This window comes from Gossypium hirsutum, chromosome D12 (assembly GCF_007990345.1).
Source record: "Gossypium hirsutum isolate 1008001.06 chromosome D12, Gossypium_hirsutum_v2.1, whole genome shotgun sequence".
Taxonomy (NCBI): domain Eukaryota; kingdom Viridiplantae; phylum Streptophyta; class Magnoliopsida; order Malvales; family Malvaceae; genus Gossypium; species Gossypium hirsutum.
The window spans coordinates 12,749,758-12,821,846 of NC_053448.1; the positions used below are offsets into that span (position 1 = coordinate 12,749,758).

Consider the following 72,089-nt stretch of genomic DNA (forward strand, 5'->3'; position numbering starts at 1 on the left):
AGAACTAAATTAACTATAATTACGACAAAGGCAAGCGCACCTATCGAACAATAGTATAGCTATGGTGAGTAGGGAATATCATATTCATAAGGACTAAAAGTACTAGTAATTATCGTTTTTCTATTATTATGCAGATAAATTGGGATGATTGTTTTTAATTTAAAATTACTAAACTAATTAAACTAAGAATGCAATAGAGAATGAAATAGGAAAATAATCGAAGACAACGAATGAGATACACAATACCCAAGTAAGAATCCACTTAGACTTCACCTATTATCATGAATCTGAATTAAACGATTTATTCACTTGTTACTTGATCTGTAGAAATCCCTAAATGATGTTAATATCTATTTTGAGAATAAGAACAACTGACTTTAGGTTGATTAATTGAAATCTCTTTCAAATTAAAACCCCTATCATCGCATTAACTCGATCTATGGATTCCCCTATTAGATTTGAATCTAATTTGGTAGATTTATGTCGTCTTATTTTTAGGATTGCATACAACTCCACTCAATTATGTTAGATCTACTCATAAACAGGGCCTTTTGCTCTACTGAATCAAGCACAATAAACATGAATTAATATCTTAGAAATATATAAACAAGAAATAGGCATATATAATTGAGAACAAGAATCAAGTATTTATTGTCTAAAACATAAATTAAATAATAGGATTCATCATAGGTTTCATCTCCCCTAGGTATCTAGGGGATTAGATCATAATCCCGAATGAAAACATCTCAAAGTCAGAAAAACCACACGACAAAGAAATTCAATAAAACTTTGAAAGAAGTTAAAAGGATATCTTCAATCTGAACGAGATCCGCTTCTGAGTTGACTCCGATGGTGTTCTTCGAGCCTTTTCTTTTATCTTCTCTGATGGCCCCCTTAGATTTTCATCTAATTGGTATTTATAGACTTTAGAATGCTCAGAAAGCCAAAAAATTGGGTTTTTCTGCATATTTGGGAAGCAGGGTGAGATATCGACATGGGTTGGCACATGGGCATTGGCCAACCTGTACGGAAATGCCCAGGCCATGTGGATCATGAAAAGAGATCTCTTTGTCCGATTTTGGCTTGGTTTTTGCTCCTTTTGCTCCCAAATGCTTTATTAAGTATAGAAACATGAATTTAAAAAATTAGGAGCATCAAATTCCCTAATTTTTATAATTAATCATCCAAAAAAAAATTAAGAATGGGATTAAAATATGTTACCTCTATAGTTTATCACTTTCACTGCATGACTATAGATGTCTGACCATACGTATTAACGGTTAAGTATATACATCACGGTGGAGTTTGTAAAAATTAAGCGAAATAGGAAAGATTATTGTGATATGAGAACTATAGATCAGCCTAAAAATGCAAAACGAAAGAAAAATTCAAAAAGAAAAAGTAATACAGGTAGAAAATTTTCTTGAAATATAAAAAGCATTCTTGAGTGAGATGAGCTAAAAAAAGTGGCTGTAACACCTCAAACCCGGCCTAGGAGTTATGGTCGAATCTGGCGGTGTCACATTGAGGTGTTTAGCGTAAAACTTGTTGTCGTTGAAATCCTTAAAATCAATTAATCATTTTGTTATTAAACAGTGATTCCAAAACGGGTTGTTCATTTCCAAGCGTGCATCATTAAAAGCTAATCACTTTTAAAGCATTATAAATTTTCCAAAATCTCATTTATTGCGGAAGTTATTTTTTTTAGGAAATGTTACAAAAACGTGGTGTCTTTGAAAACAGTTACTTTTTGAAAGCTCGTCTTTTTCTACAACCAGCAGCTTATATCAAACTAAATAAATAAAAACCCCAATTTAAAGTTTATAACTTTAAAGAGGCCCTTTTTACACACAAATACCCAAATCAAGTTACTTATAAATCAAAAGCTAAAAATGAAAGTTGATGCAGTTGTGTGGCCATCATCGAGTTCCTCGCAGCTCTAACCCGCCTACAACTGGGGATTACCTGTACAGTTAAACAGGGGGTGAGTTTACAAAAACCCAGTGTGTAATCCCCTAACAAGCAAACAGTCAAATAAATAGTAGATAAATGTAGTTTGTGCCTGAGCCCGTTATAGTAACAGTCCAGTTCGGTATGGGCCTAAGCCCTTTTCCGTAACAGTAAACGATTGGGCTTGAGCCTATCACAAAGCCAGTAATCAGTACGGCCTTTGCCCAATTTCAGTAATAGTATCGGTGAAGCCTTGGCCCATAATAGTAACAAATATCAGTCATGTAATGAATAGTATGTAATATCATTAATCGATGCAGTAATAGTACAAAATCATTAATCAGTGCAAATATGCAGTTAGAAATCCTACCCAATCCAGCCTCTACACACCACTCCGTCTCGACAAACACACCATGTGGGGATAAAATCGACCCACCTAGCCAGACACACCAAGATTAGCACCGATTGCAGCACTAAATAGTATTACAGCAAAACTGCCAGTAAAATAAACGACATATAGCCATCAGTAAGTCAACTGTCGTCTTGGGCGACCCATGCAACCTTATCTGTATGGTACACTTCCTCCAAATATAACAAACCATCCCCATGCAATATATCGTTATATAAGATCATACGTGTGTGCAAAATGTCATGTTCAATCATAGTCATACATATCATAGAGCAAATCAGTCGTACATAACATAAAGCCATAACAGTCATTTCATTTCCTAGGGGTATAACATTCATTTTACCCAATATGGGTATTTCGGTCATTTTACCTTATGGGAGAATTTCGGTCATTCTACCCTATGGAGGTATTTTGGTCATTTTACCTTATAGGGGTATTTTGGTCATTTTACCCTATGGGGCATTTTGGTCATTTTACCCTATGGGGGTATTTTGATCATTTTACCATATGGGAGTATTTTGGTCATTTTACCTATTTTAGGGTCTCGATGTAGATATCGACCTCTCGAAAGGTCCACAGTCGCCTCGTGCGACTCAAGTAACCTAAATGGTCAAAATAGTGTAAATTGGCACAAGACCTATTACTCGGCCCAAGTGGGCTCACATGCTCGTGCAGCCCGTTTAGCCCAGATTTTGCCACGACTATGAGATCTACATAGCCCAGTCCAATATTTGCCACAAATTGCGAATTTCAATCGTGTAGGGCCCACGAGCCCATTGAGCCCACATGGCCCATTTCGACCCATCGTGGCCCATGACGGCCTAAGCTCATGAAAATGCTTATGGAAGCCTATACAGTGTACCCATGGTTCGTGGGTTTGGCTTACCACACGAGCGATCGCACGCTCGTGTGGTCTCAAACGTCGTATTTTTTACTTTTCGGCTTTTGTCGTTCTACAGTTACAGTAGGGTGTTTACACATCTGATTGTGAAAATGCACCAAGATCCACGTGCACCAAAACCTTCATTCATAGAAAGGTTTGCATTAGTCATTGAACAATAGGGTTAATCTTTCCCCCTTTTTACACCCTTAACCAAAACTAAAATTAACACTTGCCTCGATTGTCAAATGTGGCTTAGCCCACTTATACCACTGACAAAGGTTAACTACAATTTCTTTGATGGATATCTGCATTACAACGGATTCATTAAACAGGATTGTATACTCATGTGGTTTAAAACCACACATGATATCTTACGGATCCACAAAAAGAACTCGGCCTACACTTTAGAATGCTAGACCACATACTTAACTTTGATCGAGTGATGGGAGAAAAGTTTCGACAACTTTAATATTACTTGATACTCCTTTGCTCCTCAAGGAATTCGAACCATCAGAGAATAGTTGTCAAGCCAAAAAAAATTGAAGAGATGAAAAGGGAGAGAAGGGCAATATTCGACAAACAGTCGATTAAAAGGGGTAGAGGAAGAAGAGCAATTCGGACGAAAGATGCACACGAAACTACTTCAACACTATTCGGTCTAGGTTTGGACAAGTAGAGGAGAGAAAAGAAGCAACAAAGAGAAGAGAATTCGGTAGAGGAGGGAACCAAAAAGCTATTTAGGAAAAACAAAAAAAAAGAATAAAAGAAAAGAGCAGCAAAAAAAAACAAGAGAGGTACACGAAATCTTAGAAAAAATTTGGCACCAAAAGCAGAAAGAGGGAAAACATTTACACAAACCGAAATGAAAAGTATTCCAAAATGAGCAGTACACCCCTCTAGCCGAATTTCCTGAGTATCAAAGTCCACTTTCAGCACACATTTGCTCAACTCTCACTTCCCTCGATTTTCTCCTAATATCTCTCCCCTTATCCCTCCTTGAATTACTCCACCGATTTCTCCTCAACTCCCCCAACAACCCTATTCAAATTCTATTCAAACTCCCCTTAGCTGTGTTTCAGTCCAACTACACTACCTACATAGCTCAAGCAGCAAAATAAATACTCTATTGCACAACCCAGGACTTGAACCTCATACCTCAGTTACACAACACGCCACCTTGGCACTAGACCACAAGCTCTTTTTGTGTCATAAAACAAACACTATTATTTATAAAGCCTATATGGTGTCCAAATTCATTTAAGAGCAAAACTAAAAATTCTGCAAAAGCCAAGACTTGAACCCAAGCTTCTCAAACACTCCCAAACACACCCAAATCAATTAACCACTGAAGTAGACAAGTATTTGTGTCACTTCTTTGCACAACTAAATATTTATGTGCAGTCTCCTAACTGTTCCCTTGTTCAAAACCTATTTCTTCTAGGCCCAAAATTCAGTGTGTTACAGTGGCAGTCACAAAAGAAAGAAAAACTCATTAATTAGTGCACATAAATTCGTAGGTTGGCCTTAGATACTATGTCCTACTATGACTTCCTATATATATACGGAGAGAGAATGAAGGTGAGAGAAGGATAAATAAGGTGGTGAACAGGTAAGGATCACTCTAAGGGGAAGAATATGGACTAATACGATGTGCCAAACTATTTTCGTGTTTTAACCCTTTTGATGAATACTATATTTGAATTCCATACCTGTCCTAAGCTTTAGGACGTTACAAGTCAAAAAATCCTAATTCCTTTCTACACTGATATCTTTCTCTCTTAAGTTGTTTTTGTAATTTTAAATCTTGACAAATATTTAATCCTTCTTTTTCGGTGAAACTAATTAGTTCACCATATGTAAGCTTTTCATATGGAATAATACATTTGTAATTTTCTCTTATTTGATTCCTAACCTTTTCTCCTAATAAAGTGGGAAGTCTTGCTAGAAATTTTTCTTTCCAAAATGGCTGTTGGTTATCAGATCTTTGCATAACTCTAGTTATAAAGATATCTTTATACCATTTAAAATCGGTTAATTTTTTGCATTTTAAATTTGATAATAATTCTGAATTTCTATCTTTAAGATGAGAAGGATCTCCAATAAAGTGTTTAGAGATTGAGAAAATTAAAGTTGCTACTGCATCTTGGATTTCTCTTCCTTGTTCGTCTAAAATAATTCTATCTTGGTCATCTTTTTTATTGTTTTTACAATTTCTTCCTGTTGGGTTTTAGTGAGTGCATGATCCCACCATCCTTTTAATTGACCAGTAAATCCAGCAACTAAAAGATTAGCTATAGCATGATCACTAATTAATCCATTTTGATTTTGGATTTTATAAACATTTGAAACCAATTTCAATTTTTTTGTAATAAACTAAGAATATTGTATTTAGACATTCCATCTATATTCCATTCATAGATTGTATTAGCATTGTATTTATTTTGGAAAACAGGTTTTTCTTCTATGTTAAGATCAGGTGCAGTGATTTTTGGATAATATAATCTTTTTGGTTCTTTCCAAGCCATCTTGTTAATTTGTTGTTCATCTAACTGATCCGAGTCAGATTTGGAAGATTGATGTAATGTATTTACTGAATATTGGGTTTGTATTGGGTATCAAGGGCAATTAATTCAGACTTGTAGCTTTCCAAAGCATTAAGTCTATTTTGTATTTCTATTAGGAATTCATTTTGGGATTTTTGGAAAGTTTTTGGAATCTCATAAGGTGTGAATATTGGTTCGTTGGAACTTTTTTCGATTATCTCTTTTACTAGGTCTTTCCTGATTGGTTGACTCTCTACCAGATTCTCAATTTGATAAATTATGTTTTGATTTCATAAATTATGTTATTTGAATGAGTAATTAGGTTCAAGTGGTAAATCCTTAAAGTCAAGTGGTTTTTGAAAAGGAGGTATCGGGACCTCGTTTCCATAAACCGAGCAAATAAAATATTTACGGAGTGTTATTAGGGTCATATTAAATTTTGGTTAGGATGTTTTATTATTTGACTAGTTAATTAAAGAAAAAGGACTAAATTTTGTTATTATTAGGGTCATATTGAATTTTATGGACTAAATGGTTTAATTATTATAAGAGGATGGGTTTATAAGGAAAATAAGTCATTTTTATGTGCATGGTCGATTATACGTTTCATTATATTACTAAAATATGTGTTTAAATAATAAAACTAAATGAATAAGTATATTAAAATAATAAACTATAAGAAATTGTGTCCATCTTTTCTTCTTCCATTCTTGTTATCACTGAACCACCATGAGAGGACTTTGGAAGCTTCGTCCTTGGTTCTTCCTTTGCATGTAAGCCATTTTTTCACTTGTTTCTCATAATCTTTATGTTTTTTAGATTGTTGTAACTAGGTCCAGCTAACCCATATCTCCATTTTCTAAACTATATAAGATTTTAAAACTTGCCATTGATGAATACTAGATGTTGTGATAGAAATTGTTAGATTTTGAAGCTATGAAATGCATAGGGGCTATTTCATTAAGTAAATTTTATAATTTTGTAATTAGGGACTAAGTTGTTAAAATGGTGGAATTGTATGCAATTCTTGTGAAATTTTGATAAAAGTAGGTTGAGCAGGGACTAAATAAAAATCAGTTAGCAGGGGTTTTCTTTAATTGTGTTTAAATTACAAGTTCCGGGAATAGGGACTAAATTGTAAAAAGGGTAAAATGTTAGGGGAAATTTTTTAAATTTTATGGAAAGGTTAAATTGTGTAAATTTAATTATTTTAAATGCTATAACAAGATTAATTGAATAAAAATATTTATCTAGATCAAGAAACAACTCAAACAGGCATAAATCGCAGAAAAGTCTAAGTAGCGGAATAGTGGTCGATACGAGTGAGGAGTCATTTACAAGTTCAGGTATGTTTGTAATATATGTAATATGTACTTTAAAATCCTTACAAATTGAGTTGTTCAAATAATTGTAGTGGTTTTTATTTTGAATGTTGACTGATGAAAAATTAATAATGAGATTGAAATGAATTGTAGATAGCGATTCATGCTTTGTGCCTAGCAATCTTAATGTTGGTGTGTTGATTCAAGCTTTGTGCCTAGCAGGCTTAGTGCCGGTGTATTGATTTAGGCTTTGTGCCTAGCAGGCTTAGTGCCAGTGTATTGATTCATGCTTTGTGCCTAGCAGGCTTTGTAACACCTTATACTCGGCCTAGTCGCTGAGCCCGAATACTAGGATGCTACACCACTGTCTCGCATCATGTTCATCTCAAATCGTCACGTTATTACACATGCATCATTTTTTTTATTTCACACAATATTCACATGAATTGTAAGTCATACGTCTACTTTTTATCGATAAAATATGTCAAGCATTCATTAAATAAACATAAAATAGGTACTAAACTTGCGTTAGGACCACCTAGCAAAATTTTCCAAAACTGTTACGTAGGTATCGATACTAAAAAGGTGGTATCAATAATTCTCTCAAGTGGTATCAGTACTGCTTGGAAAATCGATACCAAACTAGCTTACTAATTCTCCTATTAAAAACCTAACAATCAAAAAATATCGATACTACAGCACAAGTATCGATAATTTCACCACGAGTATCAATACTAGTGATAAAGTATCGATACCAACTAGCAAGACTGACTTCCTTCACTTTGAAAATTTCAGAGGTATTGTCTTTAAAACTCGAATATCGATACCTCTGCTGCAGACCTTAAAAACACAGTATATATCATCATATAAATTATACCAGAATAGTTCTAAATGTCATGCATCAATTACCTCATAAAATAAACACAAAAATGTCCCAAATAGGAGACCCAAACATCATATTTTAAGTCCACAAATCATCAAGCTTAATAGGCATGCAATCAACTAAAGATCATAGCAAAAAGACATAAAATTTACCACATTGCCTTTCATTCCCAAACATAAAATTTACCACATTGCCTTTCATTCCCAAAAATAAAAATAAGCAAATAACCCCTACTAATAGCAACTAAAAGTTTGGCTTGGATCACCCCTCGAGACCACAGCGCTCACACCGGCACTATTTATCTGCAATGGTTAAAAAGGAGTGGGTAAGCTTAACAAGCTCAGTGAATGCTTAGAACAAACACTACGCAAACAAGTCATTATGCATCAACAAAGTAGACGTGCGACATAATCATAACATTTTCTACTCCTATGTCATGTTTTAGACATTTAATCATCTTTCATGAATATTTACACATTAATCACGTGAATATTTAAGCATATAGTACAGCAAATATTCATCACAATTAGTCACTTTCAGTCACGTATTATGATAGTTTGGCTCTTGAAGATATGAAACATAACGTGGACTCTATCACGACACATCGGATACACGGATCTCTAACACACCAAAATGACTCAAAGGGTTGTACATGTCCCGTAAGTGAAGCATATAGCTAACACTCTCCAACACACCAAACACACATATCCCGTTGAATGAAGCTTAGCTCACATTCTCTTATCTCTCCAAAAACTTTCCTTGGGCCTCAATGCCCTATATATCACAACACAAAGGTGAGTACTCACAATCCTATGGTTTGCTAACTATATCTAACGATCTCATAATATCATAAGGACAAATTATCCATACTATTATCACATATTTACTTACTGATTTTTCACACATATTCATTGCATATTCACATTAGTAGCACAATATAATCACTGTCACATGGCATGAATAACACACCCTCATATTCACTTGCACACCAATCATCATAAACTTATAGCATATGTCATAGCATCTCAATATGTTCACAATTTCACAAGCATAAATATATCACATTTTATCATAGGTCTGATAACACTTACTCTTGAAATTTAGAGTAGCGGTTTAGGCTACTTCGAAATTCCCAATTACGCAATGAATCATCTATGAGCAGCTATTCTAAAACACTCATCAAAAATATACTTTCGTCGAAAAATCAAAAGCTTAGACAAGATTTTCTTTGCCTTTGTCTCTACTTGTTGAAGTTCCTATTGAACCTAACACTTCAACAAGACAAACCACACAAACACACAATCAATAATCACAAATCAACTCACCTTAAACAATAAAAAATAATAGCCTAAGCCGTTCACTATTAACTGAAACCTTCGACATAGAAAACTTTAAATTCAAATATCTCAGCATACACTTAATTTTTTCACATGAAACGAATTTCGTTCATCATCATATTTATCTATGACTAATTCCCAACCTTTAAACTACACTAAACTGGACGTTTTAAGGTATTGACATTTTTCGACAAGTTTTAGCCACTATGACAAAAATTCATTAAAACTCAATAAATTCTTATCTAAATTTCAAAGTAACTTTAGAAACATTTTAATCATGTTAAAATAAGTTCAAAAACACTTTGAAACCACATTTTAATCCACAATCTCGAAATTCATCATTAACAACCAACTTTTTGGCTTTTATTGTTTTAATGGCTAATAATTTAGTTTAAGAGACTAGATAACATTTAAAACTAATGGGAAGATGAATCGTTACCTTAGTTGACAAAAATTCAAGCATTTGATCGAAAGCCCAAAAATCCCAAAAAGTTTAACAATGGAGAAATTTATGGTGTTTTGAGTGTTCTTCTTGAAGATTTATGGAGGTTTTATACTTTTGGAATGATGGAAATCAAAAGGAATAAAGTTTAACAATAAAATTGAAGGGGAAAATTTTAGGAAGAACTTGGGACAGCAAACACAAAACAAAAAAGGAGCGTTTTACGTGAAATAGTTATAGTTGGGGGAAGTATTAGGGTGATTTTTAAAATTCTGGTTAACTTGCTTTATAAAAACTCAAAGTTTTAACGCTTTCACAAATTAGTCCTATTTTTAAAAATAAAGATATTTAAAATTCATTTTTAGAAAATTAATTATAAATTAATTTAATTTTCTAAAACCCATATTAAAACACATGATTGATCTACCATGTCGCAAAATTTCGAACACTCTAAGGCTAAAATTCCTAAAATACCCTTAAAACTTCTAAGCCCAATTTTGAGGGGTTACAAGCTTCATGCCGGTGTATCATATCAGGCCTTGGGCCTAGCAGGCTTTGTGCCAGTGTATTGTATCAAGTAACTTGTACTGAAAATATTATTACAAGTATCCGATGTTATTCTATTAAGTTCAATGGGTAGTTAAGGTTCAAATGGAAAAGTACATATATGTATTAAACTATGGTATTAAATACATGATATGGGAATTTGGATATGCATAATTTAAAGAAGATGAAGTTACATGGTATACGTACAAATGTTAGTTGATGAAATTGAGATATTGATGTTTTTTTTTACTACGCCCTATTTGTTCTTATAAGTACATTATTTCATAAACTAACCTAGTGAACTTTTGTACATAGGAAAGGATGCTTGGCCTATAAGAAAATGAAATTTATCTTTGATTGTTTAACTTAATGTACACGGTAAGTTTAAGTTCCTAATACGAGCTTACTAGGTACTAGTTTCTTACGGATGTGTTTTCTCTGTTTTCTAGATCATTGGAAAGCTCGATCAGTTGGAGTCTTGTCAGAGCACCATCACACTATCCATTCATCATAATGGTAGTTTTGATTATTTTGGCTAATGGTAAAAAATTGCATGTATTAGGAGTTGAGTTTGTGTTATTTACCAATGCGATGTGGTTTAAGTTTATCTGCCCATATGCCTTAATGTTGGTTTACAAATGTATATATGTAAGTGTGAATTATGATCACTTGTGTATGCCTTGTGATTTAGATGACCATTGATTCACTAATGTGATATATGTTTTTTGGCATGTAATAGAGTTTTTAAGTGTTGTCATGGTGATTGGTTTATTTTGAAGTGGTGCCAAGTTCACTTATGTTTATGCCTTTTGATCAAGGCTTGTAAATGATGTGTACTTATATAAGATGATAGTAAATATTGCATGCCCTCAAGTAAGTAGAAATAACTTGGTTGTTAGATATGTTTGTGATATAGTCATTCGGTGTGTATAAGGTATGCTAAGTGATAGAAACTTTATTGTTGAATAGGTCCAAGGTTGATTGTGATTGTGGTACCCATTGTAGGTACATTAGTTAGAACTTATAGGACAATTGATTTGGTATATTTTGAGTATGCGTGGACTATGTTTTGGTCATATGAATGCTCGTGGAAATGGCATATGTTAGTGTGTAAGAATAGGGCTTGTACTGGCTTGTTTTGGGGCAATTTGTGCTACACACGGCTTGGATCACAAGTTGTCAACTGCTGTGTGCCACACCCAGCCACTCCACACAGCCGTGTGTAATAAATTTTAGGTGCAGGTTTCACACAGCCTAGCACACGGCCCATAACACAGTTGTGTAACACAAGTCAATAAGTTACATGGTTTAACACATGAGTTGGGACACGATCATGTGCCCCATAGTTCAAATACCCACATGGCCTGGGCTATGTCACACGACTTGGAAACGCAGTCGTGTGATCCCTATTTTACAATTTTTCATGTTTTCCTGAAACTTCTAATTTGTCTCATTTTGGTCCCTAATTAATTTCAAACTTTTTTAGGGCCACGTTAGTCCGATTTAAGACCCGTAAAAGTATTTATGTCATAGTTAAATAATGTTATCAATGTAAATTGCATGTTGATCTCTATTTTGATGTTAAAGGTTCTGTATTGTACGGTAATGCTCCGTAACCCTAACCCAGTGACTGAGACAGGTTAAAGTTGTTACAAGAACTCAGAAAAGGCCAAGGGTGGAGGGTAGTGACCTCTTATAATTCACTAAGCGCAAGCTTAAGAGAGTGTCTGCTCCTTTAAGAGCCATAACTCCTCCTACTCCTGTCCTACCTCCTCTTCATGTTCCGCCAATAGAGTCTGCCAACTCTGTAGACTCTCTAATCCACATCTTGGATCCACTTGTAGCTGTATTCAGGCCAGAGACAGCACGCCAAGGTTACCCAAAGGCTCCTCTTGGTGTCTTACACATTAACACTTCGTCTAGAAAAGCGGGTAAAATATTCCCATGGCGGGATCTCATAAGGTTAGGGCAATATCCTTTCTCTCTTGGAGCCACCTAGCAACAACAGAATAACAACTTGCCTCAGCAGGTGAATGAGGCTTTCCTCTCTTCTCTTTTTTCAAATCTTCATCTTCCCCCACTCTCGGTGCTAGTAGGGTCTTGTCAAGTTTTAGTGATTGAATACGGGCTTATAAGCTAGGCCCTTAAGAAGGCTTGTAATCAAAATAGCATCAAACTGGCGGGCTTGGAAGAAACTGTTTATTTTGGTAAACAGCCCATATCTAAACTACGCTAGAGTCAAGAGGAAGCTATCTGCCAGACCAAAGAGCTTGACTACTCTGTCTCCTCTTTGAAGGCCAAATATAAAAATTTAAAAATCAAGGCCAAACAGATGGAGAGAGAAGTTAATCGACTAAGGGCAACGAAATCCTCTTGGAAGGAGAAATTCAAATCTCAAAACCAACGACATTTATCATAGTTGGGGCATCTATGTTAGAGTATGCCCAAAGATCAATCATGAGATGGTTGTAATAACATACTTGATTTATCATATTTATTAATATAAGGCGCTACCATTATTATTTCAGTTTCTTTTCTGTGTGTATAAATAAACTATTTTATAATAATGTCCTAAGAATAATGTGATTATTCTTAAAAGATCCTTAGTCAAGTATTATTGGATAGGACAACGATAATGCATTAAGACTAACATGTAGTTGATTGATGATAAAGAGTTTTCATTGATATGGAATGTTAGAATCGATACATGAATATGTGTGTTAGAGAACTACATATTGGACTGACCCATTATGAGTATGTTTGTTGGATTATTATGTAGTTGTCACGACATTACTCGTAGTGATTAATATGTATATGATCCTCAGACTTGAGATCATCATTATCCCAACATCGTGAGTAGTACATTTTGATACAGTCAAACATACACCGTAACTGGTTGTTCTATAAAGGCTGATGTTGGATATACCACAATCAATGTAGAGGGATATGGTTGGTCGATATAGAATAAGTCCCTCCTACATAATGGGAGTAATATCTTAGGCCACTTGATTAAGTGAGACTAGAAATGCATGGCCATGCTCAAATAAGTTGATATGAGATGTCATACTTATTTGTATATCGTAGTCTACTTAAGATATCAAGGAACATGGAATGGACTATACAAGTGTGACTATTCCATGACTTGTGTCCAATCTAGAGATAAAGGACTTAAGGATTATTGCATAAAAGGTTAATCATAAAAGGTTATGTCGAATCATGATCTCTAGTGACTTAGGTACCAATGATGCATTGCTAGATGCCACTCATTGTTTGTAACATTGGAATAGTTCTAGTATTACTGCTAACATTACAAGAACCTACAGGGTCACACCCTATAGTTGAAATGAACGGAATAAACCATAGTTGGTATTGTTTTTGGGTGTCGCTTGAATTAAATTAATTATAGAATTAATTTAATTCGGTAATCAAATTTCCAACACATTATGTACAAGGTTGTTGTACGCATAATGAGGACATGAATTTGGTTAGCATATGAATTAAAATAAATATATGGTTTATCGAAATTATATTATAATTAATGTAATTATAATTTTTAGTTTAAAATATTATTATATTTATTTAATTCCTAAAAACCCTAAAAATTAAAAAGATATATAAGAATCCCGTTTTTATTTATTTAAGGGTCTAGCAGCCGTCAAAGAAAAACCACTTTTGAAAACTATTTTGGGATTTCTTCCGTTCGTAGTCAACTGGGTGGATTACGTAAAGGTCAGAATCTCGATAGATTATGGCTTGGTTCGAATTTAGATCAGACATTTATCATAATCATGTACATGCAAATACTACTCTAGGCAGATTCTTATATTGGCTCTAGCGGCTGACTGAATTCCAATCACACTGTATCTTTAAGTCGATCCCAACAATGAACTTATTTTGATGAATACAATGTTTTAGATCATCCAATAAAATCACATATGGCTTCGATACAAAATGTGAGAACTTTCAGGTTTGGAAGGCATTTACACCACTTAAATTACGGATATGCCAAGTTCTTTGTCCTGGCGAGTTACTATGGCAGGTTCATCCGTCAGATATACTGCCGAGAACTCTTTCAAAAAATGCCAAAAAGGCATACCTAAAACTTGCCACAAAAGTGAACTAACATCTCGCACTTAAGCATTACAGAATTCACCATATAGACTTTCCAGATAATTCACCATAAGGGCACACCAGATAACTTCGCCACATAGGCTTTTCCTAATAATTTACTGTAAGGGATTTACAAATAAGTTGACACAAAGTCCTTACAGAAAACTCACCACAAAGGATAGGTTTGGTTTGCCACCCAGGCACCACATAAAACTTGTCGCACCCCAAAAGTAGCGGATTTGAAAAAGGTTACCTATTTTGGCACACTTTGGTAGTTAGTCTGTCAAGTTATAGCTTCGAGCGAACTAATGTTTGGCACATATATTATTCATCCATAGAAGTATCTAAGGATTTATTCTCGTAATATTCTTCAATTAAAGAAAGAGTACAACAAACAAAGAGTACACCTCAAAATATTGGTTGAACATGACACGCCTACTAAGTAAATGTTAAAGTTGTAAGGGGATAAAGTGTTTTTAAGGCCACGCCATATACGAGTTATTGCCATAGGTATGGTACGCCAAGTTTACTTGAAAGATATGCAAGATGGGTTCTGTAAAGTGATTGGTTGAAAGTCAACTGAATGGCTTGATTGGTATAATAACATTGGCATCGGATTTTCTCTTATATTTTCTTCGATTTTTGTAGGACATTAAAGAGACAAATTTTGCATGCATTTGATACTTGTCAAGATCCACTATAAGGTATTGATTGTATATATATGGTAGGAAGGGGAACGTTTAGGGGGTTTTCTTCCTTCCATTCTATGTTTTAGCTTTCTTAACATTAAATATCCACTTCTTTCTCATTAAACTAGAAGCTAAGGTTTCTAGAGTAATCAGTGAATGTTTCAACCTCTTGTTGTTACTGCTGGTTCGTGAAGGCGTTTGGGTTTGGAACTTTAAGCTGCAGTAAAGGTGAGTTTCTGGTGAGTCTTTATCTTGACACATAAGTAGTTATTTATAATGAAAAATCATATGTAGATGTTGCCACAGATAACTGGTGAAAGTATGTATGTGTGAAGCATCGTAAAAAGCTTTGCATGTTATAAATGAGTTGTATAAGTTGTTGCATGAATGAGATGATGTATGATATATATAAGCATGTAAAAGCAGGTATGGAAGAGTATGAATTAGTCAAGTGAATGAATGAATCTGGTTTGTGTAATTGATGTTAAGTGAGTAAATCATTCATCTGTGATGCCCCTGGTAGGGTAGGTACATTGCTAACAGGACAGGCAAATCATGTCGACAACAAGTATACTCATGGTGTAGCCTTCGGTGAAATGTAAACTGAATTGGTAGAACACGACATAAGGATGTGTAAATACATGTGGCCGAGACCCATGGCATAGTACGACAATGAAAATATTCATGGTGTTGCCTTCGATGAGATGTAAATCAGACTAGCAGATCACGACATGAAGATATGTATAAGACCATAAGAGGAAACCCATGGCACCTTCTGAGAAAGTCCACCAGAACAGTAAAAACGTAACTCTTTATGATGCATGAGTGGAGTGATCTGCTAAGCCTTAGTGGTGTATTACGTATTGCCTTTATGGCGAATGTTGTAACGTCTATGTGGCATATTTGGTGATGCCTACGTGGCAAAATCTGGTAAACCGCCTTTGTGGTAGGATCTGGGTAAATTCTGAGATTTCTTTGATAACTAGCTTTATGATAAAGATTTGATAAGTCTGAAGATAACTTAGCTTGTTTAGTCTTGTGATGAAATTAAATGTACTTTAAGGGGGATTCTTGAAAGAAAGTATGCATTTGTATTTCTAATGAGGGAAACTACCATAGTAGTATGTCAATACAAAAATTGGCGTATTCGTAGTTATGAAAGGTTCAAGCGTTCGTTGGACCTGGGTTTGTCTACACTATTTAAGGAAGTAATCTAAGTTATCTAGTAAACGTCATGTTTGAATGGTTTTCATGTCTCGTATAGAGACCATCTAGAATCTAAGTCGTTTGTCAAGTTGGGTGTTCTCGTGTTACGTAACTTAGTCATCTAGAATTCCTCTAGATGATCTGAAACGTTTCATTATCAGTATAAGTTATAATTTGGGGTTGTTTCAAGATATGATTTGACTAGTGATGTGATAGTTACCAAAATCAGTATAAGAATCTGCCAAAGATAAGATCAACATGGAGTTCATTTTAAAGATTAGTTTGTTTAGCTATCCGCCAAGAATTATATATGTAAGAACACCATCCAGAATGATTTGTGAGTACACCCTCCTGAGTGAAGTATTCAACATTTGTTTGTGTAAGAAATCGTCAAAAGTAAGTTCTATATGGATATCTTTCTAAAAGGTGCCTTTATCTATCTAAGAGGGAAATGAGATCTGTATTGACTGGTGAAATCTGAAATCAGCCAAAGAGTGATTTGTGAGTAAATTGGTCAAGTATGTAATTTGACGTGTATATATATGTGCCCGATATTTGGAAAGTACCCACAAAAGAAAGAGATGAAATCCAGAATCTTCAATATGAGGAAATCAGCTAAAAATGTTTCAAGGTAAATTAGGTTAAAACTCGCTAAGTTTGCTTGAACTTACAAAGTGTTGGTTTATGTCTCAAGTTCTGCTATAAGAGTAAGTACGCCAGGAGGGACCTAGCTAAGAGTGCGCCAGGGTTACAGCAAGTTGGGATATTATGCATAATGAGGACATATTAAGAGTATGGCGCATAATACATTGCATTATAAGAGTTTGTTTTAATAAAGTTTTATGTTGTAACATTTTGCGTTGTTCAAATATTTAATGTAATTATTAATTATCCTATTTTATGTTAAATAATAGTACAAAAGAAATAAGAAGTATGCTTTAAAATAGATTATGCCAGATGTATAAATTTCTATTAAGTGCCTTTTCATTGTAACATCCGATATTTGGATCCTGAGATTCGGGTCGAGTAGAGGGTGTTACAAAACTATCATGTTTGGAGATATGGATTTCCCTAAACTCAGTGTCGTCTGTGGTTTACCCATCATTGCCCTAGGACACGCAGAAATCCTAGTAGATAAATACGGCTCATCCGCCATTTGCAGAATGTGTCATGGCCATGGTCTTCCCACATATTTTTCATACTAACCTTTTCTCGTGTTTACTGTCCCAGCAGACCTCATGTTTACAGTCCTGACGAACTACAGTCTCACCATATTGGCTTTCGTGTTTATTATCCCGACGGACATCACCAAAGCTCCACAGCAGGGTCCATTATCACATCACATATTTTCCCGACACTCTGCTCGAACCCCCTTATCACCAACCATAATTTTTCATGCATCACTTAAATAACAACATAGACACATTTACATATATTTCACTTATACCCTTAACGGAATCATACTTCCCATACATGTTTACCAAACATCGTTATTTTTATGTAGCACATCGTACACTTCAGTACATAAATACAAGTGCTTCACAGAGAAAACACACACCCATACATACATACAACAACTCTTCAAGAATATATGTGCATCCATATAAACATCAACCGTAAAAGGAATCATCATAAAACTTTGTGCAGAAGTTAAGTCTAAAGACTCACCAGACACTTACCTTTACCTCAATATAGAGTTTCTATTTTGATTATCCTTCCCAATCCATCAGCAGCAACTGCTTACAAGATCAGGGAATTTCCATTAGAATCCACATTTACAGATAGTTTACTAATGTTTCAACTACATGCGACCCTCATACACGGTCTTTCGCTTACACCCTACTGTTCTTACACCTTTAACTTCCTTACTCATCAATAATCGTAACATACAAGGCTATAAAACTTAATAGAAGGTTAAATCATCTACTGATTAAACAAGGTATTAGCTCTATCTTAACAAAAAAGAAGAGAATGTTTAAGTTAAAAAGAACTTGAATGTTGAGCAGAAAGAAAAACCATCTGAAATGTTCCTTTTCCTTCACTTTATATACTCTCGGTCCCTCTGATTTCCCTACCAAATCTAGGGGTAGGTAAAAGAAAATCCAATGAAGATTTACGCTACTATTTAACCAGTCATGGGGAGGATCAAATCAATCCAATTGACTCTCAACTAATCCTGTTACAAGAACCAACTTGAATAGTGTTCATGTAAATCGAGCATACTATACCTTGGTGGTAACTCGCGTATGGTGTGGTCTTAAAGACAATTAAGTCTCCCAAAGCTTTCACATACACTTGGTAGGCTCTTCCTACTCAGTTAAAACTCTGGGGCATGCTCTTCCTTAGTCATACTCTTTCTTGGGTGTATTATTTCTTCATTTGAAGACGCCCTGTAATTAAATCCTTAGATACCACCAATGGGCGAATAATTTAATGTTAGAATACACCAATACTCTATCTCGCCATCAAGTCAACAGGGTCGCAAATTATACTACCATAGTGCGCCAAAACAGTTTACATACATACATTACTCACCATTTTAGATTCGCCGCTTTTAAGGCATGACAAATTTTTACCTCACTGTAATCTTCTTTATTTTAACTGCTAGATTCAAAATATTCATACACACATACTAGGCTTCGATTGTAAGGAATAACTTAGAATTCTATAACACTCTAAACTCGGTCTAAACGTTATGACCGAATCTGGCGATGTCACATTGTAACACCCCTTACCCATATTCGACGCCGGAATAGGGTACGAGGCATTACTAGAAGACATCATTTGCATACGTATTAAACCGAGTTACAAAATTTCCTCCGAATTAAAACTTTTAAATTTTTAACATGCTTTTATAATTCTTTGCAACATATCCTCAAAATATTAAATTCATAACAAATAGGGCCTACGAGACCCTATATTTACTCATGTAATTCAAAGCTTCATTTCCATTTCATTCAATTCACAATTTCTCATGTTCACAATTCAAATCAATTCCTCAATCCAATATATATATTTCAATCATCTAAGAATATAATTCAAGTTACACGAACTTACCAGGCTAAATTGCAGAAATACCAAAATTTAGGGACATTTTGGTAATTTTATATTTTCTTCGAATTTCCACCCAATCTTGATATAAATTAATATTTCATTCAATTTATTAATTTAAATAATAAAATAATTCATTTCATGCAATTTGGTCATTTTTTTACATTTTTACAAAATTACCCTTAAAATTTTACTTTTATTCAATTTAGTCCCTGAACCTAAAACAGGTAAATTAGCTATTTTAAAATAAAATCATATTAGCTGAATATTCACATATATTTTTCCTCCTCCTCCAATCCATTCCACATCCTTGATATATACACAATACCACTATTAACTTGTTTACTCATAACAAGTTGTTCACTTCAGTCATAGTCACTAAATTAATTATATCTTAAGCTACAGAACTCCGAATTGAGATACGAAAATTTTATCTGAAACTAGACCCACATATATTATTACCATAAAATTTTCAGATTTTTTTGTTTATCCAATAAGTATAGTTTATTCTTTAAAGTTTCCCCTGTTTCACTGTTTAACAATTTCGACCCCTCTTCACTAAAAATTAATTATCTCTTTGTACAGAATTCGGATGATGTTCTCATTTTTTTCTATTGAAAATAGACTCATTAATAATTTTAAACATATAAATTATAACCAATAATTATTTTTTTACAATTTTTAATGACTTTTCCAAGTCAGAACAGGGAAACCCAAATTCATTCTAACATTGTCTCACAAAATTTATTATATCTCATTATTTACAATTTCATTGCTTACACCGTTTATTCTATGAGAAACTAGACTCAATAATATTTATTTACATATTTTATTCATACTCTAATTATATTTCCACAATTTATGGTGATTTTCCAAAGTTAACCTACTGTTGCTGTCCAAAACTATTTTAGTGCAAAATCTTGATTACTAGGTGTATAACTCCCTTATTCCCTTTCTCTATAATATTTCCCATCACTTTCACTTATTTCTCTTCACTAATATATCAAGAACATAATACCTTATATAATAAAACTCTACTATAACATTATTTTCATGCTTTTTCAATAATATCAAACTTAAAAATATATTGAAATCTTGATGTTCTTACCTTGTGCTATTGATTTCAATCTTTAACTTGATTTTATCTCTCCTCCAGCTTCTATTTCTTGAATCTAACTTGATATTCTAGCTCCCCATTGTCTCCTTGTCATTCTTCTCTCTTGGAAGCTATGGGAATTCTTTTGATTTCTAGGTGAAAATGGTAAATTTTTGGTGGAAGGACCAAATTGTAAAGAAAGCAAAACTTTCTTTCTTCTCCTCTCTTCTCACGTTAGTTGCATGGAAATATGGTGGAATGGATGATTCTTCATCTTCCTTTTCTTATATATACTAAATAAAATACTAATAAAATAATAAAATATTATTTAAAAATCAAATTAAAATATTAATAAACTAATATTTATTTATTTATTTAATATAAAATATCTCCAACATCATCATTATCTTCTAGATTTCTCTCTCTTCTAATTGACCATTTTTCCCTTTATAATCTTTAAAAAATCCATCCTTGAGTCATCACTTAATTTGATAAAATTGTGATTTAGTCCCTCAAAATTCTTCACCTTTTCAATTTGGTCCTAATTCATCCATTTTTCTTAGTTTCTAGATTATTCCACCCTTAAAATATTTACACTATTGGTCCTTCAACTTTTTCGTATTTACACTTTAATCTCTCAAATTTTGAGTATTTACTCTTGGGCAACAAAATTTTTCTCACTTTTGCGATTTAATCCTTTCTTGAATTAATATGTCATAATATAATTTCCAATGTTGCCATAACTTAAAATTTCCCTTTTTGTCACTCTATTTCTTTATTTTACTATCAAGGATACCTACTTTCTTACTATAGTAATTTTCGGGGTATTACAAATTCATAGATTGTTTTAACAAGATTTTGATCTGAGACACTGAGGAATTTTTTTAGAACATGCAAAATCAATAGGTTTAAATTTTGAGTTGGTTAGATTTTTGTTTTTATTTCCTTTGTCTTTTTCTAGGAACTAGCAAAAACTTAAGTTTTAGGGCGAGATAACTCTCATATTTAGAGTTATGTTAGTATAGTTTTTATAACATCTTTCGCATTTAGGTTAGTTTTATTACATTTTATTGTTTTTTCATCTTAATTATATTTTATTTGATCTTTATCATTTTTAGAGTTAGTTCAGATTTACTTTTTATTTTCCTCTCTACAGTGTAGGTTTCGAATGAATGATGGAAGGCTTGGAGTATAAAGTAAAAAGTAGTAAAGATAAGTATTCCACTCCACTGGATTTTAGTGTGGTGGAGCACAATCTTCAATTCAAAATTTCCAAACAACAAGCAATCTGCTCCATCGTAATTCTGCGTCCAGTGGAGTGGAACGATTAAAACCTTAAAAATAAAGGGTGACGATTTAAGAGGAAAATGGGGGAAAGGTTAAAGAATCATCTTGGAGGCTAAGGAACAATTCTCTCACACTAAGGAAAACTTCAAGCTTACAAAGACGAGAAGAAAATGAGATCCAAAGTGCTCGACATTAGTTTGTTAATTATTTTTCTCTCTAGATTATTTCTTTTTACTTTTTCTCAATGAAAGTTTGTTTTGAATTTCCTCTTGTGATGTTTTCTCAAATCAACATGAACTAAACTCTCTTTTCTTGGAATGATGATGGATCTTATTTTTAGTTAATTTATTTATTTAGTGCCATGTGTATTTAATCTGCTTGTTTGGGCACCAAGTTGTATTAATCTGATAATCTTGATTTTTCTTGGAAAAGAAAATCAAGATTTAGATCTCGACTGAATAGATTGGGATTAAATTTAGTAGCGTCGACGAACAATTTAATTTGCGGCTAGAATAGGAATATACCTGATACCTTAAGCAACCCAATAGGTTTGATCGTAGTGACTTCGCCCAACTTGCTTAGCATAGAAATATAGGTAGTGGGAAAGGGGGATTAACTTAGCTAGATACTAGAAGGGTCTACTTAATGTCATTGAATCCCGGGTTAGTAATTACATAGGTTGAACAATTGAATGAGAGATAATTGATTAATTGGAATAGATGAAGTTAGAGTTCCAAGATCTTAAAAATTGATTGAGAAACTTAGTATTTTTCATTATTTTAGTTTAACAGAATTTTCATAATTTTCTTATTTTAATTTTCGTAGTAATTAAAATTGATTTTCTTGATCCAGATTAGATAAAATTGAGTAGTTTGTACTTAGTAATTTGGAATTTGGTCCTCCTGGGAACAATATATTCTTATCACTTTATTACTTGATTCGACATGTGCACTTGCGCAACGAATTTTCACTTGATTCGACACACATATTTCTCTTCACTACTTTTTTACTCTATACTCCAAGTCTTTCGTTCTTAATTCGAAACCTACAATGTGAAAGAAAAATAGCAAGTAAACCTAAACAAACTCTAAAATTAACAAAAATCAAGTAAAACATAAATAATCTGAAAAATTATAAAATGCAGTAAAAACTAATCTAAATACTAAAACACTATAAAAACTAAACTAACATAACTCTAAATATTAGAGTTATTACACATGTTATAGGCTCACTCCCATACATCTATAATAACACTCTTCACAACTAAGCCTTCTTATAGAAAGCTTAATGTAAGCACATAAAACACATTGATTTGCAATGAATTGAAATTGTCCTCGGTCAGCTCGATTGTTTGTTACTTGAAAAATAAAGTTAAGAGTAGGGGCTAGTTGAAAAAGATCAAATCTGATCTCCATGACATTACCACATATAAGTTATCATTATAGCTTGGATAATATTGGAGATGGATATAGGGAATATCTCATTATAAAATCACATCGAAATTTGTCTACCAAAGCAAAACTTGTTGCATTATTATTTGCAACCGAGTTTGCATAAAAAATTAGTATTTTTTCTGATTGAATTATCTCCTTAATAAACTATTTTATTACCTTAGACTATGACCGACTTTAATTTGACCTACTTTTCATGGGTAAATAGCATAAAATATTGAGACAGAGAAAGAAATCAAAACTGAGCTTAATCTATTAATTTGGATAATCACTTTTGAAATATTAAAATAATCAAAATTGAGATTAATTTAATGGTAACATAATATCAAAGCAATTTCTTTCTGCTAATCAAAATTTATCAAAACATACTTTGTAATTAATGAAAAAAAAGGGATAATAATAAATTTAGTTTTTTATTTTTGTATTTTTGTATATTTGATTTTTTTTTCTTTTTAATTATATTTGGTTATTAATCTTTCAAGACAGTCCATGTGTACTTCATACTAACATAATACAATTTGTCTTATATATTATGTCAATAAATAATTTAAAATTATAAAATTATTTAAAAAATATTTCATAAAATTTTAAAAATATATAATGAAATACAGATTCATATTTAAAAATTTAATATTTTAATCAATATTTTTATTAAAAGATAATTCAACTCTTTTTTTGATATATGATGATTAAATACAATTCTTTTTAAAATGTTGAATCCAAATTTAATTAAAAAATATGTATAAATTAACAAAAATATATTAAAAGAATTACCTATCAACTTCACCACTAAACATTCATTATCTTTTAGCAGTAACGATTATGTTGTAGGATAATTGAATCTGAATTTTTTATGGAATGAAGACTTGAATCCAAATATTTTTTTTTTATCTAAAAGAGGTCCTATGTCAATTATTTAATTTTACATTATGATCACTTTTTTTTTCTTTTAAAATTTGCTTTTTTTCCTCTCTCCTCCCCCTCTCTCTCTCTCTCTCTCTCTCTCTCTCTTAGGTGAGGCTAAGGCTATTATTACATGTTTTCTTGAGAAAGAGATGCCAGTTTTCCTCAGCCTCATTTTTCTTTTTCCTCTCATTTCCTTATAACTTTCCCTTTTTATTACTTTTTTCTTGTCTATATATTTCGTCTCCTCTTTTCAACCAGGAAGAGAGTTTTTTTTCTTTAGAAAAAAAAAGAAAGAAAAGAAAAGAAAACTCACTACTGCAAAGAGCAACAAAGAGGAAAGAAAAGGAGAGAAAGAGGAAGAAAGAGACGACACACAGATACAGTGAGAAAGAGAGAGAGAAAGGAAAAGAAAAGAAAGGAGTGAGGGAATTGAAGAAGGCTTTCAGTACCACAGGAAGAGAAAACGATGTCTAAGAGCTTTACATCCTTTCATACTCTGCAACTCTAACAAGGTCTGCTTATGGTATATAATTAATTATATTACACTCTCTTCATATATGAACTCCATAGCTCAATTTTATGAAAGGGTTACAACCAAATGAAGAGATAGAACTTTGATCCCTTGTTTTTTTCTTTTTCCTTCTGTATATCTTTCGTTCTTGTTTGATAATATAATATTGTTTATTTATGAACAACACTAATTTCAAGATGGGTGTTTATTTGTTGTTGTTTATGGGTTACCGATCCATAAATGAAGGGAAAAAAGGTGAAGGACAGAAGAGTTCGAGGGTTGGCAGAAGGAGAGCAAGTAAGCAAAGCAAAGGATATATAGGATCATGAAGAAGAAGATATTGATATGGGAATAGCTACATCACCAGTCACGCCATCAATTCTTCATCAAATTCCATTTCAAGAAAAGAGTAATCATTCTACAAATTCTATGTCCCAAGATTACCACCACCAAGCAGCTGCTGGCATCTTCAGCTTCTCCAATGGCTTCGAGAGATCAGCCATGAGCCACCAAGAACAACACCAACAGCAGCAGCAGCAGCAACACTTAGTACGGCAGATCCGGAGAGATAAACAAAGAGTTCAAGGCTTTGAGCCGCCGAGTCTACCATTAGTAGGGATCGAATCAAATGCTCTTCCTGTTTATGAAGCCGAAGGTATGTTATCAGAGATGTTCAACTTCCCTACAGGTGTGGCCGCTTCTGCCGAGTTATTAGACCAGCACGTAGAGCCTAATTATCGAGCACACAGGCCACCGGGTAATAGCAACGAGTGGTTTAGCAACAGGCGAGGTGTGGTTGGGGGTTTGGGACTGGTAGGTGAATCAAAAAGTCATGATAACCGTGACACTTTAGCAGCTCAACAGCAACATCAGCAGTTACCAAGCTTTAATGCCGACTCAGCAGCTGCCATGAATCTTTTCTTGATGAATCCACAGCCAAGATCACCATCTCCTCCTGCTCCTCCATCATCTTCTTCAAATACTCTCCACATATTGCTTCCAAACCCATCTACTTCTCTTCAAGGGTTTAATGTATCTGGTCCAGCTGGAGGGACTTTCCGTACTACAAGTACTGTACTATCTCCACCTCAATTTACTTGGGTTCCTAATAGTGCTCATGAAGGAGATGACACCGGTTCCCAGCTAAACAACTCAAGTCAAATTGCAGGTGTTATAGAAGGCCAAGGCCTTTCGCTTTCTCTCTCATCTTCTCTGCAACACTTGGAAGCTGCCAAAGCTGAAAAACTGAGGATGTACTATAATCAAGAAGCGGGTTCTTCTTCTGCTGCTGCTGCTCAATTTCACTACAAGAATTTGGCTACCCATAATCATCATCATCTGCAAGGTGGAGTGGGGGAAAACCATCAAGTTCACGTTGGGTTTGGATCCTCATTAGGAATGGTTAATGTGTTGAGAAACTCAAAGTATGTCAAAGCTGCTCAAGAATTGTTGGAAGAATTCTGTAGTGTTGGAAGAGGAAACTTTAAGAGAAACAAGTCTGGTAGAAACAACACAAACCCTACTTTTAATCCTCCCGGTAGTAACGGCGATGGTGGTTCTTCATCATCAACAAAAGACCCTCTTCCTTTATCAACAACTGATAGAATTGAACATCAAAGAAGGAAGGTCAAACTTTTATCCATGCTTGATGAGGCATGTAATCTCTTTTCTCATCTTCTCTCTCTCTTTCAATAGTCAAAGGCTCAATCTCTTTTTTATTGTTTTACTCCTTTAAGCACACAAATAAGAAAATCCCGACCACCATTTTTAAAATAAAAGAAAACCCAGATTGCAACAAAGCCGGCAGGTGTAATAGGACTCCATAGGAAGTCTAGTGGTAGAGTTTTTTATTAAGCCTTCTCTTCGATTTTTCTATTCCTTAAATTTCGTGTCTCGAACATTGTATTGGTGGTTGTGTTTAAGATATTTAGTCGACGTAATATGAATTTAAAAATCAGTTAGCTTGTTCACAATCCTAATAAACGTGACATATGCGTTGCACCATACATACCCATCGTCATAATAATATTGCAAGAAAAGGTAATAATTAATATAACTTGGTTGACAATGGAGAAAAGAGTTGTTGTTTCCTTTTCCTTTCATTTTCTTATACTATTTGTCTTTGTTTACTCACACAAGCCCATCAATTGGCTATAGGATATTGTTTTCTCCCTCCACTTTCCATTAACAAATCATGTCACTGTAGCAAGCTTTGTTTCATGCATAGATTCTTTTGGGGTTTAACTTAACCTAGTCATGTCAAAATGATTATAAGGAAGGATGTCAAATCATGTCATGGAGTCAGCATTGTTGTCTTTTTCCTCTATTACCAACACTAACAACAAGGGAATTCATGGGTTTGCAGGTGGACCGGAGGTACAACCATTACTGTGAGCAAATGCAAACGGTGGTGAACTCGTTTGATCTAGTGATGGGTTTCGGGGCAGCAGTTCCTTACACAGCCCTTGCAAAGAAGGCAATGTCAAGGCATTTCAAGTGTTTGAAAGATGCAATAACAGCACAATTGAAGCATAGCTGTGAGGCACTAGGGGAAAAAGATGGAGCTGGGAACTCAGGCATAACAAAGGGAGAGACACCGAGGTTAAGGGTGTTGGAACAAAGCTTAAGGCAACAAAGAGCCTTCCATCAAATGGGAATCGTGGAACAAGAAGCTTGGAGACCCCAAAGGGGGCTGCCTGAACGTTCTGTCAACATTTTAAGAGCCTGGCTTTTCGAACATTTTCTTCACCCGTACGTTTATTTTTTATTGCCTTTATTAATATTATCTCACACTACTCTAACACTAAAATCTGAAACACCATCTATCATAAATAAGTATTTATATGGTGACATAAATGACAATTTATTATTTCACAAAATCCAACTCTTTTTTCTCCTCTGTGATTACTGTTTAGAGAAAAACAATAATGCAGACTCTCCCTGGATGTTGCCAAAAAGCTGTTAAAATCCCTTAATTTCCCTCTCAGCTTTTATATAGCTTTTACTTTGTCACTCACAGACCCAGAATTTAGTTATTAAAAAGCAACTTTATTCAAGCATAAGTTCACAGAGATGGCAGTCCTTATTGGCATAACAGACCATTTTTCTCTCACAGTCTCATATTGTCATAATTCATGAACATGCCCAAACATACAAACAAAAAACCTTTTTGCTTTTCTTTTGTTTTTATTACCATACTAATTAAGAAGTCATATAAATGTAAATAGTGAGAGATGTTGAAATCAGCTGAAAGAATAAAAAAAAAAAAAAAAAAAAGAGAACTGATGTTGTTGCTGATGATGTTTCATCTCTTAGAAGAGATTCTCATGCCCAGGCAGGGAAAAAAAAGAAAGCAACAAAGGGTTCAATCCCATCTAAGGGTGTAAATGAAAAATGGGTGGCTCTCTATAAGGTATTGGGCAATGACTCTGATGTCATTTTCTGGTCTCTTTCTCTCAGGTACCCAAGCGACGCTGATAAGCTCCTGCTGGCTCGACAGACTGGTTTATCGAAAAATCAGGTTGGTTCTCTTAAATTTATTAATAATAGACATGTTTACATTGACATAACATACAGCTTACAATAATGCCAAACACTGGTAAGAACTAAGAAGAAGTGAAAAGGAAAGACCATAGGAAGTTGAGAAAAACTTGCATGGATTTAGGGTTTTATTTCTTTCTTTTTTACCTAACTGTTTTCAGACAATTTTGTTCTTTTAATTTTTTACATTCCATTTTAGAAAAGAATTAGATATAAAGAAACCCTTTCCTTATGATTCTTTACCCCACGACATAGATTCTGGTTTCTGAAATAGGAAGAGATAAATACTGAATGGGTGAGGGGACTTAGCAGATTATTATTATATATTTAAAGTGCATACAGAGACAAAGTACACTAGCAGATGAGACATGAAAATGTTTGCAGCTTTGCTTCTCTCTCCTCCTTTTTACTTGTCTGATTGTCTCTCCTCCCCCCCCCCCCTAATTTACCCTTCCAACACGATAAATCCCCATAAATAAACCTAAGATAAATTCTGCAGTACTTCAAAGTTCAAAGTAAAAAGCAGTAAACTCTTTTAGCTGCTTTTTTTACTACGCCATAGTTATATTCATTCTTTTTTTTTTTATATAGCAACCATGATGGTATATAATTAACACTTATGTCAGTTAAGTTTAATTAGTTTCATGGAAGCCAAAAACATGTGGCTGTTGCTGTAACATGCAAAGTACATATGTTAGGAAAGACAAACACCTAACTCTAGCACTACGTCTTCTATAACTCTGAAGTAAAAAGATGTGATTTCGAGGTCATAAATGGAGTGCTACCCCACCTTAATAATCATTCCTGCTTTTAGACATTTCTCAAGTTTTCTTGGAGCTTTGCTGTAAGAAACAGGCATTATTATTGAGGCAAAACGTGAGAAATTGACGATTAGACATTACCTATTGGTTCATGAAGTACGGTACTTCTGTTTTATATAATAATTAATTATATTTTTATTTTAAATGTTAAAAGGACGCTAAGTAGTTGTTAACATGAAAACCAAACAAATAAAATAGGAAGGGTAACCACTGCTTACTGTCTTGTTATTTAAACAATCATTGAATTGTTGTCGTTTCCAGGGATTTTCAATGCATGTGGTGTTAAATTGTAATGAAATGAATGTTTGCATAATTTCCAGGTTTCAAATTGGTTCATAAATGCCAGGGTTCGATTGTGGAAACCCATGGTGGAAGACATGTACCAACAAGAGATTAAAGAAGAGGATGAAGATAATAATGAGGGACACAACAGCAACAGTGCACAGAAATCGACGCCATCGACAACTGCAGGCGCAGCAGCATCAACGCCGTCAGAACCACCACCAACAACCGCAGCAGCAGGAGGCAAAAGATCCGAAATCAATGCCATGGAAAACGACCCTTCACTCATTGCAATCAATAGACAAGACTTCTCGGAAAACCAAGCAAAACAGTGCACCCACCACGACACTAGTGCTACCAACACCACTATTATTGCTACTGGTCCTCCTCCTCCCACCACCTTCAAAGCCACTGCCACTGAGGTGGCGCCACCCTTTTCCTATGGTGTCGATGGCACCACCACGTGCCGTCGTGGCAGCATTGTTTCAGCCGATTATGGGACCACCACCAGGCCTGGTATTGACAGTGACATTGGTTCTACGCTCATAAGGTTCGGGACCACTACTGGTGATGTCTCCCTCACCTTAGGGCTACGCCATGCTGGAAACATGCCCGAGAATACTTCTTCTTTCTCAGTTAGAGACGTTGGGGGGCTGTTAAATTGAAAATACATATTCCACAGTAATAGTTAAAACAATTTTCATTTCCATTTTTATTTTCTTCAATTCTATTAATTAAGAAACAAAGAATGTATAAGTTAGCAACTTATATTTGGCCTTAGCATTAATGTATAGTAGATTGTTTCACTGCTACTTGTACTTTAGGCTTTTTCTATACCCTTTTCTATTTTCTAGAATAACACCAAATATTTGTTCATGGTTTTCAAGTATATAAAATGACCCGATGCAATCCCTTTTAACTTTAAATGCAATCTTACCTGTAAGTGTTAGATTAACGTTTATTTTATCATTTAATGCTTAATTGATACTGCTTCCTTTTGGCAATCTAATGAATTCCCCCTACAGTAATCTTTGTTTACCCTCAACTTGTGCTCTCCCAATCAACAAACTACAAAAGTATGTATAATTGTGTCTAGGCATATGATTGAATAGCATGAAGAGCAGTGCATTTCCTATTTGCAATTTGTGTCAGACAATGTTGTCATTGCTTAATGATTCCTTGCAGGCATGTTGACCGTACAAAAATAAATAAATTTTAAAAAATATTTTAATGGTAAACTACCAATTCACCACTCCGTTTTGGGATACTTTTATTTTGTTCACTTAAATTTTTTTTTTTTTTGTAATTTTGTCACTGCCATTAAAAAATATTTCATTTTAGTCAACCAAGTATTAAATCTTTAACAATGGTAGATTGTACATGCCAAATCATGTTTACACTTTTATTTTGGTCACCTCATTTTTAGATTGCTTTCATTTTGATCACCAAAAATATCATTTTCTTAAGTCTTGATTTGGGTAAAAAAAAATTTTAAGGATTAAACTAAAAAAATAATAGAAACTAAAATAATACATTAAAAATTTGTTAAAATATACTTGTTTATCCCATTGCCAAAAATTCCATTTTTTTTTCAATCTCAAAATTTTAAATTTCAAAACACAAAAAAAATTAAAAATTTTGTTGAAATTTTTTTTATCCCTCTTTAGTGTCAGCTGAAATTTAATTAATTTAATCTATTAAAATTTAAAATGTTATTTTATGTTTCTAGATTATCCTTAACGAAATCAACTCAAATAAATCATATTTAATATGATTATATGAATCTTAAATCTTCCATGCTAAACTAAAAACAAAATTAAGTTTCTTGCAATTAATTAACTTAATTGCTTGTTCTTTGTTTAGGTAAAGATGTGATGGAAAAAATTCAGGTTTTGTTTGGCATGTAAAATAAAATTAATTAATTTAGGTTTTTTTACTATGCTTTTAGCTTAGCATGAAAGGTTCAAGATCATATAATCAAAAGAAATTTGGTTTTCATAGATAATTAGTAAAAATAAGTTATTTAAGCTATTTCATTAAGGATAATTTGGAAATATAAAAAAATTGAGTAAAACATGTATATTCCAAAATAATGAAACAAAACGGTAGAATGAGTAACAATGAAGACACTAAACCTGAGCCATCAGGCTCACCCCATACACCCATAACTTATCATCCACCATCCCCATCAGACGAGTTAACTAAATTATCATCGTTCAAAGAATCTAAGAAATAAGAAGGTAAAACAAACTATTTGGTCTGATTGGCATGTAATAAGGTTACCCGAGAAAGCGAGTGAGTTGCCTTATTGGCCGACTGATGCACCCAACAAAAGCATAAGTGCTGAAACAATGTTCCTAGCATCAAGCAATCCAAAATTAAAAAGCCAAATTTTGAATTATCAACAACGGATCGATTCAACATGTGCACAACCGACACACAATTCGAATCAATAATGGCATGGTCAAGATGACAAGATTTCAACCACAACAAAGCCTCACTGATGTTGAAAACCTCAACTATATGTAGGTTGAATGTTGCCCTCTCAAATGTTGAAAGGCCTTTAACCAAATTGTCACGGCTATTTCGAAGAATCAAACCAATCATGATAGCCTGTTCGTCTGCAAAAGTTGAGGCATCAACATTACATTTTAACAACCCAAAAGGAGGTGGCTACCAACATGTACTCTTAGGCAGTCTCAATAAGGATCGAATATCACTTCCTATACCAACTCACTCTCTAGCCCTAGCCTCACCCACTCTCTCCACACCAAAGGCTGGCTAAGCTTTGGCAGCCAAATAAACCGTGTTGGCGACCATCCATTCTTGAACTAGGCAATTTGTACTATAAAAAATCTGGGACAGTGAAATCTCACGATGCTACCAGAGAATGGGATTTCGAGCTAACCAAATTTGCCACAACAATACAAGCCTCCACCGCTTAGCATCACTGTTCAACATTGCCAACAGACCTAACAAGAAATCTGTCCAAGTAACCTCGTTAGTATGTACCCTTGCAATGCGCCAAACTCTCTATAACAACTCGTTTTCTAATGGTGTAGGAAACGATGGTTTTGAAACCCTATTTTCGATGTTGGTGCCCGAAAATATTAATATTTAATATTTGATGTTAGTATAAAAATATGTTAAAGTTTGGTCCCTTATTTTTGTTGTGCTGATAGTTAATTAAGGTACAATGACTAAATTGCAAAAGTTTATCGCTATAGATTTTTAATTAAATGAAGGACTAATTGAACAATTGGACCCTCTTTATTTTGACAACTGGTGGTGGATATTGGTTGTAAGCCATTATTTTTGTTAATCATGCTTAACATTAATCTAATTAGGTTTAATTAGACTAAATTAAGATTAAATAATTTAATTGTAAGTTTAAAAGAAAAAAATTCATTCATCTTTTTCTCCATCACCGAAACAAAAAAGAAAAGTTAGGGTTAAAGCATTCAAAAATTTTAGCTTTCAATTTGTAAGTTCAATTTAGTCTTTTTCTTGTAATTTTTATATTTTTGAGGTTGTGGGAGCTTGAATTAACTAGCCCATGTACCAATTTGTAAAACTATTAAAGTTTCTAAAAGTTTCCATTGATGAATTCTTGATGAATTTGGTGTTAAATGGTTAGATTTTACGCTTAGATGTCAAAAAAGACTATATTGTAAAATGTCATTGCTATTTTTGAACATAAGGACTAAAGTGTTTAAAATTTGAAATTGATGTGAAAATTATATAATTATTGATATTATATGGTCATATGAGGATGTAATTGAGACCGGTTTTAAAATCGAAGCTCAAATTTGAAAGATATTGCAATTTCAATTTTAGGGACTAAATTGAATATAATACAAAATTTTAGGGCAATTCAAAAAATAAAAATTGAACTGATTCATAATTATAATAGGATGATATAAGATGTTTGGAATTGAGAAATTTAATCGAATTATTATATAGATCGAGAATTAAACCAAACCGAGTATAATCAGGGAAAAGGCAAAATCATCAATTAGTCTTTGCAATTCAACTTGGTTGTTGATTTAACCAGGTAAGTTCATATGGTATGATTGTATTTATATTTTTATATATTTGAATTATGAATTTGTGTATGTTTGACAGTAATTTTAATTGTTTGCAACTTGGTACAAAAGGTGGGATATTGACTAAATCATAAAGAAATGATAAATTGAATATGATGAATTGCAACTTGAGATATTTAATGAATTCGTAGTTGCTTATGATTGATCAAATCATATTGGTGTGAATTTGATTGATTATTGAGATAGGGGATTACACTGAATAAAAATGAAAATAGTATAACTTGGTGAAATTGGCTTGGGATTGAGACGAATCATGTTATGTTATGAATGAAATGGTATCTTGATTTATGAATTGATGATATTGAGATCGATAGAATGAGAATCGAACTTATAATGAAATTGGATTATTAGTTACCTTATTAGCTGTTCGAACTATGTCGAATATAGTTGGCATGTCATATGGTCATATTATTAAGTAAAATCATCGTTGTCGGGTAATCCGGGGTGGTAGATATTGCGTTGTGAGTCATCATTGCCGGAAAACCTGGGATGACAGATTGATTGGGATGAGAAAATTATTGTTGTCGAGTAATCTGGGGTGGTATTATATATCGTTATAGCATCATCGTTGTCGAGCAACCTGGGGTGACAGATCCGTGTATCTGTACCATGTCTGTTCCTGGTTAATAAGGTTAAAAATACATAAATTGGTTAAATGGTACTGAAATGGAATGTTTTGGAATTGTGAAATACTATGTCATACGCATTAAGTTGAAAACGGGCCCTAGAGGTAAATAAGTATGAAAGAGCTATCAGGCTCGAAAATGGTTGAAATGTTTAAAATGAAATGGAACATATGAGCTTAATAGTGATGATAAGAAATGTATAAGTGTAAATACTTATAGGTGATAATTGGAACGAACTAAATTGCCTACGAAATGTATGTTACATGGCAAGATAGTATATATGTATATTGAATTAAGGTGCTAACATGAATACAAGCATGTTATATTGTATTGGAAAGTGATTGGCATGAAATTTGCATATGAATTGGAATGGTATATGTTTGAATTACTATATGATATGGTTATATATTAAACTTACCTTGTTAATATATGATTGCCTTGTTTAGGCAAACTTGTCAAGCTAGTAACTTATCGTATTAGATAGTAAATCGAGGTAAGTTGTTTAATGCTATGAACTTACTAAGCATTCGATATGCTTACCCCATTGCTTTTTCTTTCCTTTAAATTTCCAACTTTCAGAATGCATCAAGAGGATCGTTGAGAAGTTCACACTATCCCATTAATGATTCAATAGTATTTTAAATGTTTAAATGATAGTTTTAGTTGAATCTATTATAATGTTTGATCTTTGATAAGGTTAATGCCTATTGTCCATGTATGTTTTGGTAGCATGTTGTGACATTGTGAATGGCATGAAAATGGTATGTTTGAGTATGAAATGGTATAAATAAAATGATGATATGGAATGGCTAAAATCATAGTTGAATAGATTAAATTTGAGTAAATTGAATTGGTATGTTTTGATGTCAATTAGAAGTTAAAATGGATAGGAAAGTCTGAAATGGTTAAATGCAAAGTTTTGGCATGTAATTTTGTTGATTTTGTGTAGGTTTAGTTGGGCAATTATGCACCAAACATAGAGTTTAAAATGTAGGCATGAAATAGGTACCAAATGACCTAAATGTACCAAAAATAGATTGCACGTCGAGACATCGAGCGATGGTCGTCGCGACGAGCTCTGAACTTAAGGCTATGACGTGATAAGAAACCCCAACATCACAACAAGGCCAAGTCAGTATGTCACATTGCAACATCGACCCAAAGTTTTGTAACTTTTACAAATAGGTTCTTATTCGATTTCGTGCTAACTTTAGAACATACGTAGGCATATAAGACCCAAGAAAGGTTGTATATCATGCCCATGGTTTGAAATGTTTATGTTTGAATGTATTATATTGTAATTTGAATGTTAATTTTTGTAGTTTCTCCGGAAACAGATATGACATCCTGTAGCTCAAACCCAATGATCGGATCGGGTAAGGAGTGTTACACTCCCTATGCCTTACAACAACACATCAAGGCAAACTTGGCATCCTCATCCCCGTTACCTTCCCTACAATCCACCTTGAGCAAAATACTTATTCAAGAAGTTGACTTGTAACTGATTGAAAATGGTGCGAACGTCATATGAACTCCTTCACTAGGGGAGGAATGCTCAGTTGCCAAACATATTCCCAAGGCCCATTTTGAACTAAATCATTCAATTTGGATACAAGTTCATTACCAATCTATAACCTGACTTTACACTATATTGAACATCAAGAGCAAAATGTCATATAATCTTATTCGGTTGAAGAATGAGACTAATCAGGATTAGCCATATTCGCTCACAATCACTTGGCAAAAACCCACCTTCAACTAACGACCTATTTCATGAGCACCCATACACATTAAGCAAATCAACAACTCAAAAATCTTCTATGCCAGGTAAAGGAAGTGACTCAACATAAAAATTATCATCACTAATGATCCACGAGTCCCGAAAAACCCTAACGTCACACTCATTACCAACTCTCTAACGAGTTTTGGTACGCATAAGGTGTCTAGCCACCATTAAACTTTACCAAATAAAGGACTACTAACACCCTCATCGGCTTCGAAAAGACTACAATTTGGATAGTATTTAGTCTTAAAGAAATGACTAACAAGGTTGTCCAACGATGATACCAGCCACGCAAATTGCTCCCCCAATAACGACAAGTTGAAGAACTGAAAGTTCTTACAGCCCATGTCACCCCACTTTTTAAGGACGCACATCCAATCTCATGTCGCCCAGTGAACTCATTTACGACAATCATGGACAAAAGAAACACACTCATGTACATCGAAACAAATTGAAAAACATTCTTTATCAAAACCTTATTTTTGACATTTTTCTTTAATGTAAAATTTAATTTAATATTTAGATAATACAATTTGCCCTTAGAGTAATGTGTTTATACTTTGTACATGAAACAGGTTTAGTTGTGACACCCTTTACTCAGATTCGACAAATGGGTTGGGTGAGGGTGTTACAAGTTATTGGGCTATCTTCATTTTTGGGATATTTCGGAGAGCTTGGCTTGGTGGATCAAATACAAAGGTAGTTAAGATTTCTCCTCTTACCTTTTTTTCCTATAATGTTGAATGTTTGTCCCTTCGTTCTGAAACATAGTGAATTCTTCTTCATTATTCACCATCACCAACAAAACCTTTCACTATTCCTTCTTAATCATTAATACAATTGTAACTGAAAACTAATTACATTAGTCATATTAATTACTAGCTTCGTAACTCTTATTTTTGAAACACTATAAATAAGAGCCTTTCCCAATTGGTGAAAGAACTTTTGGCATTTTTAGCATTTTGAACTCTCAAAGGATTCTCCTTGGAATTTTCCTAACTTATTTTCTTTTCTTAGCCTTATCGTCAGCCATATTTTCCTTTCTTCACCTTACCGATCACCACCTGTCACTGCGCTTAGTGTTACTGGATCTACTCCAATCTCTCTCTCTATCTTCTTCTAACACATCCTGTTCACTTATTTGCAACGCTTCCTTTCTCCATCAAAGTCCCTTTACAAAAAGAAAAAAAGAGAACTTTTGTTTTTTGCAAAAAGGTGGAGACAATAATGATAGCGGCAATGGGGGAAGCAAAAGGGGAAGGTAAATTTTAAGGGTTACTTTTTTAAAATTATGACTAAATGGCATGTAAAACTTGAGAGTTAAATTTGTTAATAACCAATTTTTTTACTGTCACGTCACTCTTCCTTCAAAGATTTAACGACACTTAACGAAAAATAGACAATAAAAAAAACAATCTCGATTAGTTGGGTGACCAAAAAAGAAAAGAGGCACTAGTTAGGTGACCAAACTAAAATAATTAATAGTTGGGTGACCAAAAAAGAAAAGGGACAATAGTTGGATGACCTATGGTGTAGTCTACCATTAATTTATCTGTATTTTTTATATATTTTTATGAAATAATTATATTTATTTTTTTTAGATTTATTTAAACTGAAACCCTACCAAACCCGGTCTAGACATTATGGTCGAATTCAGAATGTTACATTGGCCAACAAAATCGCCTAGTAGAACTAACAAAGTTTATAAAACAGTTGTTTTAAAATATTATTTTATTTCTGAAGAAAACTTATTATGTTATCTTTTTTTCCCTAAAACATATAATTTCCAAAAAATAATGGGTTTTACATTTTACTTAGCAAAAGTTTATTTTCATTTTATTTACTTTTCAAAATCTAATTTACGTGAAATCACAACGGAAAAGTGATACTTAAAATAGTTTTAATGAATAGTTAATTCAAAACCCATGTTTTAATATCCTCATAATCAAATTAAATGTCATGCATGTCAAATAATCCCAAAACTTAAGTTTCACGCCATAGTTCAAATAAATCAATACAAGTCCAAATAATAAGAATTATATAAAGTCTAAGATACTTTTTAATAAAAAAAATATCAGAGCTGAGCCCTTCGGATGTCGTGTCTACGTCCTAACCTGGTGAGTTATCTGTAAAGATAGAAATAAAAGGGGTGAGATTAAGAAGCTCAGTGTGAGTCCTATCACAAGGAAATTAGTGCATGACAATAGACAAAACATACGAAATAACAACTCATAGAAGAATCACAATCGAATAGAAAATTAGAGTATCGATTTTTCGGATCAACTCATCAATATAATATCTCAGATTTCACAGTTTTGCATGTAAATGCTTATGATGGGAATGCAATTTCAATTTATCAAAAGAGATCCTACCCAACTCCACTACACACCACAGTAAAAGTTCCCCGGGACTCATCCATCCTTACACACCGCATTGTGGATAAACCACTAGTTTTTTCAAATAAAAATTTTGCAGACAAGCTACTAGTAAGTTGTGGATGAACCACAAGTGTTTGTAGATTATTAAACTTTCAGTACTTCCTTCGTTCATATTGTCCCAACCCAAACAATACAATATGTCATGTTTGTAATAGAACAGTATAAAATAGTAGCATGCTTAACATGTATTCGGTTCAACAGTAATAGTAGACATGTTGAACATGCAATCAATAATACAGTGGCAGAAATAACAGTACCAGTTTATAAAAAAATACAGTGGCAGTAGGCATGTATCATTCACATATCATACATATAACAGTAATAATTCAGTCAATCAGATTACAGATTCCAACATATACATAATATCATGGAGTCAATTAAGTGAAACAAAACTCTAAAAATAATTTGGGGACTATATAGGGACTAAACTGAACATATCATAAATTTCTAGGAAAAACTATAAAAAGGGGGTCACACAGTTGTGTGGTCAGGCCGTTTTAGAAGGCTAAGACCGTGTGGGAGGGGTACACGATCGTGTAACACAGGCTAAAGTTACCCCATATGAGGGACACGACGGTGTGGAAAAGCTGTGGCCATGTGGTTCACGAACTAGCCAAAGATTTATAGGGCACATGGTTGTGTGGTCTACATGCCCGTGTGGAAGACCGTGTGGCCCTGAACTTCACATGATTTTCCACCTATTCACTTGGTAAAGAACACACACCTTTCACCACGATCAAGTCTGATCCGGTTCATCTAAATCTGGTCATTCGAACAACAATTTCACACGAATTAATTGTTGGTATTAAGATTTTGGCAAGATTATCAAAGATTTGACAAAATCAAAAAATTGATTAATTGAATTGAAAAATTAGCGTGGAATGATGACATTATGGAAATACGAGATCTAATCATTGAAACGAATGCACTTATTGATTCTTGGCAAAGGTAACGATTGATAATGATGACAAATTTAAGCACCGATAGGAATTAAAGGAACGGAGGAGCGATTCGGTAGGGGAAAGAAAAATAATTAACAATCCAAATATTGAAAATTTTTGTGCAAGAATAAGGGGAAAGAAAAGAAAAAGAAGATTGAAAGGATAATTCTATTAGGATTTTGATAAGGGAAAAGTGAAGACCATTTAGGAAATAAAATTAATTATATACCTAGGGTTGGCAAACCCTAGGGGCAACATAGGCAATTTACTCAAAGTTGTCGAATTTAAAAGAAAAAATTAAAGGGAAAAAAGGGCTCAAACCTAAGACTTCTAAGATGGATGCACTCATCACTTAACCGTTAAGACTATAGTTCATTGCTTTTCTAATCCTAATTTCTAACCGTATATATTTTGAGGTATGGCTTTACCCTAGGTTGTCGAAAATTTAAAAAAAAAATTGAGAGGAAGTGAGCTCAAACCTGGGTCTCTAGGGAGAACTCTCTAACACTTAACCATTAAGCCTAATTCATTTCTTGTTTAACCATTTTAATTAACCCTTATATTTCAGGACATGACATAGATTTTATATGTTAATAATTCATACTATATAAATTTTGAATTTTCATATTATAATAAAAACACAATGTTTGTATTCTTTTGTAGTATGTCCTATTTTATATTATTTTTTTATCAAAATTATATAATTCTATTATAATTTGTTTTTAATAAATCAAAATATTAATATAACTATGTATGAAAAACATATTAAAAGTAATTAGATTTTGTCACACCTACAATGTCAGTGAAAGAAAATATCTTATATAATTTTCTTTTAAAGTAACAAATTAAATATATTTTATTTTAAAATTTATTAAATTATAAATATTGATGGAGTGGTAATGAACTTGTATTTTCATATTATTAAACAAGTGTTTGATTCTTGAATTTGTAATTTTTAAAACTTTTATCTACATATAATATAAAAGTATGAAAAGACAAAAGTGTAATCATAATAATTTTAAATTTAATTTAAAAAAGATATATTTCTATAGTTTCGTAGTTAAACTAATCACTCGGTTAAGAGTGAAACCAACACACTAAAATACTTAAATATAAATATTAAATTAGATAAATAATAAATCTTAGTTGAATTTGTTAAGTTTGGTAGTCAAATTGTAAACCTAAAATTTTAAAACTATGCTTAATCAAATAAAAAAAAGTAAAACAAATTTCCACTAAAAAATTTTGTGGCCGAAAGGATTCATAATTTTCTTGTGAAAATAACGGACGGTTTGCTAAGTGGCTCTCTAAATAGGCTTAACTATTATAAACATAAACTTAAATTTTAATTTATATATAACTCTAACTAATAGATAATTTTTATATTTAATTCTTTTTTCAAGTTATAACTCTAATTTAAGTAAATAAAGTTTAATTATATAACCTTTAAAAACTATTTTGTATACTGCTTTTTTATTTTTTTAACTAATAAACCTAAATTATATTAGAATTATCACCATTTTTTTAATAAAAAAAACCTACCATATACAATTTTTAACTGATAAATCTAAATCTAAATTATATTATAATTATCTCAACTTTTTCTAATATAATTTCTGTAATTTATTTCTTTTTGCAACTTTTTAATTATATTAGAATTATCATAAATTTTTAATATAACTACCGTAATCTCCTTTTAAAAAAATTACCATAGTCGATTTTTTTCAACTTTTTATGTTTATTATAATTAATTTTAAATGTAAATTGAGTACTATGATAGAAAATAAAAGGTATTCCCAACGGTTTACAAATTTCTTCAAATTCTTACTTTTATATATATTATGCAACGCATGTGATTTTACATGTTTTAAATTTAATTACTTTTTAAAACATTGTATTTTTAATTACAGTAATTAACATAAAATAATATTTCCTATTTTAAATTATTGAATATAATTAAAATATATTAACTTATCAATTCACATATTATAACTAAAATTTTTCAAAAAATATTTAAAGCATTTTCAACATATTTAACATATTACTTTCTATAGCACAACATATTTAAAATATTGTATTTTTAATTACAATAATTAACATAAAATAATCCATGTTCTTTTTGGCAGACTGCTTAAGGCTACTCATAACCCCTCATCAATCCATAACTAGGAGGATAATGCGCTTCAGCGCACTTAAACCCATATCCTCCTGCATCGGCAACAATACACATGCCAATCGAACTAAGACTCAATTGATATTGTGTATTAAATTAAATAAAATTACCATAAATTTTGAGAAACCACATATTTAGATGGAATTTAGAAAAGAAATTTAGATTTTAAAAATCTGGGTATAAATGAAATTCCTTCATAGTATAAACCAATTAAATAAGACTTGAAAGTAATGGTAGGGTTTTTGTTGCGTTACCCGAAAGTCAAATTCTAGATTTGTTCTTAAAAGTCGACAGCGGAATAATAAGAAATTCAAATATTATAATAATAAAAAACACGGAAAGAGCTTTGCTTCAAATTCAAGAGTAATGTGATTATTGGTACAACTTAAGTAAAAAACAAATAAACAAAGCATATATGTAAAGCAACAATGACCCTTAGATTTGAGAGAAAGGATATAAAGCAACAAAGACGACACCATGAGGGTTTACATTACAATCAAAGATGGAATCATCAGCTAAAGCTGCAAAATAAATACAAAAGAACCCTTATCACTCTCAAAACACTTCACTGTCAGCAACAGATAAGTGTAGCAAGTAATGTCACTTTCACTTGTGTTTCCCATTTTCTTGATTTGAGAGAATCAAAACTTAACGATTCATTAAATTAATTTATTACTTTCTGGGGCACGTTTGAGAAAACTTGAAAATGGTTTTTAGGGATCATCACCAATCAAATAAAATGATTAATGAGACTCCACTCCAGCTTCTATGCTCATCTAGGTTGACATTTTTAACCCTACTCTTGTATGCGTCGGATGGAGAGGGAGGGTGGTCCTGAATCCACAATATCGGTCCTTTTTTCTCCGACCACTCATCCAAAATCGCTTCACCTGGATTTTTTATAGGCACACAAACCTTGTATCAGACAATTCACTGAATTGCCTTTTGGGGCAGGAACGGCTTCTGTCTTGTTTGTGGGGTATATAAATGGTAAATTCAATGCAAAAGAAACGGACGATAACTTGATATTAGAGCTTTTATTTTTCACATTCATTATTTAGAAATCAACCTACACAACAACAGATGCCAGATGACTCTCCCCACCTGGAGGTTTGGGTTTGGGCCAAAACGATGCACCCAGAGTCACAATTCTAGATAGGCTCTGCTTCTTCCTACGATAAATGGTTGGGCACAGATGAGGCTATATGGATTGGCATTGCCTACAATTTCCATCTCATTGGAGCATAGCATATGGTCTAATAAGTGTTCTTCGCCACCAGACCTCGAATGCCCTTGGGAGATTTGGGCAGTTGTCACCAGCCTTTACAAAGCTGCCCAACCGACCAAGCAGAATGCTCTGCTGATCATATTTCTAATCATGTTTTTATTTTAATTTTGTATTAGTTAAAAAGAAATTTACAGTCTATCGAAACCATTTTTAAGTTTGAAAAACGGGGATCAACTTTTAAAATGAAAACGGGAGTCGCCACCGATCTTTTATTGAGATGTGATCGGATCACCTTGAAAATAATTTTAGGCCTGTGAATTTTGAGAAAACAGGTTCGGGAGTCGGTTACGTACGAGAAAGGGTTAGCACCCTCGTGCCGCCCAAAATTGGTATCGAATCGATTGTTTAATGTCTTAATGTCGGAACTTTGAAAAGATTTCAAAATACGATCCTTTTATCTTGAATAAAAATGAATTGGATGATAAGGCTCATGAATTATCTCACTCAGTAAGTTAGAGCGCAATATTTCAAATCCTCAAAATCAAGTTCATCTCCTAACTTTTAAAACCTATACGTTTTGAGAAGGATATTTGATTATTTGGGTCAAATGAGAAAATCAAAACTCAGTAAGTTAGGGTTCGATTTCACAAAATTCCTAGTTATCGAATATTGCCTTTATTTTCATTTGTTAGAAAAATTCTCGTCTCGAGAAAACATGTCATATCCAATGCGTTAGGACACAACGCGTCAAATTCCCGAGAATGAGCTTTTTATTGATGTGTTTTGATTAAAGAATATTCTCGATTATTTAGATTCAATGAAGAGAATTGGAACCCAATACGTTAGGGCTCAATTTTCGAAGATTCCAAATGTCGAGTATTTGCTTTATTTTGAAAGTTTTTTTGAATAAAACGATTTTGATACTTAAACGATATTAGACGTAATCTTTTGAACGAAAAAAACGATTGAATAATAATGTACAACGCAAAATGATTGTTCGTAAACTAACACGTATACAAATGAATGTCAGACAATCAATAAACACAAGTGAGCAATACAGAACACATGAATACCATGTCATATCACATATTATACAAATATTAATGACAATATTAAAAACTGAATTGAAAGTTAATATAATGATAAAAACAATACCATACCTATAGAAGTAACAATAATTTATCGTAAGTTAATGAGAAAATGTAAAATAATATTATATGAGAGTTTTATTTGTATGAAGAACAATAAAAAACACAACAAAATATAAAGGAGAATTTTATAAATAAAATGAAATACATTAAAAATATGACAAATATAAAAAAATAATACAGTATAACTTTTAAGTAATAATACATAATAATTTTAGAATAATAATGCACAATAAGTTCAAAAATATGAATACATAATACATGATGAAAAAAAAATATAATGCATAATAGGTTTAAAATAATAATATGTAGTAAACTTAAAATAAAGTACATAACAATATTCTACGATAAATCTTATATATAATAACTTTAAAGTAATATGAAGTACAAATATAAAAAATAATATTAGATCTAAAATTACCTATATTTAAATAATAATGGGATAACGAATATTTAAAAAAAAATATATAAGACAACTTAATAAGGGTCGTATTTTAACTTAAAGCAGAATTAAAGGTAACAAATGGAAATAAATCAAAATGCGGGGGCTGAAACGAGATACGCGAATAACAGGGGGACCCAAAAGGGAAATATTCCCGTCCCTCAAAACGCGACACTTCGTTGTGGATCAAATCGAAACAAAAATGAAATAAAAGATTAAAATCAAAAAGGAAATAAAATAAAAAAAAGTATCGAATTGAAATACTGTTACAAGGTGGAGGGGTCATGGTTGCAAATAACCCTCCCCTTACCAAAACGCGCGGATCTAGCCGCGATTGGATCGGGTCATCGGGTATGGTCGCTAAACGGCGTCATTTGGGCGCTAGGAACCCTAGCTCAAAACGGCATCGTATTATGTCATTATTTAAACTAAAATTTCCTTAAAAAATCATTTGCAGCTTATGGTTTTTTTTTAAAAAAAATAGAATAATATAAAATGTTTAATTTCATAGTGAATTCGTCAAATTAAAAGTAAACTACACTTTTACAGTGCACGGATTCATTTTTGTTTGATTTTAAAAATAAATTTGATAAATTCATAATTTTTTAATATATATAATATATTAATACATAATATAAACTTAGAAATTAAAAATAATAATAGATAAAAGAAATAGTAAACATACAGAATCATTACTTGAGCGGGGCAAGTTAAAATGGAAAGTTTTTCATTTAAGCTTCTTTATAATTTATAAAATTTTAAATTAGTAATTATAAAATTACCCTTTGACCTTTAAAAAATGATAAAAGGTTGATTTAATCTTTTTAAAATTATAAAAATTTAGGCTATTAAAATGATGAAATTATACTTTTACTATCACAAAAATATATAATTTAATTCCAGCCCCCTAAAAAAATTAGTTGAAAAACATATTTATAAACAGACTTATTAACATTTTAGTTACAATGCAGTTATATGAATTTATTAAATATACTGGTAAAAAGGAGAGAGGCTAAGCCTTATTACAATATATGGAACTCCTATTGTACTACCAAGTAAATTTGATTGGTTAAGCACATGATAAATCTTCACTTCCCAAGCCTTGCCGCAAAGCTCACGAATGCTTTGTAAATAGTTCTCAATTTCATTATATTTATGCTTATGAACATTTTAAACCTACTTAAAACCATATTTAATCATGTAACTCCAAGTACATGAAACAACTGATGCACTCCTTGAATTCTAAGCAACACAAACTTCAATTCTCCACTTTTACAGGAAATGGAAATGAACGGAGTTGATACAATCTTTAAAATCATGGCAAATATATATAAATCGCAATTCACAACTATCATTTTATTTTCAATGGATTCTCTCATTTGCTTGTGCTTAAAACAACTAACTTCTTTTTATATATAATATTAGGAGTAAATGTTGGAGATAACACGATTTAAACCCGTGCCAAACGAGTACCTGACAACAATTTTTACCACTCCTTCGTTCAAGTCAAGAAAAAATAACTAACCTCTTTATAATCAACTAACTCACCCAAATCAGGCATGATAACTATCTGGAATTGCCAGGGCCCAAGAAAAGCTGATCAGGTATTCTTTCGAAACATTCTTTCATCAAGCTTAGTTGCTTCAGGATTCTATACTGAACCACACAAACTCGATCCAAATCCAGGATAATTAAGGGCATCAAAGTGAAATCTTTAGAAAAGGGGATACAAACCTGCACAACAAAAACACAGATTAACTAATTAATGATGCAATCAGTTTTTATACAGCTTTCCTTAAATGACTTTCAATCATACTAAGTAATTATAACATGGATGAAATGCAGATTCAGTTTCTCAATCATCAGTGCTACAACATTTGATAGGTCTCCATGGCAGCATAAAGTCATGTACAGTCAATGCCTCAAAAAGCATGTTATGGTATTTTTTGTTACCGACTCAAAACCCGAATATAACTTCGAGCTACCGACCCACAATTTGAGTAGATACAAAGGCAATGGCAAATCTAGAGAGGGGCTGGCAAGGGCCCCGGCCCCTCCTAAAATATAAAATTATTATTTAAACCCTTAATTTTTTTAAAAAAATTAAATTAGTAAAAGGAAAATTGTACTTTGCCCCCCTAAAATTATAAAAATTTGATTTAATCCTTTAAAAATTATAAAGATATAGACTATAAAAATTTAAAATTTCATTCGGCCCCCCTAAAAGATTGTTCTAGCTTCGCCCCTGTATGGAGGAACCAAGGCTCCACAAGGCAGAGACATTAGGGGTTCATGGGGAGAGCTCACAAGTCAAACTCGCATGTCCCTGGATGCTCGTAGGAAAAGGATGCGAAGTCAAGTGGGCAGTTCGATAGACATGTGTTAATCTAGAACAGTATATGTGTTGACATGCATGGTGTCGAAACCATTTTTTATTTTTGGAAAAAACAAAAAAATTAGTTGTCGATGAAAATTTGGAGTCGCCACTAATCTTTTATTAAGGTGTGATTGGGTCACCTAAAAACGACTTTGGTCTACAAATTTTAGAAAAACGGGTCCGGGAGTCGGTTACGTATGAGGAAGGATTAGCACCCTCATAACGCCCAAAAATTGGTACCTAGATAACGCCCAAAAATTGGTACCTAGTTAATTAATTAATGTCTTAATGTCGAAAATTTGAAAAATATAATCCTTAGCAAAAACTTAAAAACTTTACGTATTAAGACCCTTATCATTTCAGAGAAAGAAAATGTCACATCCAATGCGTTAGGGCACGACATTCTAATTTCCTCCAAAATGAATTAGGTCAGAATACTCGTGTAATAAAAATTTAAAAGAATATTCATTTATTCAAGATTTAAGAAATCGCGGCCCAATACGTTAGGGCACAATTTCTCCAAAATCCTAAACTTGGAATATTTCCTTTATTATTTTTTTAGAAAAAATCTTCATTTCGAGAAATCAATCCGTCACATCCAATACGTTAGGACACAACGTGTTGAATTCCCAATAATGAGTTCTTATTTTTTGATTAAAGAGAAATGCTCGATTGTTAGATTTAACGAAGAAAATCGGAACCCAATACGTTAGGGCTCAATTTCCTTGAAAATCCTAAATACAAGCATTATTTCAATTTTGAAAAGTTTGAAATCGAGTAAAAAACTGATGTGATGCTACATTAAATATACAATGCAATAATAAATATTACAATGGCATAGAAATGATATAAACAAATAAATAAACGAAACAGATTTACATAAAGAAGAAAAAAGTTAATGACATGCAAATTATTAAATAAACGAGCAAGATAAAAAAATTAATGAAAACATAAATAAATAAAATAAATAAACAAAAAAATATAAAGAATAAAGGTACATGACATATACATTAAAACTATGAAGAATACACATGAATTTATATATAAACTTTAGATTATAAAAATGTATATAAACAAAATACATATTTGTGAAAATAAGGAAGAGTATGGAAATATATATATAAATTATAAAATATGTGTTAAAATATAAGTAGATATTTAAGCATTTTTGAAAATAAAAAAAAACATATATACGTGTTCATAAATATAAAAGAATATTTTTTAAAAATATATATATAGATTAAAAATAATAAATACATTATCGAAAATAAATATGTGTATATGTATAAATATAAAAAAAATGTTAGTTTTTAAAAAAATATAATAATAAATATGTACATAAAAAATATACATGTAAAAAATAATTACATATGAAAATTATAAACAAATAAAAATAAAAATAATTACATTATTAAAATTAATTAATTTTAAGATAAATGTAAAAAATGATTGAATTGAACTGCAAACAAAAAAAAATCTGGGGTAAATCCGTAAATAAATAAAGCCCAAAAGACTAAATTAAACGCGCGAATTACATAGAGGGGCCGAAAAAGAAATTTTCCCTTCTCCTCTGAAACGGCGCCGTTCAAAGGGGACTGAATTGGAATTTAAAATAAATTAAAGGGCCAATTTTGAAAAAAAATAAAAAAAAACTAATTGTAGAATATTAAAAAGGCGGAGGGGCTAAAAGCGCGATTTATCCCTCCACATAAAAACACGCAGACCCTAAGGCGGATCGGGTCGGATTCGGGTCGGGTACTCAAAACAACGCCGTTTTGGGCATCTGAGGGTTTCCCCAAAACGATACCGTTTTGGTACCCTATAAAGGCTCCTAACTCTAAAAAAAATTCATTTCAAAACTGATTTTTAAAAAAAAACAAAAAAACCTTAAAAAAAACTCTCCCTCCCCCAGTTCGTCCAGCCTCCAGTCCGATCATCGGCCGGTCACCGGCCACCGTGCCGGCCGCCGATCTCCGGCGACGGCACCGCCATATGCGATGGCCGGAAAAGGGGAAACTTACCCTTTTGGCTCTCTCGACCCCTCCAAACCTAGATCTAGGCTCAAAATCTTCAAAATAACAACAGAAAACGCGAAGAAATCCCGAAACCTTTCGATTTCCGACCACCAATCCTCAGGGGCGGCTCCCTCAACCGTCCACGGCGGTTCAGACTCAAATAAAGGTAGCTTCTTTCCTTTTTTATTTGTTTTATTTATGTACGAATTAAAATAAAAAATAACAGTAGATTAGAATAAAACAAAATAAAAAAATGCAAATGTAAACCTTTCGATTGATTTTTGCTCTGTATTGTATTCTCTGTTTTGTTGTGAAAATAATCGTGCTTTTTTATTGATTTTTTTCCCGATCCTGTTACAGTGTTTCAATGGTTATTTTATAGCCGAAATAATAATAATAAATAAATAAAAAGAAAGAAATCTGCTTGATCTGTTTGATTTGATTTCGAAATCCTTGATTTTCTTTCCTTTCTTGTGTTTGCAGGTGATTGCGCGGAGATTCGGACTAGGTGGCTGCGGCGCGAGTTCTCCCCAAAAACCCTTGGGTTTCTGCCTTTATTTTGAGCCACTAGATTTGGGCCTCGGCGTTATTTCAATTTGGGCCATGTAGGCCTGCTTGTAATTTGAACTCTATGGACTGTTTTCATTTATTTATTTATCTGGTACGGGAAGGGTAAAAACTGGGTATTACACATGGAACCTACCTAAGATGTCTTTTTAATGAACAACAATCATATCTTATGAATACTTGATTCCCTCACCAAAAAAAACACACAAAAACACTCAACAGGGTAAAATCTAAAACCCTTGGAATATGGAAGCAAAATGCATAAATGGTATAAATTAGAAACGTAAAAACTGTATTGGGTTAGTTTCTTACCAAATTCCAACAGCTGAGACCATTTGAAGCAGCGAAAAAGAAATTGGGTCTTAAAACTTCAGCCCAATGAAGAAAACAACAAAAATATGTTAAAGACCCAAAAAAGAGGAATTTTTTCTTTCCCTTTTTCAAGAACTATTTCTGGGGTCACTCTACAGCTCAAGTCAACGAAATTGCAATCAAACTCGAAAAAAGACTTTTGTCATTGGCCCATTTTTTATGCAATGAAAGTAAAAGGAAAATATGTTATATTGAATGAAACTAATTAGGTGAGGGTCTTACTTTTGACTTTTTTTTCTTCTTAGGCCATCAACCTAGTAAATGATCTTGTATTTAAGTGTTGGGATTAGGATTTGAGGTTTGATTTTAAGTTTTCAACTAAAGACTTAAACAAATAGTTTTTAGATTTTGTTTTAGTTGAATGATTAATCGTTCCAACTTCTAAGATTTGCTACAATTAAAGAACATTGATTGAGGAACCCAAAAAAAAAATCAATGCTTATTGAAACAAGAATATGTCAAAATAAAGAATAGGTTAAAATGTGCTTCTATTGTTTGTGCTGTTCAAAAATTAAAAATTTAGTCCTTATATTTATATTTTTAGAAATTTAAATCTAACTGTTGACACTATTATTTTTAATTAAGTTTGCTATGGTGACATTTTGAATTCAGCAAAAAAAACAACATTAACAATCGCACTTAAAATTTGAAATCTGAAAAAGTTAAAAAGTAATAGTAGTATAGACATATTTTAAACCTAAAGAATGTGGGGGCTCCAGTTCCACCACCTTTGTGTTTACCTGGTCAGTGGCCTTTTTGCTCCAAATATACCATATTTTCCTTTCACTTTTTTGGAACTCCTTTATTCCATTTATCTTCCTTTGAGAAAGTTTGAAGCCTAAAGTCCAAAAGAAGACAAAGATAATGTGCTTAAAAAGAGTTGAAATCTCGCATTAGACTTTATTCTGCTTGCTTTTGTCAAAATTAAATGAAGCAATGAATGGTTTAAAATAGGATCTAATATGGGTTTCCTGAAACAAGTTTGATGATTTGAGCTTACAACATCTTCTACTTTTCCTCTTTACAAAAAAGGGCCACAAGTTTCTATATATTAACATTCTAGCACAAAAAAGAGAAAAAAAAGTAGAAACTTTATAAATCACATCCTAAGAATATGCGTTCCTCAGAGTAGTTCAATTTACAGATAGATATGGTGGTACCTAACTTTAATTAATTTTGCGATTTCGGAACCCAAAGTATGCTAATTGTAAATTTTGTATGTAATTAAAGTTTATATATCAAATCTCACCCTAAATCACTTTTCTCATATTATTAAATATTTACTGATTTCACTTCATGTCTTTTCATTTTCTTCTTTTTTCTTTATAGCTCTGTTATCCCCTCTCTCCCTCTTTCTTCCTCAACCAACTACTTAGCCAGATAACCGCTACTACTGTCACCATCACCCATGGTTGCTCCGGCCACCGTCAAGCGGTGTCATATTAAGTTGGAAAACCCTTCATTTTTCTATTGAATCTTTAAGATCTAGCGAGGCACTGTCAAAGTCAGAAATGCAAATTTCAAGGAACTAATTTTTGGAGAAGAAGACTTTTCCAGACATATATATAAAGAGAGAGAAAGGATTGTAAATTTATTTACTTATTTCCTAATAAAAACTATATATCAACGAAGGTTTAATATTTGATAAATTAAATAATTAATGAATTAAAATATTTATATAAATATATAAAATAAAACATCACTATAATAAATAATTACATTTATAATCATTTAGGTTATTATTTGGTATGTGTGCAATTTTAAAATATTATTATATGTCTCTTTTTTTTTAAATATCTATTTTTTAATATTTTTATATCTATTTGTCAACCCAATAAAACCTTAACTTTTAACGTCTATTTTGTCTTTTTTCTTCTTTTCTTTTTTGTCTTTTATTGTTGTTGTGAGATGTTGGGTGAGGGAATGAGAGAGAATGTAAAAGAAGATTTAAAACATGGAAAAAATGAAAACAAATCATTTTTATTATTATTTTAGGTTTTTTTAATATGTTTAAAATATTATATATTTTCTATACAAAACATAATGTATCAAAAATAATTATTTTACATAGGTTATGATAATTTGTTTGCAATTTTATAAATTACTATTTTTATAAATTGTCATAAATTTAATTTAATAATTTAAAAAACATAATAAATTAACACTCATATTTTTATAAATTACTATTTCTATACTTTTTTTTTTTTGCAATTTCCAAAAAAAATAAACTAGTGTTATTGGTTTATTTAGAGTTTCATTTAATATAAAAATTCAACCCATTCATGATTTTTTTTAGTTTATTTTATAATTGACTCACAAATCCATTTGATATATGTAATCAATAATAAATTTAATTTCATAATTAAAAATATAATATCATTCCAAATTAAAGATTAAGTAAATAATTATTATTGAAATGATATTATATTTTTAATTAGTCTGCCAAAATTTCATAACCCTCTCATATTTTTTTAAAATTTAAATTTAATTATTTAATTAAATAAATTATTGGAAAAAATTGTAAATCTTCCGGCGTAAGGTAGAGGTTAACTGGTTTTTTACTAAATTATTATAAAAAAAATAAAAAATAACCAAAATATTATAACTTTTTTTATTTATCAAAATATTATAATTTTTTATTTACCAAAATATACAAAAAAAACAAAAAAACAAACAAACGAACAAAAACCTGCACCGATTTGACAACACCCTGGTCGTGCCAAGGTGATTGGCGGCACCAAAGGTGCCAAAGTGATTGGCGGCATCAATGGTGCCATACTGATTGGCGGCACTACTCGTGTTATAAACGCGAGCCCTGTCCAGCTGAAGGGAGAAAAATAAGAAAAAAAAAGAAGAAGAAGAAGAAGTGCTGCGGAAAAAAAGAGAAAAAGTGAGAAAGAGAAGAGAAAAAGAAGGTATTTTTAAAAAAATAATTGATTATATTGTTATTATTGTTTTGTATATTTTGTATTATTTTTTGTTTTAGTTTAGTTATTAAGATTAATAAAACTCAAATTGATAGTTTTAGTTAGTATTATTATTATTATTATTATTATTATTATTAAGGTATTAAGATGTTACTTAGTAGTATTATTGTTAGTAAAAAACTAGTATTATTATTATGATTAGTTATTATTTTTATTTACCAAAATAAACTAGTTAGTAAAAAACTAGTATTATTATTATGGTTAGTTATTATTTTTAGTAAAACCCTAATTAATAATTTTAGTGTGTATTATTTTGAGTATAAAATTATTAATATTATTATTGTGTTATTAGGATTAGTGGTTAAACGGTTTTCATGTACAAAATTGCATATTGAAACATTAAATTTTTTTTAAGTAATTTATTTACCGTTCGAGATTTTTTATGAGATTTTGTTTATTTTTTGACAGATTAAATATTAAAGATGGATGCTAAGTTTTTTGTATGCGTTTATTTCGATGGAGTCATCTTGACAACAAGTGTTGGATGTGTATTTGAATGTCGGCAACAAACAACAATGAGATTTAATAGAAATGTCTCGTTCGATGAAATGAAGGCAAGGATTAATGCAAAAATTCTTAGACGTTGTGGGAGAAGGATATCAAAAATTTTCTACAAGTTTCCAGTTTCGACAAATCCGGTCAAATTCGTCGAAATGGAACTTGTAGAGGACGAAGACGCGGAGATAATAGTCGATCTCTACTATGGGAATGGGAGTGACAAGAATGCACCGATTCACTTATTTGCTGAGTTAGCCGGTATGGAGCAAAATGAAGATGTCAATGCATCTGATGAAGAACACGAAGCTCAAGAACCGTGGATGGTGGCGCCAATATCATATGTTGATAGTGAATCGACTATGGGTGGGATCGGTATCGACCTGAATATTACACCCGATGTTGATATGGTTGTGGTGAAGAAGAAGGTGGTGGCGATCATTGGGATGAAGAGGTCGATAGTGACGGTGATCCCGATGTAGACGATGTACCTGATAATATTAACGATGAATGCATTAACGCTTCTTCGGTCGAGGAGCAGATGTGGCGTATTTTGATACACAATAATCTTGGGCTACACATGTCGCTCATAGACCCCGACGCAGCGTATGTAGCTGAGTTCCCGGAGTACCCTGAAATAGTTCATCCTTGCGGGCTGGCCGTAACATCTGATGATGAGGAGTTATTCATAGGCCAGAGATTCAGCTGTAAAGAAAAGTGCATATATGCCATTAAACGGTACAGCATGAATATATCAGTGGATTATAAAGTCTTCGTGTCTATTCCGACAATATATGTTGGGGAGTGTTGGAAGGCAGCGGAAGGCTGCAATTGGCGTGTACGAGCTGCATTCATTAGAAGTTCTCAGATGTGGGAGATACGAAAATTTGTTAGTCCTCATACATGCACATCAACACGTATGACAGAAGATCATGGAAAACTTGATTCGAAAACTATCTATACGTGTATCATGCCAATGGTGAAGGACATGCCGACCATTAAAGTTTCGGTACTGATTGCCGAAATGCAAGAACGATTCCAGTATCGAGTCTCATATCGGAAGGCATGGATAGCTAAACAGATGGCGATAGAGTAACTGTATGGGGATTACGATTCGTCATATAACGAGCTTCAAGGTTGGATAGTTGCTATGCGAGAGTATGTACCGGGGAATGTGATTGAGTTGCAGACAATGTCATATTACAGCCAGGACGACCAGTTACAGCCAGCAAAAAGGATTTTCCATCGGATGTTCTAGACGTTCGATCCATGTGTGTGGGCATTTCCCCACTGCAAGCCACTTGTGCATGTGGATGGGACCTGGCTGTATGGAAAATATACACAGATCCTACTTATTGCAGCTGCTCAAGACGGTAACAGAAACGTGCTCCCGATAGCATTTGCTATCGTAGATAAAGAGAACATGGAGTCTTGGGAATTCTTCCTCACAAATTTGCGGAGGTATGTTATTAGGAACGATAACATTTGCATCATCTCCGATAGAGAGAAGGGTTTAATTGCAGCTATTAGGCGTTCCGGAGTGCCGTGGAGATCCGTTTACTGTATCCGTCACGTTACTGCTAACTTCCACAAAGATTATAAGAATGCTGACTGGAAGAGACAAGTCGCGGCAATGGGTAAATGATAACCTTATATTTTCAATATAAGTTGTAATGTTTGATGTTATCGATTTACTAGAACTTATTTTTCCTTAATACGTATGCAGCGTATGAGTTAGAGCCACATATTTTTTGACAAAGAATGATTCGACTTGAGAGTAACATGGAGAGGCAGACAAACACATCTTTCCGACAATGGTTGGGCACAATGGAGCCGTGGCAGTAGGCTCAAAGTTTTAACAAGGGCTTTCGTTATGGCCAAATGACCACAAACTTAGTCGAGGGGATCAACGCTGTCTTGTTGAAAACATGTCATCTTCCGATTGCATCGGTATTTTCTGCTACTTTCTACAGGCTGGCTATTTTGATGCCAAGAATGGGTCAGCAGCAAGTCGTCCAGATGCAGGCGGAACATGTGTTTGTCGAACATGTTAGGGATGCAATGGTCGCAAACTATCGGTTGGCGAGGTCAATGAACGTGGAAATATATTCACGACGACTGGAAACGTTTCGAGTTACTGAGACCATCAGTCGTCGACCTGGTATACCAACTAGGTCCTACGGAGTTGATCTCCGGAACAGACGGTGCGAGTGCAGGAGGTTCGAAACACTTCATTATCCCTGTGCGCATGTCGTGGCAGCGTGTGCTAAAGTCAACCTTGATGCTGAACAATATGTCGATGATGTGTACACGCTGGAGCGCACATTGCGTGTCTGGAAGAATGAGTTCCCCGTCCTGCCTGACCTATCTACGTGGGAGGTGTTGTCGATGACTTTCGAGCTTCTCCCAGACAGAGGGCTACGGAGGAATCCAAGGGGTCGTCCGCAGTCAAGCAGAATCCGTAATGAGATAGACATTAGGGAGAAATCTGACGGAAAGCGTTGTGGAATATGCAAGTTAAGTGGTCATAGTCTGAATAAATGCTCTAACCGAAACTTTCATGTTGGACAGTCGTTCGGATCGGGTCGGAATTGACCTAATGCTGTAAAATTTTTATGTATATTGTTATAAAAAGTATAATCCATTTGAAATAATTTTTATTATTCGGCTTATGCTTATGCTTAAATTGTATCCAAATTGTATCCAAATTAAGTTATAAAATACCATGTGCGTATTTGGAATTATTAAAATTATATCAAAAATAGAGGCATTCATAATTGGATTCAGCTTTAATATAATGAAAAAATAGAATAATTAAATTTATACAAAAAATTTCAGAAGTAAGCAAATATTAAATTAGAAATATTAAATTTATACAAAAAGTACATTAAACCCCTAAAATTGATGGTTCGATGGTGTTGTCCTAGGGGTATACCTATTCGGAGGTAGACGATCATGTTTTGGGCGACGACCAACATCATCATTCGGCACAGGTGGGGGAGTGGCAAACATAGAGGAAAAATCCTGTGGCTCATTCGCCGCCGAAAAACTTGAACTAGAATGAGTCTCATGATGCTGTGGATACGGGTCGGACGGGCGGGCATGCCGTACTGCGGCGGGTAGGATCCAAACAGTTCAAACTCATAGGCGTATTCGCCCCCTACGAAGCTCGAAAAATAGTCACTGCCCGCCAAATCCGGACGATAGCCATGTGAATCCACATTTGACTGTGATTGTTCGGGATCTGGCTGGGGCTCCTGCTCGGGCTCTGCTAGTTGCGGAGGATAATATGCCATCAGATCCGGATCCATTGGGCTCGCTGCGTCCGATCCCCCAAGTTGCTGCACGTGCGGGGGGATTACAGTCGACTGGCCTCCAAGTATATATGGCTTCCCGCAACTACAGTACCATTGTATATACTCTGATGATGGTTGTGGGTCAGTAGCCATAACCATCTGAGGTATTCGACGCAATCGATCGTTCCACAGTGCCACAAATTTCTGGTGCTTAATTCCCCAATCCATTTGAAATCTTCCTCTCTAAGTCATGCCGTGAACTACCCCACCTAGCACGGCGGATCCGGGATAGGTTGGATGCAGCCAAACTGTTGTAGCACTCGATCTCCGTGATACCACTCGACTACGTTGAAATTGATAATTGGTGCGTTAGTGCACCATATGTGGGAATCAACGTATGCGGACGAGGGTACAACATTTGCAATTTTCGACCTACGATATGGCATCCATATAAACTGCATGATTAATAATATTGTAACGAGTTAGAGTCATAACTTGTGAGTAAGATATAGAAATAGAATAGATGTCATGAATATTAGAATAGCAGTTTACCTCTTCACGGGCATGCTGTTCAATCATGCGGCGGTATATCGGGACAGTATACGACTTCCCGATACCTGGACAAACACTCCACCTACAAAAAAATATAGGGTTTAGGCTTTAGGCTTTAGGTAATATATTATGACTACAAATAATGACAATTTATATTTTATCACCTCTTCAGTAGTGGATACACATACGGTTGGTGACTAACGGATGCCAAAAACGGTAGCCAATAGAGAGCCCAGGACTGCAGCAGTATGAGGCATCCACCCATGTCAACAACATCCGAGTTTGTCGCCCGACAAAGCTCTCGGTACAACATTGCTAGAACGGCGGAGCCCCAGCTATACGAGCTAGCAGTGGACAAATCAACTAACAGGGGCAAGTACATCAAATGCACATTGTCGTCGTTTGCATCAGGCATGAGTAGTCCCCCTACGATATGCATGATGTACGCTCGAGCAGCGCACATCAACTCACCTTCAGTGGCAGTCGCTGATAATTGTCCAATTTTGGCTTTCAGCCATGTAAATTTTATGCCGGAAAAATATGACTCACCGTCCCCTGGCGAGTCTCCTAAGAGCTGATGACAAAGTGCAACCGGATCGGTAAATGAAGATACTCCCGTTACGGGACACCCGTCAATTGGGAGCCCAAGCTGCAATGCAACATCCTCCAAGGTCACCGTGCACTCCCCGCATGGAAAATAAAAAGTGTGGGTCTCCAGGCGCTACCGCTCCACTAGCGCAAATAATAAATCAAAGCGCAAGTCGGAGGACCGGATCAATGCTACTGACCCAAATCCAGCTAGCTCCATGTACGGCATCAATCGTGCATTTGGAGCTTTCTTTAAAACACTCACACGACCCCTTAATAATCGGAACGAGTCCTGATAGTGTTAAATTACAGAAAAAATATTACGATAACATGATTTATTTGTATATATTGCGTATATCCTTTTTAAATAAATAAAACTCGTGATTAACAAATAATAAATCATACCGCGTTATTAACCGCATCAGATATGTGTCTATCGGTTCCAATCAATCGAGCCATTGCGATGCCTGCAAGTTGAAAAAAAAGTTAGTAAAAAAATCTTACTTCGGCCATTTATTCGTATTTTTTTCTCCGCATTTTATTCCTTTAAAAAATATCATAATTTCTAATTTTATAATTTTACATTATTTCAGTGCATAATGTTTGAAATTTATTAATTTAGTGTGTTATTTAAATTAATTTGGTGTAAGAAAATAACCCTTATCCCTGCCCTTTGCTCGTATTATTTTCCCATTTTTATTACTTTCAATAAAAATATATTATTTTCGTATTTTATTATTTTATATTATTTCAGTACATTTTGTTTGAAATATTTTGTATTAATTATTTCTGAATTTTTAAAAAAGTTAGTAATACACTCTTACTTCCGCCATTTGTTCGTATTTTTTTCTCCACATTTTATTATTTTAAAAAATAGCATAAACTTAGTCTTTTATAATTTTACATTATTTCAGTGCATAATATTTGAAATTTATTAATTTAGTGTGTTGAAGGGGAATAAAAAATAATAATAAATAAGGAGAGCTTAAAAGGCAATTAGTCACATATTGGTGCCGTCTTTTTATTCCTTTCCATTGGTGCCGCCTTTTTATTCCCCTCCACCCTCTTTTTTTTTCCCTCAATTATTTTGGTAAATAAAAAAAAGTTTATAATATTTTGGCATTTTTTTATTTTTTTGTAATATTTTGGTAAAAAACCCGAAAAAACCCTTTTCCCTGCCCTTTGCTCGTATTATTTTCCCGATTTTTATTACTTTCAATAAAAATATATTATTTCATATTTTATTATTGTATATTATTTCAGTACATTTTGTTTCAATTATTTGTATTCATTATTTTTGAATTTTTAAAAAATTTACTAATACACTCTTACTTCGGCCATTTGTTTGTATTTTTTATCCGCATTTTATTATTTTAAAAAATATCGTAATTTTTAATTTTATAATTTTACATTATTTCAATGCATTATGTTTGAAATTTATTACATATACAATTTTTTTCGCATTTTATTATTTTCAGTGAATATACAATTTCTGTTTTTTCTTTTCGTATTTTATGTTTTCTTTATCATTTTACTTTTAATGCTATTTTCCTAAAACAACTAATTTCAACATCCTAAGCAAATTTCATAAAAAAATCCCTAATTAACATACAATGTACATACCATGAATTTTTTCATTCTAAATATATTCCATAAAATATATATGCTAAATAAAATAATAAAATACGTATAATGTACATTACATAACATAAATTTTTAACACACAAATATTACAAAAAAATTAAATTTATAATAAAAATTACCTTTTTTTCTTTTTTTTCCTTCCTTCCCTCTTCTTCTTCTTCTTCTTTTTTTCTTTTCTCCTTTCCTTTTCTTTCCTTCTTTTTCTTTCTTTTTTCTTCTCCTTTCCTCTTCTTCTTCTTTCTTTTTTTTCCCTTCTCCTTTCCTTTTCTTTCCTTCTTTTTCTTTCTTTCCTCTCCTTTCTTTCTTTCTTTCTTTCTTTCCCTCTCCTTCCCCCCCCAACAACCGACCGGCTCTATTATAACATTGGTGCCGTCAATGTCTTTGGCACCTTTGGTGCCGCCAATCACTTTGGCACCTTTGGTACCGCCAATCACATTGGCACGACCAGGGTGTTATCAAATCGGTGTAGGTTTTTTTTCTGTTTTTTATTTTTTTGTTATATTTTGGTAAATAAAAAAATTATAATATTTTGGTAAATAAAAAAAAGTTATAATATTTTGGTAAATAAAAAAAGTTATAATATTTTGGTTATTTTTTATTTTTTTATAATAATTTAGTAAAAAACCCAGAGGTTAACGCTAGTTAATAATAAAAATAAAGATAAAACATAATATTATTATTTTGTAAATGAAATTATAGGCTATTTTACCCATTTGACCCAAAAAATAATATTTATAAAAATGACACTGGTTCAAAAACATTCACCTAAATGACTTGAAATGAACAATAAAATTGGATTATGAGAAATAGATGGCTGACACCACTTTTTTTTTCTATTAAAAGAATAATTTTTGGAGTTTCTGACACTAGATGGTCGGCACCATGTATTTTTTTTCAAAAAAGAATTTTTTTAGGGTGCTAGAACACTGATGGCTGACACCCCTTTATCTGATTAAAAAATAATATTTTTGGGGATGTGGTGCCGACCAACAAAGGGCCAAAATTACCCAACAAAAAATTGGGAATATTGCAACATAACCCCTCTTTGTTTTCTCATCTTTTTTATTTCCCAAGTTTAATTACACATTTTATATTTTAAAACAATATTCAACTACTTATCATGTTTTTTAATTATTATTGCACCACTCACATTATTATTAAATTTAAAAATTAATTTAAAATATATTGAACTACATATTTTATAAAATATGATAAGTAGTTCGATATTATTTTAAAATATAAAATATGTAATTAAACTTGGGAAATAAAAAAGATGGGAAAACAAGGAGGGTTTATGTTGCAATATTCTCAATTTTTTTTGTTGGGTGATTTTGGCCCATTGTTGGCCGGCACCACACCCCCCAAAAAAATTATTTTTTAATCAGATAAAAGAGTGCTGGCCATCAATGTGCCAGCACCCCAAATATTTTTTTAAAAAAATATATAGGTGCCGGTCATCTAGTGTCCAAAACCCCAAAAATTATTTTTTTAATAGAAAAAAAGTGGTGCCGGCCATCTATTTCCCATAACTCAATTTTACTGTTCATTTCAGGTCATTTGGGTGAATGTTTTTGAACCGAAGTCATTTTTGTAAATATTAATTTTTTTGGGTCAAATGGGTAAAATAGCCGAAATTATAATTTCACATATCTATATCATATTTAAAGTGTTGACTAAGTTATCACATTCTCTGCGGCTTGGCACGCTTTTCTTTATTTTTTGGCACGGACTCTACTGTGTAGTACGTCTCTTTCAGTTGATTTCATTTTTCTTTGCCTGAAGAAAGTCTTTCCTTTGGTCTTCCTAGTCAATGGTTGTTATTAATAAAGAGAGCTATAGCAAGTCTATCTATAGCAAGTCTATTTTTTTAACTTAATCACTGAATCATTAAACTTATCATTGATATCAATTGATCGAAAATAACATATAAGCTATTAGTTCAAAGGTAGAGATTTAGACAAAAATAGCAAAAATTTAAAAAACAAAATTTGAACCCAGAATCTCATACACCCAACCAGAACACCTATCCACTAAACCAAATAACACAACTTAAACAATTTTACAATCCTAATTTTTTCTAACCTAGTTTTTGGGATGTGACACGTTAATTTTTATTAATTATAAAAATTTATTTTAACATTATTAATTATTATCATATTTAAAATAAAATTATATTGATATATAAAAGTGTATTACCCCAAAAATTAGAAGGTTATAATTTATAAAATTTTTAAGAATTGAGCGCTAGTATTAATGGCTAAGAACTTAATAAAACCTCTAGAGAACTAAAGTTCAAGCCTTACTTTTTTGCATTTTTCCTCTTTATTTTTTAGCAATTAAGGATGAAACCAAGTTAGTATAAGAATTTAATGTGGTAGAAATTAATTAAGAAATGAGCAATGGCTCAATGGCTAAGTATCACTTCATCCTTTCCAGAAATTCTATCCATGCCAATTCCTTTCCTTTTTTATTAAATTTCGGTAGATTGGATAATTTATCACATCAGCCCTCTACATTGTCATTTGGTCCTATCTTAATCATAATAGGATTTTGATTATATTTTTCAACCCTATTTAGAATTTCTTTTCTCTCTTTTTTAAAATACATCTTTTTCTTTTATTCTCTCACTTTTCTTTTTCATAAAATTTTCATATTCTTTTGCTGGAAATTTATTGTTGAATCCCGAACCTAAATTCCACCCCATTCATTCCTTTTTTCATATTGTTTTAGCGTAACACTATCAAAATTTGTTTCTAATGTGCCAAGATCGGTAAGAATTCTTATTTTTAATTTCGTAGAACCCTAGCATCTTGAAATAAATAATGTTCTCGAATCTTTTACGAACTTTTTCGAAAATCTTGAACATCGATAAGTAATTCTTGCGTTTTTATCGATCAAAATACCCATTGTAGGTGATCCAAATCATATTTAGACGTAAGGATCGTCTTACGAGACACCGAAAGTCAGGTGTGTGTTCTTTTACGAGAAAATTGAGGCAAAATCAAACTTATCCTAGACCACACGGCCTGGACCCTTCCACACGACCATGTACCCTTGTAATGCGACCCAGCCTACGGCTCTAGTTGAGCAAGCTTGGGAGAAAGCTCCAAAGGAGCTGCATGAGCCAACAAGAAGCAATCTCAACTTGATGGAAGTTGAATTCGAATTAGCTAGCTCACTTAGCTAGCTAGACACTTTAATTTCAGCTAATTTATTTATGTTTAAGATTACTACGGCTTAATTACATCCATTAAATATGTGTTTTTAACTTATTTAATTGTGTGCTTGTTTTAAAGTTGTTTTTAAACTAGTCTTGACATGAATTAAAGTAATCGGCTGGACACATTCAAGCTCACAGCCGATTCAATGAACTTATTCAATGTATAGCGTGTACTTGAAGATACATGAACGTTGGGAGCTGATTGTTAGCTGAACCTATATGAATCTTTCAAGTTCATCGAAGCTAGCTAATGTGGATACATGCATTTATCTATGCATGAACGGAAGGCACTTTAATTCAGCTGAATATGCATGTATCTAGCCGATACATTGTAGCACATTAAATAAAGAATTCATGCACCCGATTGTGCATGTACCTTGAGCTGCTAGGTGCATTTTGTCCAGCCGAACATACATGAACCTTTGTCAAATATTACAAGCTGATCAGCTACCTTTTCAAGTGTTCATTGTTTCTTGCTGTCCACATTCACCAAATCGAGTGTTCATACCTCCAAGACTATTCGGCTGCTAGCAAGTACCTTTAATCAGCTACTTCTCATTCGGTGCACCTTTTAGTCATTACTCCATTCATCGAATCCAGCTTCATTCAGCTCATCTATCAACATGAACTAAGACCGAGGAAGCCATGGCACTTCATCAAATTCATTGTTTCAGCTGAACATTAATTTAGCTTAATTATTTGCCTTTTTTTTTACATTGTCTATTCGGCTGGTAATATTTCAGCCTATAAACAGTCTATCTTGTAAAAATTTGAAGGTTACATTACTTTTGACATATATAAACTTTGTGAGTTATTCACTTGTCTATTCAACTGGTAATATTTCAGCCTATAAATAGTTTATCTTGTAAAAATTTGAAGGTTACATTACTTTTGACATATATAAACTTTGTGAGTTATTCACTCTCGATTTTCTTCAAGATTCAACTTGACTTATCTAGTTAAACTAGTGGCGTCATTCGTGTTTCTTTCTGAACTTATCACTCAACCGAGTGTGGCGTTCAACTTATATCGTTGGTTCCTATCTTACTAGATAGTGGGCCACGATCCTATCATCTATCCATCTTTGCACCTCAAAACTTATAAGATTTGGGTCCTTAATTCCTATTAAGGGTTCTTTCTTGTATTGAGTTCTTTAATCCATCTTTTCCATCAACTATCTTTATTTTTATTCACTGCCTATTTTAAACTATCTTCTTTAAAATATCACATTTTGTTAAACCAAAACAAGAACTACTTAATTTTTCGATCAGGCTTCATACTACTTATTACATCTCGTAAGCGAGTTCGTATCACCTTGTTTCTTAAATTTTACATTTTGGCCCAGAATTTTATGTTTTGATCAGTTTAGTCCCTGAATAGGTTTCACACTGTTTTTAGAGAATTAAATTATGCAATTAGGTCCCTAACTATATATGGCATGTTAGAATCCATGAATGATTAAATTAATGTGGTATTTATTCGTATCTATGAATATTTACATGAACTATAAATCGTATATGTGTTACTTTATATATTTGTTTGATCATATGAACAGTATGCCTTAAATTATTGTCGAATCAAATGTATGAATATTCTTGAGTTTGTTATTGATTTGTCACGTGTTAGAACATTAAATGCTTTGATATATGATTGAAATTAATCGATTAGATTGCATTGCATGGGTTAGGTTGATATGTACGGAGGAAGAACTGCAGATTTTTTACATTCAAACGTTCATTGTCTACCCACAGTCATAGCAGATTCCAACTGCGACAGTCTCACTGTGTACCCACAGCCATAGCAAATTCCAACTGTGACATTTTACTGTGCATTCACATCCCTCTAACAGTTTTCATTTGCGAGTAGGTTGTGTTTCCACAAACAACGATAAATTTCACTTGCAATTAAATCGTAAATTGTTAGTGGTTAATCCACAAATTAGAGTGATGGTGGTGGGAGTTCTGGGGAACTCCCAATATGGAGCATAGAGGTGGGGTAGGATAAATTCAGTTAAAACCGAAATTGTATGGCATCTTTGACATCATGTGCATACCTGTCTAAGAGTTATGTTAAGAGATTTTTGTGCTTATGAATGATTTCATACTTATAAATACATATACTTTGTGTATGATTAATATGGACAATTATAAATATTTGATTATCTTGAAATCTGTGATTGTAAATTCTAACGCTTAAATAAGTGGTAGCATCAAAATACTGTATTTTCAACTAATTTGGAAACTATGTGCAATATTATTTAATGTTTCCTAACAATTGTTTGTGTTGATTTTATTGTAATCGAACTCACATTGAGCGTAATAGCTCACCCCCTTTTAAATTCCATCTTTTCAGACAATCCTCAAGGTTAGGATGCGGGCGTGACATTTGGAGAGACTCAGCTTAGTTTCATTTTTCTTAATATTTTAAGTTTCATTATTCTTTTTTAATTCCGTTAAAAGATTGTATTAATTATTTATGAATCGTGGCATGGGACTTAGGATTTAGTTTTGAATTTTTATTTTGCACGACATTCAATTATAAATTTAAGTTAGGTTATTAGGTAATTATTATATGATAAACTTCGATTTTACTAAAAATAAAGGTAAATATCATCTTTTTCGCTGCTGGGTAACTAAATAAAACTTGAAGTTAATTAAAACAAGTAATCAAATTAAGCCTTCAAAACAAAATTAAACAAACGTTTTTAAAGGATTGTTTTTCAAAAACTCCATTAACTTATCGGGCCGTTTCGGTAGCTATGTAATCTCCCAAATTCAAGTCTAACGTCTAGGCCGAGTTGGGAGGTTACAAAAAGTATATTTATTTAATTAAAAACTTGGATTTTAATTATTTTTAATTTTTCAATTATATTCAATGATTTTAAAGACTTATGATTTAATTAATTAATAATCTAATATGTCATTTTTAAGTAGAACTTTTAAAAGATATAACCAAATCAGTTAATTTCACATAAATATACTATCATATTAATTAATATTAATTTTGTTGTTATCACATAATAATATTAATAAATTATTATTCTAATGTGAATTTAGTAATATAATTAATAATTCAATAATATCATAAATTAACCTTTTCACTGCTCAAATTTTATTTTTTCTTAACATTCAATAAGTTGACCATAATAATTTTGAAATAATATATGATTAATATAAATATATTATACTATATTATAAATGTTTTATTTATAAAATTTTATATATGACTTGTTTTATAAAAGAATTAAAATTTACTATTTAAAACAAAGGTAACTTTTATGGTTAAGGAAACATATTAATTTAAATATAAAATAATTCAATATAGAATTTCACCTATTAATTATTATATAATTATTTTAATAAAAATCAATCAGAATCCTTATAAGTATGATAAATCTTTTTATTAAGTAAAATTTTTAACCTATTAATTTAGTAAAATTAGAACTTTTATCTATAAATATGATAATCTAATAAAAATGAAAATGAAAAAAATTTAATAATGAACAACAAAGACTTTATTAGTTCAAAAGTTTCTATAAACTCATACTTTTATATGTTACTAAGGGTGTGTTTATAAATCATTGAAAATTTTCATTTCATTGAAAATGAAAATGTTTAACATTTAATATTTTAAATATGTTTGATAATCATTTTAATTTTTGTTCTTAATATAAAATTTACAACAAATAAGTGTTGGAAAGATAAGTAGGTAGGTAGCTACTTATCACTTAATGTAGAAATATTAAGTTGATTTTTTATTAAAAATTGAAATAAAGTATTTTTAAAAAAATGAGATATTCAAATTAACATATTTATCTTTCATCCAAAACTATTCAAAATAATATAAAATACTATATTAATAAGATTAAAATTAAAAATAATTAATCTTTTAAAAATCAATATTGACTTTTATCAAATAACATAATTATATTAAATCATTATATTTACTAATTTACCAAAAAAAATTACGGATATTGTAACACCCCAAACCCGGCCTAGACATTATGGTTGAATCTGGTAATGTTACCATTATTGAAAACGTTATTTAATTAATTTATTTTGCCAAAACACAATTTACAGTGAAAGCCTAATAAATTCGTTATATTTTAGAAATCCAGTTCGTATTTTTGGAAAAACTTTAATTTTCGTAAAACCGCGATTTTAGTCAAATGTCGTAATAAAGGTTAAAAACACCTCCGAAACCATAAATAAAATCCAACAATCCAGAGAGTCCAAAAATTACATAATTCTTAGAGAAATACTACTTAAAATAATTAAAACCATTATTAAATCAGTTTACATCTCGTGGTCACCGTGAGACTCCATTGCACCGGTCCGCCTAAGTCTGTGGATTACTTGAACAGAACAGAGAAATAGATGTGAGTTTTTGTAAACTCAATGTGTAACCCAACAGAAATAAACATACAATACATACAGAATTCGCATATGCAGTTAGATTCAGATTCGGACCTAAGTCCTTTACAAATACAGATAACAGAATCAGATAAACAAAACAGATAGAGTGAGTCCTACCCCCATCCTCTACACACCATCTCCGACCATCCCATCACACCATGTGGGGTTTAAAACACCCACCCATCCCTACACACCATATAGTGTCGATGCGACACATTGCAAATAATATGCAGTTAAGCTGCTAGAATATAGGCAAAATGTCGCCATACAGATCACTTCCTCCACACATACAAATCCTACTCCAAATACAGATGCAGAATACAGATAAAGAAATAACAGATTTAACATGCCTAACATGTTTACTTAAACAGTACAGTCAGACATGCATTTAGTATCTTACTCATATCAGTCTATCAGAATATCATAACACACAAAACAGGGTTTGGTTAGCCCTTACCGACCCTATGGTAGGCACACAGTCGATCGAAACGATGCGTGCGACCCTTGGGAAAATTTCAGAAATATATGCCCACATGCCCGTGTGGTTTTCCCGTATAGGCCCACACGCTCGTATAGCCCACACACCCAGATTGGCCTTGTCCGTGTGACCCACACGACCTAACCCAAAACCCACACGCCCATGTAGCCCACACGCCCAATTTGGCCCAACCCGTGTGGCTCACACGGCTACGCCCAATTCGACTTTCACCGAAGCTTGATTTTCTGCATTTTAGGAACACACCTGGTTCGGTTTTGATGCGAGAACACACCCGATACCACCAGAACCTAAAATATATATAACAAATTCCCAACATTAGTCTAAATTCTCGATTAAACCGGGCTAACAAAACTGACAACGGTGAAATTATAGTGTTTAGTGTTTACCTGATTCCCTGAATAATTTCTCTTACGATTTCGTAAGAGAAGAACTCCGTACCCCGCGATTCTCTGCTGCTAAAAACACCAATTCAATACTAACAGAAAAGACAACATCGCTCAAAATGACTTAAAAAGAAAAACTCCTTATTCGAACAAAAATACTCCACCACTTACCAACACGTACGAACACTGTGAATCAAAAAACCGTAATTTGGAAGAATAAAAAGAGAATTCAGATTGAATTGAAAATAACAGAAGAGGAGAATAGGGGAGGAAGCAAAAAGAATCTCAGAAATTTGGAAAGGAGGAAGAGAGACGAAATTTGAAAAAAAAAAACAAATAAAATATAATTTAATCTAATAATATCTACATTAACCTCCCACTAACCATTAAATCCACTAACCCACTAACTCTCAACTTTATCAAAATTTCTGTTCAACCGAAACTCTAACATAACAACCCCTTACCACTCGAACTAGCAAGCTCATTCTGATATTAATTAACAAACAGTTTAATATAAACCCATTCAACAAGGGTAAGGTTAGAATCAGAAAAATAACAAAATTTGCTGAAGATAGGACCTAAACCCAATACCTCATACACCTCCCAAAACACTTAACCACTAAAGCAGATACGCAATTATGTCAAAATTCACAGATACAGAAATAAATTTATCAGGGCGTTACAGATATAAATTCAACATTTATAGAATTTAGTAATAAAGATTCAGTACTTTAATTTTTAGCACTTAAATTTTTAGTTTATCAAGCACACCCAACTTCAAATGTCACACGTTTTGCATGTGATTTCATGTATTTAATATTTAATTAGTTTTTTAAATATTTTTTTATTTTTAATTTCAGTAATTAGCATAAAATAATAATTCTTATTTGAATTATTAAATATAATTAAAATATATTAACTTATCAAATTAAATATTATAATAAAAAATTTCAAATAATAATTAAAACATTTTTAACATTTTTAGCATATTCAACATATAATATAGTTTTACTTTATGTAATTAATGCAAAATCAAATTATTAAAAATAATAATAAATTAAAATCATTAAATTAAATATTAATTAAATGATAATTAATATCCTTAAAATTTTATTTAAGTAAGAACTCTATTTTACATCAATAAAATTATAACAACTTGTTAAAATAAAATTAGAAAAACTTTTGTTTAGGTCAATTTTTTTAACCAATAATTGTAAATTATAAATAATTATCACACAACTTTTTTTCCTATATTTTATGCTTAGAGTTCTATCCACGTAATAACTCTATTTTAAAATTACCAAAAAGTTTTTAACTAATAATTGTAATTTGCTTTCCAAACTCATATTTTTCTATAAATTATATACAGATAAATAAATTATATACAAATTTTAGTGAATATTGTAATTTGTTATTAATGATTATTTTCTATTTTTATCTTCTACTTTTTTTTAATTACAAATGGGTTATTTTTGTATAGATATTAAGTTTAACATTGTTATGGTGCTAGCCATTTTTCGCTCCTGGATCGACCTACTATCCGGTTAGGAGCGACCCGACTCTTCTTACTTCAATAAGTATAGAGCTCATTATCATGTAGTTCGCTTGTATGGTTCGTCTATGCACTTCGCCACCGTGCAAATAAATTCATGTTTGGGGAACACGTGTTAATCCTAAGAGAAGGTACGTATTAACAAGCATGGAACTTATTTAATCCTATTACGTCACATTAAAACATCGTACCTTATGAATATGGAAATACGTCCTTGAAGAAATGAATATCAACAAATATCCAAGAAATTGTTGGTTCCATTGTTAAAATGGAGTTTTGTTGGAAGAGATACCCTTTTTGCTGGTTATGATTGGCATTGGCTCCATTGTCCTAATGTATTTGGGCACTCCCTTCTTTTTTCCTTTTCACTACAGTGGGGAATCCGCAGCTTCGAAATAGGGTGAGGGTTATAAACGTATTGAACAAACCAAGAAATTTTCATTTTCCTACAAACTGTTTTCCCGATTTATTTCCACTCTAATCCCTTGAAATTTCATCCATCTTTCTAATTTGTCTTCATTCATCACTTGACTTGAATATTATACCCAAAGATTCCTTGAGATTTGCAAATTTTCTGCAACTCTGAGTCTGATCTATGGATTAGAAAAAAATCCAGTTGATCCATAATATGAAGTATGTCTGTGAGTTTGATTACAAAATTCAGATTCTCTTCAACTTATTTCAAAACCAAAATATAATTTTATTGGTAGTTTTCGTGATATGGAAGCAAACCATCTGGCTTACACACAAATGTAATGTAGGAGGTGGTTTCATTTGTTTATTACTTGTTTCGGCTGCAACAATTTCAACCCTTTGCTGTTACAGGTAGCTCCATCATATCACATCACCACTTACCAGAGCTACAATAAATTTTTTATGTTTCTTAAAATATTCATCGATAATGGGGATAGCAAAACAGAAAATATAGGTAATAGTATTATAAAAGCAGATTGTATTTTATTCTTTTTTTAATTAAAAATTGATGTTTTTTTATACTTTAAAAAATTAACTTATAATGATATAAGGCATGTTACTTAAATTTATTACTGACGTGAAATGACAGTTTTTAATATTGAACATTGATGAGTAATTTATTTATTTTTTAAATATAAAAATTAAATTATAATTTAAATTTTAATATGAAAAATTTAACATACTCATATTCAATACTCACTAGGATAAAATCGCTTTCATAATCTACCAGCAGCAACTAACAAAAATACCCCAAATTTTCCCTTTATCTAAGTAATCCTTAATCCTGAAGTTTAATCATATTAAAACGACTTTTCTTTTTATTTTTCCCCTCAAAGCTACCTTGTTTGTTACATCCATTTGTTTATTATAGGCAGGACTTTTGGAATTTTCTGCATTCTCATTATAAAAATGCTGCCAAGTAAACAATTATTAATAGAAAGTTTTTCAATAAGCAGACTCTTTATTTATCTTCCTTGTTGCAGTGATTATTAAAAAAAAAAACCCTTTTTTCTCAGTAGTTGAGTATGGCTACAAAACGAGGGACCTGGCCACCTTACAACACGCACAACCTTACTTTATTGTTATTACTTTTTTCTATTGATATTGTAAAAGGTCAAAGCTCCTTAATCATATATGTGTGTGTATATGTACATATATTTTATTGATTATTTTAATTATGTGGATTCTATGACAATGCTAAGTCTCTTTGATACTGAAAGACAATATGGGTATCTGGTTAGGAACCTATTTTATCCCAAAAGAAAGAAGATTTAGACAAAGAGAAACCCCACAAAACCCTCATATTCCTTTAAGCATCCAATGTTTTACCTTTCATCTCTTTTGAGGTTCAGAGGCTACTTTTTTTTTTGTTTTTAACCTTTTATGCCTGTGTTAGAAACTTACATTTGGACATAATTAAAGTCCTTGATTAGTGTTCATAATCCGTTATTTTTGGAAGCACTTGCTTTTCAGAAGAACTGAGACTGTTAACGATTTATTGGATATTATATGGACCGCCTGTTTGATAATTTATTAATGAAATTGGGGGGGGGGGGTTTGCCAGATACCCCAAATTATTTGCTACAGCATTGTTTATGCAAGATTAGTTGAAAAACCAACTCAGATACCAGATTTGGTTGTAGATTAGGGGAACTCATGGCCTTTGGGTTGAAATAATTCAATAAATAATCAAACTAACCATCATTTCACCTATACTAAACAACCATTTTAATACTGTAAATGATGATTTTGTTAAATGTCCAGTTGCCAATCATGAGACAAAAACTTTTGTCATGTGTATATACACACGTGATAGGGTGGTGTTCACATTTGTGTCAAACAAGTAGGTGAATGGAATGCACCAAGTTCAAGTAAAGTGCTGAGCTAACTTCATGGCTACAGTAGAGTTGGAGGGTAACCTTCTTTTTTTCTTTTCAGATTTGTGGAGAAAAGAGATGTATATGTTAGCTAAGACAAGAATTTCAGGTGGCCAGATTTCTGTACCTCTTCAGTTTTGGCTTATTACTAAATGAAATCAATGAAAATTAAATGATACTTTGGTAATTAAAAGAAAATTTAATGGCTACCCATGTCTCTAATACTAATCCTATGTCTAACATACATGAAACTGAATGGATTGTAGAATCATACAAAGTGATACACAGTAATTAGTACAGGATGAGACAGGGAAGGAGGGATGGTCACCAACTCCCACTTGCTCTTCAACAATGGAAAGGAAAAAAGAACTTAGAAATTGACTAATGGAGGTATCAATAAATAAATGATTGTGAGGGCTAAAATATTCTTTTCTCTAAGCTCTAAATAGTTGTAGCTATTATTTATCTTTCTTCAATTTGTCTACTTTAAGATCTCTGGTAGTCGGTTGATTGAAGAACAGTGACTACTTTTGGACATTTGACAATTGACGTTAAAGGGGGGATAATGTCAAAAAACAAAGCTTGAGTTGTGTTGTGTTGGGGGTATACCTATGCCAACTTTCCTC

General features: G+C 32.5%; 3 protein-coding genes and 1 long non-coding RNA gene across 9 annotated transcripts in view; 3 read left to right on the forward strand and 1 right to left on the reverse strand.

Moving 5' to 3' along the window:
- Positions 1–24,142: 24,142 nt before the first annotated feature.
- Positions 24,143–30,071, forward strand: LOC107945495 (BEL1-like homeodomain protein 4). Of its 5 annotated transcripts, none has more exons than XM_041108490.1 (6): positions 24,198–24,634; positions 24,869–25,691; positions 25,791–26,275; positions 26,988–27,373; positions 28,082–28,142; positions 29,304–30,071. In XM_041108490.1, the coding sequence occupies exons 2-6, from the start codon at positions 24,968–24,970 to the stop codon at positions 29,928–29,930; spliced, it is 2,283 nt and encodes a 760-aa protein (XP_040964424.1). In that variant the 5' UTR covers positions 24,198–24,634; positions 24,869–24,967; the 3' UTR covers positions 29,931–30,071. The 5 variants fall into 5 exon arrangements, with proteins under 5 accessions (XP_016735015.1, XP_016735016.1, XP_040964424.1 ...); XM_016879528.2 differs by having other exon boundaries at positions 24,199–24,623; XM_016879526.2 differs by having other exon boundaries at positions 24,143–24,623; positions 24,869–26,275.
- Positions 30,072–48,394: 18,323 nt separating this feature from the next.
- LOC121224686 (uncharacterized) lies at positions 48,395–49,288 on the forward strand. Its single transcript, XR_005922428.1, has 2 exons — positions 48,395–48,708; positions 49,026–49,288. It is a non-coding gene; the product is annotated as an uncharacterized lncRNA (long non-coding RNA).
- Positions 49,289–56,528: 7,240 nt separating this feature from the next.
- LOC107941795 (serine/threonine-protein phosphatase 7 long form homolog) lies at positions 56,529–57,858 on the reverse strand. The gene is made up of 5 exons (XM_016875408.1): positions 57,805–57,858; positions 57,545–57,691; positions 57,000–57,460; positions 56,812–56,893; positions 56,529–56,714 (listed from the first exon to the last, which is right to left on the reverse strand). The coding sequence occupies exons 1-5, from the start codon at positions 57,856–57,858 to the stop codon at positions 56,529–56,531; spliced, it is 930 nt and encodes a 309-aa protein (XP_016730897.1).
- Positions 57,859–71,460: 13,602 nt separating this feature from the next.
- LOC107945494 (uncharacterized) overlaps positions 71,461–72,089 on the forward strand; it is a 5,700-nt gene continuing 5,071 nt past the window's right edge. The window contains exon 1 of one of the 2 annotated variants that reach the window (XM_016879524.2): positions 71,461–72,089. This exon is cut by the window's right edge and continues 468 nt beyond it. The gene's annotated coding sequence lies outside the window, so the exon portion shown is untranslated. The other variant, XM_041108491.1, reaches the window with a different exon arrangement.

Excerpts from the sequence above, each read along its gene's own strand:
- LOC107945495 (XM_016879526.2), top strand. The coding sequence starts at position 24,968 with ATGGGAATAGCTACATCACCAGTCACGCCATCAATTCTTCATCAAATT. Across the intron at positions 26,276-26,987 it reads TTTTATCCATGCTTGATGAG|GTGGACCGGAGGTACAACCA; the intron begins GCATGTAATCTC and ends ATGGGTTTGCAG. Across the intron at positions 27,374-28,081 it reads TTCGAACATTTTCTTCACCC|GTACCCAAGCGACGCTGATA; the intron begins GTACGTTTATTT and ends TCTTTCTCTCAG.
- LOC107941795 (XM_016875408.1), bottom strand. The coding sequence starts at position 57,858 with ATGGCTCGATTGATTGGAACCGATAGACACATATCTGATGCGGTTAAT. Across the intron at positions 57,461-57,544 it reads TTGATTTATTATTTGCGCTA|CTTGGGCTCCCAATTGACGG; the intron begins GTGGAGCGGTAG and ends GTTGCATTGCAG. Across the intron at positions 56,715-56,811 it reads AACAGCATGCCCGTGAAGAG|TTTATATGGATGCCATATCG; the intron begins GTAAACTGCTAT and ends TTAATCATGCAG.